Source organism: Terrapene carolina, unplaced genomic scaffold, assembly GCF_002925995.2.
Source record: "Terrapene carolina triunguis isolate 2854851 unplaced genomic scaffold, T_m_triunguis-2.0 Scaffold96, whole genome shotgun sequence".
Lineage (NCBI taxonomy): Eukaryota > Metazoa > Chordata > Testudines > Emydidae > Terrapene > Terrapene triunguis.
The window spans coordinates 59,736,701-59,800,179 of NW_020664447.1; the positions used below are offsets into that span (position 1 = coordinate 59,736,701).

Genomic DNA, 63,479 nt, shown 5'->3' on the forward strand with positions numbered 1-63,479 from the left:
TTCACAACTTCATCACCCGTAACATGAGTAACCTGAGTTTGGCCCACTGCTGGAGCAAGTCTCGGAGAAGCTCCAGCCTTCACAGCAATTTCAGACCACCCATCAGAAACTCCCCTCTGATAGGCTGTTATTTCCCAGGAGGTAGGGAAGTGGGGAAGGCAGCCAATCAGAGCTGAATGGGGGCTGGGGCACAGGCAGATATGGGGACAAAATTAATGTGGGGGCTGGTGGAACCAAATTGAATGGAGGTAGGGGGCAGATGCATAATTATTTGCTGGGCTGTAGGATGGGCTGATGTAGGGCTTTTGAGAGGACAACAGCTTTAATTAGCCAGTTCGGATTTGGGGAGAAGCTGAAAGCTCCACACCCTCAAACAGCCACTGAGAGCTCGTGCACTGGGACAGGGGTGTGTGTGTCAAAAATCACTTTATACATTTGGGAGATCTGGAAACACTGATGATCCCATGTGCGTCCGCACACACACACACACAAACACACACACACACACAGAGGGAGTGGGCAAGGAGAGTTCAAAAATTGAAAGAGACAAAAAAATATAATCTTTCTTTTTTAAAACTCATGATTTCTTGGGGTCAAACACATGATTTTTGAACTTTTGGGGTTGGCACTAGTGTAGGTGTCCTAAAGACCAAGACTGGCCATTTTGAAAGGGAAAATCATCAGCACAGGAAAACACAAGGGGGCAAGCCAGACATGTCCCCCTCAATACCTTTTGCCCCAGGGGCTTAGTTTGTGTTCCATGTGCTTTAACTCTGCCAATCCTGGAGCCAGTCCAGTGGGAAATACTCATGTGCTGTGACCTGAAAAAGCCACTGGAGGTCACTCTTTTTCCAGTCAAGAATTACTGAGGCTGCAGCTGCCCCTTGCCTTCCTTCCCGGAACCACTCCCAGTCTTTCTCCCTGCATTGCCCCAGCACAAGCCCGTGGAGATTATTATTATGTTCCCTCAAACCCGATCCCCTCAAGTGTGCTGGGTGCATCACAGAGCCCTGCCCCAGTGCAAGGAGGGAACAGAAGCTACATAAAGGAACTCTCATGCTCCTTGCTAAGGTTGCATCCAGCTTCTCTCCCTCCCTGTCCCTGCCCCTTTAGACACAGTCACTCAGCCAGGCCTCTCTACACCTGCCCCTTAGACACAGTCACTCAGCCCACTCATTCTGTGCCTATCTCTTTAAGATACAATCGCTCAGCCCAGCCTCTCTGCTTCCCTCCACCTGCCCATTTAATTACACATTCACTTCCCCCCTGACCACCTTCTTACTCCAGCTCACATATTTCTCCAGCCTATGGGCAGTTTTTAACTCTTGTGTTTGTAATTCCTGCTTGATGCCTCAGACTCCCCTAGTTCAGGCAGCCTACATAAAGCTGCCCTCTTCCTGCAGCTCTGTTCTTACAGACTCTGACCTCTAGCCTCTTCCCCAGCTCTTCCTCCCAAACCCATTTTCCTAGCACAAAAATTTGGCATTGCTGATATCAGAGGGGCTTCTGGAGCAGTGAAGCTGCAGCCCTGTTGTGTTCATGCTGCTGGTTCTCTGCCTCCTGGGAGCCTGGATGCACCTGGAAGGAGGTGGTTGACAGGGCTTCAGTCCCTCATGGTGCTAGCAGAGACTATTTGGGGACTTAGGGCATCAGGGAAGGCCCCTTCACTGTTGTGGGGACTGTGGGCTGTTGCCAATGCATTTGGTGCTGTACACACAGTCATTCCTTTGCAATCACTGGGATTCCACTGTCCTCCCAACACCCAGATTCACACCTGACTGCCATAGCTGCCTCCTCTCTTCCCTTTCATAGATTTAAGGTCAGAAGAAACAATTAACCCATCTAGTCTACCCTCCTGCATATTATGGGCTAGAGAATTTCACTCATATCCAGGGCCTTGGCTGTCAGCACATCCTGGCAGCTCTTCCTTTGCAACATCTCTGAGTTCCACCGTGAACACTCAAAGCTGCTCCATGTCTTGGCCTTCTCTCTCATCTGACTCCTACCACCGCCTCCTCGCTAGCCTCCCTATATCTCATCTCACTGCCCCTCTGCTGTCACTTGGACACACAGATTCCCTTTCAAATTTCCTTGTGGGGCATTTCTGCTCTAGCACGATCTTGGGCTCATTTCCGCCTATTCCCCACCCTCCAGGCAAGCTTCCATCCCCTTCTCCCAATCCCTGAAACCGCTTCCCTGGTCTTGCACCAAATGACCAGGCTCTACTCATTGAAACCTTTGTCTTTCTATAAATCCTAGAAGCTACGTCACCCCCTGCAGTGAGAATGCCAAAAACCCAAACAAAACCATCTCAGAGGCAACCAGCTTTTTTCTCTCATTCTGCATAGGAAGCTGGGACTTTGAGGGTAGGGATCCCTCTTTTCTTTATTGGGCTATTCTCCACACCCTTCATGTCTGTTATCCTTTCACTGTAGGCTAGATTTTTGTCCCACTATGGCCCATTGATGCTGTCCACTCGTGCAAAGGGTTTGGAAACCCCTGTCGGGGGGCATTCCCCTAGCATAAGAGCAGCACAGGGCCCTACACTGCTCTCAGCAGGGGTGTGTTGGGGTGCAGCTAGTGGCTAGAAGGGGGAGTGGCCAGGGTGGTTTGAGCTCTCACTATTCTGGGCTGTGGGACAATCCCTGGGCAGCTATACAATGCTGCTGTTAAGTTAGGGGCTGCTGTAACTTACTCCAGGAGCTGTGCTTGAAGTCACTTTTGCCTAGCCCTTGCCTTTGGCGTTACATCTCCAGGGAGGTGCAGATCAGAATCTGGCTGTGTCTCTTCAGTCCAACTTTAGATGGGAAGCCCCTTGGGACAAGGATCTCACTTTTACAGTCACCAGTAAAACTCTGTGCACTCTGTGGCAGGGCATAAATAGCAATGACAATAAAGAGGAAGGCACAGTCCCTGCCCCAGAGTGTATATAAACAGCCCAGATCCCCTTGGGTGACCAGCTGCAGGTGCGATCTCAGTCAGCAAAGAGTTTTCATAGACTCATAGTAGACCCATAGTTCTGTGGTGGACTGTGGCTGAAAGACTTTGGAAGAGTATTTTTAGGAGGATTCTGACTGAGGAGAGTGAGGCCATTTGGAACATAAAGGAAGGGAAACAATTTCAGGTACAGGGGGCAGCATGAGTGGGGGAGGCACAAAGTGAGATTGGGAGAAGAATTCAAGCAGAGCAGATAGGCAGGAGCCTTGGGTGGGGTCAGATCAACCTAGCAGGCAACCTGCTCCATTCAACCTCTAAGCAAGGGCAGGTTAGTGATAGGACAAAGGGAAAGTGTAAGGTGACACAGGCCAGCCTGGATTGCTCCAGCTGCTGAGAATACAATCACCAGCCAGTTCTGGCTTCAGTGCAAAAGCAGTTGTCAGAATTCAGATTAGCATGAAGGTTATTCCAGTCAAACATTCCTACAGCCCACCCCCTTTCCTTCCCTTAAAAGGGATTGAATTTCCTTTGCATGTATCCATCTGGAACAGGCGAGAGAGAGCGTCAGGAAGAGACGGGGCACCTCGTGAGCTCTCTGCTGAGTGCGGATTTATAATCTGATGAACAGAGAGAGACCCAGCTAACACCCCACTCCTTCCGGCTCAAGGTCACAGCTCCAGGGCAGAGTGAAAGCACTTAACCTGGAGTTTGTATCTAAAGAAGAAGAGCACAGTTCTGAAGACCATTTCCTGCTTGTTGCAGAGTTGGGGATCTCTCTTGCAACCCTGGATCATGGCCTGGCTGCTTCCCAGGGCTTGCTGCCTAAAAGTCTTCTGTCAGTCCTCTAGAGGACCCTTTTCTTCTGGAATAGCTAGAGCTTGGAGCGGTGGGCCCCTGACTGCATATATGCCGGAAGCTGTAGCGTTCGCTGGATCAAGGGACCACCCAGGGCTGTACAAGGTGTCAGTGGAGCACGTAGATGAATTCTGGGGAGCTCTAGGGAGAAGCCGACTCATGTGGATTAATCCTTTTCACTCTGTCAAAGACTGTAATCTACAGCAGGGCTGGGTGTCCTGGTTCCTGGGAGGACAACTGAATGTAGCAGGTAAGCAGGAAGCCAGACCCCCCCACTCCCGTTTGCTGGCCTCTTGGGGAACCCATCTGGTCCCAGCATCTTCAGGATGGATCCTTTTCAGTCTCATGAATCTGTTCCTGGGAATGCACACACCGTTAACTCCTTCCGTTAGCCAGTGGCTACTGGGGAAGTTCTAAGGCAGCAAGAATTAGCTTTCTGTTTTTAGACACTTTCTTGGAAGTGCACTGATCTGTCTTTCCCCTGCATGTGGAAATCCTAACCTGAGAGGAATAGTCTGAGGAACAGACACCAAAGAGGGAGGAGGGAAAGGGAAGAAAGTGTGTCAGAGAGTGAGGGTGTGAGTGTGAGACAGCACCTGCCTCTGACCCCCACTTTCCCTGGCGTGTTTGTTCCCAGTCTTATTCTCCTCACACCCAAGTCTGGTGGTGCTCAACGGTGCCACTCAATCCAACACTTTCATGAAAACTAGGGCGGTAGAGCTGAGCAGCACATTCTGGTAAAAGGATTCAAATGAGGGATGGTCTCTCAGATCCAGGCACAAACTCAGCCAGAGGATTCCTGCCAGGAACGGTCTAATCGGCTGTGTGTGGTAGGTGTGTAGGAATGTGATTGGTTGTAGGGGAGTGAGTGTGTCTCATTAGCATGTGTGAATACAGCTGGACCATCACGTGCTGTGAGCCTAGCTGCTCTCACAAGCTAAGTGTCATTGGGCCTGGTCAGTACCCTTTTGTGGGAGTCCTCAAAGGTGCACCCATGTGCTACTGGGGTCATCAAGTAGAAGTTAGTGCGCGTCCCTTATCAATGAGTGCCTCTTCACAGTGCTAGATAGCAGCACTGCCAACCCCAACCACTCAAAAATCATGAGTCAGGCCCCCCAAAATCATGAGATTTCAAAAATATTAAGTTTTGGTTCTTTTTTTATTTGCTTTCTGATTTTTGAGCCTTTAGGGGTCACATTTTCAAACTTTTATCTGGAACCACGAGGGAGAGAAATTTATTTTTTTTAAATGAAAGCTGAAAGTCTCACATAATCACAACTCCAGGAGCTGGAGCTCTACAACAAACAACATATGTAATGAGACTCCCAATAAAACTACAAGTGTTGGCAACACTGGTGTTGTCAGAGGAGCCCACTTTGGGATAAGTTTTAAAACCAAGGTCTTGACCGCTTGTGGTCATTAAACATTCCGGGAACTCTAAGTACCCCCAGAGTTCTGGCCCTATTCCATCTCAGGTGATTGCATTCTGCTTCCCTACATTCCCTCTGTAGTGCTCCTCACTTGCTGTCCTAAACTGCCTTCTGGAGTGCTGCTGTCACTGTTTAATAGCTGCCCCATTTCACTAAAGAGGCAGCTGCATTTCAGTGGGAGGTGAAGTGTTCTCTGTGGATTGCTTACCTGCCACACAGGGTTGCTGAGAAATGACTGAGTTAATATTCATGAGGCACTCAGAGAGCCGCCAAGGACAAGTGCAGAGGGCTGTTATGGTTACTCAGGGTGTTTGGGGGAAGTTTCTGGTTAGGAATGTGCAGATTGCAAGTAAGGATGAGGAGGATGGTCATGGGTGTGGTGGGTAAGAAGGTGTGGGAGTGGAATTGGGGTGGTGCTTCTGACCTGATGGCTGGTGCTAGCAATGATGTGGTTTAATGGGTTGAATAAAAGTCAAACTTACAATGCAGCCACCCTGATTGGTATTCAGAAAATGGAGTCACTAGCACTGGCTTTACTAGAATTGAAAATAGCTGAGCCTGTAATGACAGTCAATCTTCTCTTTCAGTGAATTGTCTGGATCGACATGTCCACACAGCCCCAAACAAAGTGGCCCTGATCTGGGAGAAAGATGAGCCTGGGAAAGAAGTCCGGGTTACATACAGGTCAGTACTTACCTCTGTACTTACCCCATCAATTCCCCCATCCTGAGCTGGAGGAATTGAGCACAGAGGGCTGGTATGGTTACTTATCTGATTAAGGAACCAGAGTCTTTCATCTCCAGCTCTGCGGGGCTACCAGAAGGGAAGGGAAGCTAGCCCCATCTGTTCCCAGTTCAAAGAAACTTCTGGGATGAGAGAACTTCTAATTACAAGCTGGTTTCTTTGGACAGAGAACTGCTTGAGTTGACCTGCCGTCTGGGAAACACCTTGAAACGACAGGGAGTGAAAAGAGGTGACCGAGTCACCATCTACATGCCCCCATGCCCTCTGGCTGTGGCAAGCATGCTAGCCTGTGCCCGGATAGGAGCCGTACACACTGTGGTATTTGCCGGATTCAGCTCCGAGGCTCTAGCTGACAGGATCCGGGATGGTAAGCGCCTTCTTCAAACTGATAGGTGCTCTGTGCACAAATTGTCCCTTCATCCTGTCCCCTTGGAGAACAATATCAACCCCTGTCAGCTTCAGTGACCAGTGGTGCTGAGGGTGTGGTGATTGTGCCCGAAGCTTCGTGGCAAACTCCTCCTGTCCTGGCATTCTTACTCCTCCAGCCATGGAGGAGAGAGTGGCCTAAGGGAGTGGAGGAAATGTGTGGGCCCGGGATCACATGCTCAGGCCACCCAAGAACATCGCCACAACTCCCCACAAGCTGTAGCTACAGACAAGCCCTGCCCTGAGAGACGGTTTGGAAAATAAAAGCTGCAGCCAGGAAGTCAACTGAGGGAGATGAAACAGTTTGCACAGGGATCACTCATTCCCACGGGCGGCCTGGAAGGAAGAGGCTTAAGATGCAGCAGGGGAAGTTCAGGTTCAATATTCAGAGATGCTCGCTAACCCTAAGCAGAGCTCAACACTGGCACATGCTACCAAGGGACAGTGCTGGAATGCTCCTCATCAGCGGAGCTCTTTAAGGAGAAACATCCTCTGCCCTGTCAGGGATGATTAAGGAATCCTGCCATGACGATGCACGGCAGGGAGGAGAGGACTAAATATCCCAGTAGAGGGCCTGCCCTGATCCAAGGCTATTCACTAGGTCTCTCTAGAAGCCTCTTCCAGTCCAATGGATGCTGTGCCTGGCTTCATCAAATTCAGCATTTTAAAAATAAGCTCCTAGAGCAGCAAGGTCTGTCAGGCCATCCCCTCTTGGCATGGAGGCTTGAGTTCTCTGCCTCATCAGAGGGAGCAAGGGCCTGGAATGCTGCCTCTCATCAGGTTGTATGTGACTTAATGGGACACATTAATGGGAAAGAAAGAGTTTAAAACTGCTGCTCTTATTTTAAAGAGAGGCCATGAAAACTGGAGATGGGAGGGGGAAAGAGAGAGAAAAGGCATGCGGGGCAGGGCAGGGTTAGATGTGTGTGTGGAGCTGGAGGTGTGGGGGCTAGACATCATGGTAATAATGATGGAGGGCGAGAGGGCAGGGGAGCAGCTGGGCTGAGGTAAAGGGCTGATCATGCTGCTGTTTGTTTTCTTCTCTTTTGCCCTCTTCAGCACAGTCAGAGACAGTGATCACTGTGAACCAGGGGCTGAGGGGGGGCAAGGTTATTGAGCTGAAGCAGACAGTGGACCAGGCCGTGCGTGCATGCCCGCTGGTGAAGCGAGTTCTGGTTTCCATGAGGACTGAGCAGAAGGTTCCCATGTCAGAACTGCATGTGCCGCTGGAGGAGGTGAGATGCCATATGGAGCTACCACCAACTTCCCCCCAGGGAATCAGGAGAAGTGGTGGGGGGGTGGGTTTCCAGCCCAGCCCAAAGGACCGTGTTTGCACTTAGATGCACCGGGGCCATTGTTCTGGGGTAACAGTGTCATGGTCCGAAGCTTATTGCCCAGGCCAGGAACCTTCCCAACAACAGTTTCCCTGCTCTCCAGAATGAATGAATGAGTTAAAGTGGGGAGCTCTTGGAGACGCAATGTTCTCTGTGTAACATCAGGGGCTGGCAGTACTAACCAGAGCCTGCAATAGTGTGGGCAAGACCTTGAAAACTATCTGCCCATGTGCCTCAGACCTGGCCTATAGCACTCCCTGCTATTCCAGCCCTGGGCTCCCCACACATCTTTGTCTATGCACCTCATTCCTGGCTTGCAGTACCCCTGCTGTTCCAGTCTGGGTGGGGCCCACAGCCACATTTACTGACTGCAGTCAGTGCTATACAAGGCATAAACAGTGACGTGGGCTGTCTCTCTTGGTGTTTACACTCTTAGGCCTGGTCTAAACTACGAGTTTAGGTCGACTTTAGCCGCGTTAAATCGAATTAAGCCTGGACACGTTCACACGACGAAGCCCTTTCTTTCGACTTAAAGGGCCCTTTAAACCGGTTTCTTTACTCCACCTCCGACGAGGGGATTAGCGATAAAATCGGCCTTAGGGGGTTGGAATTGGGGTAGTGTGGACGGAATTCGACGTTATTGGCCTCCGGGAGCTATCCCACAGTGCTTCATTGTGACCGCTCTGGACAGCACTCTCAACTCAGATGCACTGGCCAGGTAGACAGGAAAAGCCCCGCGAACGTTTGAATTTCATTTCCTGTTTGCTCAGCGTGGAGAGCACAGGTGACCACGCAGAGCTCATCAGCACAGGTAACCGTGATGGAGTCCCAGGATCGCAAAAGAGCTCCAGCATAGACAAAACGGGAGGTACGGGATCTGCTCGCCATATGGGGAGATGAATCAGTGCTAGCTGAACTCCGAAGCAGTAAACGAAATGGCAAAATATTAGAAAAGGTCTCCAAGGCCATGAAGGACAGAGGCCATAACAGGGATGCACAGCAGTGCCGCGTGAAAATTAAGGAGCTAAGGCAAGCCTACCACAAAGCCAGAGAAGCAAACGGAAGGTCCGGGGCTGAGCCGCAAACATGCCACTTCTACGCGGAGCTGCATGCCATTCTAGGGGGTGCAGCCACCACCACCCCAACCGTGTGCTATGACTCCCTCACTGGAGAAACACACAGGGAAGAGGGTTCGGAAGAGGAGGATGGAGAAAATGTAGATAGCTCACAACCGCAAGGAAGCGGAGAAACCGGTTTCCCCAACAGCCAGGATATGTTTGTCACCCTGGACCTGGAACCAGAAACCCCCGAACTCACCGAAGACCCTGAGGGCACCCAGGGAACCTCTGGTGAGTGTACCTTTGTAAATTTTACACATGGTTTAAAAGCAAGCGTGTTTAATGATTAATGATTCATTTGCCCTGGTAATCGCGGCCAGTACAGCTACTGGAAAAGTCTGTTAACGTATATGGGGATGGAGCGGAAATCCTCCAGGGACATCTCCAGAAAGCTCTCCTTCATGTACTCCCAAAGCCTTTGCAAAAGGTTTCTGGGGAGGGCTGCCTTATCCCGTCTGCCATGGTAGGACACTTTACCACGCCAGGCCAGTAGCACGTAGTCTGGAATCATTGCATAACAAAGCATGGCAGCGTATGGTCCCAGTGTTTGCTGGCATGCAGACAACATCCATTCCTTATCGCTCTTTGTTATCCTCAGGAAAGTGATATCATTCACGTTCACCTGGTTGAAATGGGGCAATTTTATTAAGGGGCCATTCAGAGGTTCCTGCTCTGCTGAACAGAAATATTCCCCGCTGTTAGCCACGCGGTGGGGGGAGGGGTGAAGTGATCATCCCAGAGAATTGGGTGTGTGAGGGGAATTAGTTGGGTTTGTGCTGCATGTTAACCCGGAAACCGCAGCCCCTCCTTTTACATTGCAAACCCATTTTAAATGGCCAACCCAACGGGTGCTTGGTATGGGAAATGAGAGCACTACTGGTTGAAACCATTCCCACATGTTAAGAAGGTTAAAAAAGCCAAAAGACTGTGTCTTACCATGGCTGCCTGCAAGCTAAAATCTGTGGCCTGGCACTGCGTGAGTGATCTCTCACACCAAACCGGCAGGCCCTCAATATAAGAGGAAAAATGCGACCTTGTAACGAAAGCACATGTGCTGTGTAATGTGAACAGCAAAATTTAACGTGAAAGAGTGTACCCATTGTTCTCTAAAATGTGTCTTTTTTAACCACCTCTCCCTTCTCCTCCACCAGCTGCAAATGTTTCTCCTTCACAGATGCTAGTGAAGATTAGAAAGAGAAAGCGTAGGACGCGTGATGACATGTTTACAGAACTACAGATGTCCTCCCACGCTGACAGAGCACAGCAGAATGCGTGGAGGCAGTCAATGACTGATTATAGAAAAGCACAATATGAACGAGAGGAGAGGTGGCGTGCTGAATCGCGGGATGAACAGAGCAAGTTGCGGGCTGAAGATGATAGGTGGCGTCAGCTTGCACACAGAAGGCAAGAGTCGATGCTCCGGCTGCTGGAGCATCAAACTGATATGCTCCAGCGTATGGTTGAGCTGCAGGAAAGGCAGCAGGAGCAGAGACCGCCGCTACAGCCCCTGTGTAACCAACAGCCCTCCTCCCCAAGTTCCATAGCCTCCTCACCCAGACGCCCAAGAACACGGTGGGGGGGCCTCCGGCCACCCAGTCACTCCACCCCAGATGATTGCCCTAGCATCAGAAGGCTGGTCTTCAATAAGAGTTAAAGTTTTAAACTGCAGTGTGTCCTTTTCCTTCCCTCCTCCCCCACCCATCCCGGGCTACCTTTGCAATTATCCCCCTAGTTGTGTGATGAATTAATAAAGAATGCATGAATGTGAAGTAACAATGACTTTATTGCCTCTGCAAGTGGTGCTCGAAGGGGGGAGGGTGCGGTGGTTGGTTTACAGGGAAGTAGAGTTAACCGGGTGGCGGGGGGGCGGAGGGTTCATCAAGGAGAAACAAACAGAAGTTTCACACCGTAGCCTGGCCAGTCACAAAACTCGTTTTCAAAGCTTCTCTGATGCGCACCGCGCCATGCTGTGCTCCTCTAACCGCCCTGGTGTCTGGCTGCACGTAATCAGCGGCCAGGCGATTTGCCTCAACCTCCCACCCCGCCATAAATGTCTCCCCCTTACTCTCACAGATATTGTGGAGCGCACAGCAAGCAGCAATAACAATGGGGATATTCTTTTCGCTAAGGTCTGAGCGAGTCAGTAAGCTGCGCCAGCGCGCTTTTAAACGTCCAAATGCACATTCCACCACCATTTGGCACTTGCTCAGCCTGTAGTTGAACAGGTCCTGACTCCTGTCCAGGCTGCCTGTGTACGGCTTCATGAGCCATGGCATTAAGGGGTAGGCTGGGTCCCCAAGGATCACGATAGGCATTTCAACATCCCCAACGGTTATTTTCTGGTCCGGGAAGAAAGTCCCTTCCTCCAGCTTTCTAAACAGAGCAGACTGCCTGAAGACGCGAGCATCATGTACCCTTCCCGGCCAGCCCACGTTGATGTTGGTGAAATGTCCCTTGTGATCCACCAGGGCTTGCAGCAGCATTGAAAAGTACCCCTTGCGGTTTATGTACTCGGTGACTTGGTGCTCCGGTGACAAGATAGGGATATGGGTTCCGTCTATGGCTCCACCACAGTTTGGGAATCCCATTGCAGCAAAGCCATCCACTATGGCCTGCACGTTTCCCAGAGTCACTACCCTTGATATCACCAGGTCTTTCATTGCCCTGGCAACTTGGATCACAGCAGCCCCCACAGTAGATTTGCCCACTCCAAATTGATTCCCGACTGACCGGTAGCTGTCTGGCGTTGCAAGCTTCCACAGGGCTATCGCCACTCGCTTCTCAACTGTGAGGGCTGCTCTCATCCTGGAATTCTGGTGCTTCAGGGCAGGGGAAAGCAAGTCACAAAGTTCCATGAAAGTGCCCTTACGCATGCGAAAGTTTCGCAGCCACTGGGAATCGTCCCACACCTGCAGCATGATGCGGTCCCACCAGTCTGTGCTTGTTTCCCGGGCCCAGAATCGGCCTTCCACGGCATGAACCTGCCCCAGGAACACCATGATTTCCACATTGCTGGGGCCTGTGCCTTGTGAGAGGTCTATGTCCATGTCATTTTCCGTATCACTCTCGTGGCCGTGCTGCAATCGCCTCCTCGGCTGGTCGTGGTTTTGCTTTGGCATGTCCTGGCTCTGCATATACTCCAGGACAATGCGCGTGGTGTTCATAGTGCTCATAATTGCCGCGGTGATCTGAGCGGGCTCCATGATCCCAGTGCTAGCTATGGCGTCTGGTCTGAAAAAAGGCGCGAAACTAGTATCTGACGGACCAGGGGAAGGAGGGAGGGAGGGAGGGGCAAGTGACGACATGGCGTACAGGTACAGGGAATTAAAATCAACAAAGGTGGCTGTGCATCAGGGAGAAACACAAACAACTGTCACACAGAATGGCCCCCCCCAAAGATTGAACTCAAAAGACTGGGTTTAGCAGGCCGTTGATTTGACGGAGGGAGGGGGAAGCAAATGAATACAGAACAAATCTGTTTTTTACATCTTAAGACGACGGTGCAGCATGACTGATAGCCCTCGGCATCTTCTGGGTGCTTGGCAGTTATAGCCACATTTTTCCTGTATGATGACAATGGCCTTCAGGCCTATTGCACGATCTGCTGCTCAGGGAAGACTCTGCTAATGTGCGATGGGCGCTTGGCAGAAAATGGCATACTACTACTGATAGCCATCATCGTCATTGTGAAGGCAGCAGAATATGACTGGGGGGATGGGGGGCTGGGGGACATACGGAGTTCCAGCCACTGCTGTACGACGATGACGGTTACCAGTCGTAATAAACCATCTACTGGCAAAAGGCAAAAGGCAAGGGCTGGTGCAATGCAGCCCTACGGCTGCCAGTCCCACGTCTGCCAGCACATATGGTGACGGTGAGCTGAGCTGAGCGGGCTCCATGCTTGCCGTGGTATGTTGTCTGCACAGGTAACCCAGGTAAAAAGGCGTGAATCTGTTGTCTGCCATTGCTCTGACGGAGGGGGAGGGGCCTGACGACATGTACCCAGAACCCCCCGCGACACTGTTTTGCATCATTCGGGCATTGGGATCTCAACCCAGAATTCCAATGGGTGGCGGAGACTGCGGGAACTGTGGGATAGCTACCCATAGTGCAATGCTCCGGAAGTCGACGCTAGCCTCGGTACTGTGGATGCGGTCCGCCGACTAGAGCACTTAGAGCATTTTATGTGGGGACACACACAATCGGCTGTATACAACCGATTTCTATAAAACCGGCTTCTATTAATTCGACCTAATTTCGTAGTGTAGACATACCCTTAGTTAAGCACAATGCATCCAATGCTGGCCAGACCTCAGGGTAGTGGCACTTACTCTTTCTGAAGAAGTATTTTGTCGTTAGCTCCTGCGTTCAAAACAACTGCCTCCTCCATGTTTTGTACAGAGTGGAGCTCACTGTCTGTGCTCAACAAATAACCTAATTAACCTGAGAAGGCTTCTCAGAAGAATTCTGTTATGGTCAGAAAAGTGACAGTGAACAAATAGCCTCTTTCTACTCATAGACTCATAGACTTTAAGGTCAGAAGGGACCAATATGGTCATCTAGTCTGACCCCCCGCATGATGCAGGCCACAAAAGCTGACCCCCCCACTTTCCCTTAACTCTGCTGTTGAAGTCTCCAGATCGTGATCTAAAGACTTCAAGTCGCAGAGAATTTTCCAGCTTGCGACCCCTGCCCTATGCTGCGGAGGAAGGCGAAAAACCTCCAGGGCCACTGCCAATCTACCCTGGAGGAAAATTCCTTCCCGACCCCAAATATGGCGATCAGCAGAACCCCGAGCATACAGGCAAGGTTCTCTAGCCAGACCCTCATTTTACCAGCGATGGCCGTTATTGCCTAATTGATTAGAATCCCGTAATCCCATCAAACCATTCCCTCCATAAACTTATCTAGCCTAATCTTGAAGCCAGAGAGGTCTTTCGCCCCCACCGTTTCCCTCGGAAGGCTGTTCCAAAATTTCACCCCTCTGACGGTTAGAAACTTTCGTCTAATTTCAAGCCTAAATTTCCCCACGGCCATTTTATATCCATTCGTTCTCGTGTCCACATTAGCACTGAGCTGAAATAATTCCTCTCCCTCCCTGGTATTTATCCCTTTGATATATTTAAAGAGAGCAATCATATCCCCCCTCAGCCTTCTTTTGGTTAGGCTAAACAAATCAAGCTCCTCTAGTCTCCTTTCATAGGAAAGGTTTTCCATTCCTCGGATCATCCTAGTTGCCCTTCTCTGTACCCGTTCCAGTTTCAGTTCATCCCTTTTAAACATAGGAGACCAGAACTGCACACAGTACTCCAAGTGAGGTCTCACCAGCGCCTTGTATAACGGAAGCAGCACCTCCCTGTCCCTACTAGAAATACCTCGCCTTATGCATCCCAAGATCGCATTAGCTTTTTTCACAGCCACGTCGCATTGCCGACTCATAGTCATCCTGCGATCAACCAGGACTCCGAGGTCCTTCTCCTCCTCAGTCACTTCTAACCTATGCGTCCCTAGCTTATAACTGAAATTCTTATTAGTCATCCCTAAATGCATCACCTTACACTTCTCACTATTAAATCTCATCCTATTACTAATACTCCAATTTACAAGGTCATCCAAGTCTCCCTGCAGAATATCCCGATCCTACTCAGCAGATCTGCTCCCTGGCTGGGTTCAGCGTTAGAGCTGCTGGCTCAGTGATTACAGCCTTTTACTCCTGCTGGCTCCACAGAGCCTATACAGCCCTGGGAGAGGGAGCTGGAGTCTATTCTGGACAGCGCATCAGCAGAATTTTTAAGTGCGCCCCAACTGCAGAATTGTTATTACTGGTGGTGATGCCTGAGCCAGCAAGAGCCAGCTTGACCCTCAGAACCCAGGGGGAGTTTGTGGTGCCAGCATGTGGAAGAGAACCCCTCCGTTTACTTGAACACAGCACACTTGATCTAGCAACAGTGAAAAACAATGAACAATGAACACTGGCCCCACTGGTGCCATTTTGATAGTCACTTTTCAGCGTAGTTCTGCATTTTAAGGAGCCAGCTGAATGAAGAGGGGGTGAGCGTTTGGGAGTGGGAGGGAATTCAAAGCTTAAGGGCAGCATAGAAGAAGATGCAAAGACTAGGAGGCTAAGGAAATAGAGGAGCATAGGAGGAAATGAGAACAAAGATACTGTTGGGGCAGCGTTCTGTAGGGCCTTGGTGGGGGGAGGAGAAGAAACTTAAACCAGATGTGGAAGGTGAAAGGAAGACACTGAAGGGCTCTGAAGAGAGGTGGGCGGCATGGCCAGTGGCAGCACCCATTCTGGTATGTACTGGAGAGGATCAGGCAGGGAAGCAGGGAAGTCAGAGAGGCAGAGGCTGCGGCAATGAAGATGAGAATTGACCAAAGCAAGATGAGAATTGACCAATTGGACAAGATGTTAGCCATAGGGAAGGAGAGGAAGGGATGGACTTGATAAATGTAGGCAGGAAGAAGCAACAGGATTAAAGAGCCTGAATGTGGGGAGATGGGTTAGGATCTGAATTGCTAGAGTGCTGGCCCAGCCTCCACAATGCTATCCCCCTGCCAGGCAGCGTTGGCCCATCACCGGGCAGCAGAGGAATAAGCCACAGTGGGGTTCATTTCTCTGACGTATATAATGCTTTCCATTCAGCTCTTCTGGGCTTAGTAAATGACTAATGAAATGTGAAGTCAGAGCAAGTGTGGAGAGAGTGGAGGGAAATCTGGGGGCTGTGAGGAGATCCTGGAGCTGAGTGAGAACCTCTCTGCTTTCTGTCATAGGAAATGATGAAAGAAGATGTATGCTGTGAGCCTGCTGTCATGGAGAGTGAAGACTTGCTGTTCCTTCTCTACACATCAGGCAGTACTGGCAAACCCAAGGGGCTGGTCCACTCCCAGGCAGGATACTTGCTCTATACTGCCATCACACACAAGGTAACGAGGCCTAGACACAAACACCAGGGATGTCAGGTCAAGGCATACAGGCAGCAGAAATACCAAGCTATGATGACAAGACCACGTCTCTACTACTTGAGCTAAAGCATAATCTGGGAGCTGCTAATGTTATTAGGGATCTAGCTGCTGGAGGGAAAGATGGTTACTAGGAGTGCAGCAGGACTGAGTCCAGGCAACAGGGGGCACCAGTGCATGTTCTAGAGCAGGTCAATTATTCGTTACTTATAGTAGCGCCCAGAGGCCCCAGGTAGACCTTGGTGCCCTGTTGTGCTGGGCACTGCTCCAGCACTCAGGAAGAGATAGTCTATGCCCCAAAGAGCTGCCAAGATGACAAGTGAGGTAGAAAGGGGGGGAGGAGCAGCAAACACCAGCAAGACACAGGTTTTATATTTACAGTCATTTATGTCTAAACATTTGTTTTTTCCTTCTTCTGTCCTCACCACGCCCTGAGCCAATCAGTTCAGGGAGGGCATTCCACCCGCAGAGAAAAGCATTGCTCAGACACCCAGCCAGTTTATTCCAGGGGATGGAGAGAGAGAAATGGCTGGTATCTTACAGAAATAACCCAGCCTTTTCCTTCTCTGCATAAGTTCTGTTGCAGTTATGCCAGCAATTTGCTTACAGGCCTGCAGTGGGGAATACAGGACATACTTAGAGAGAGATCTCCAAGACCCCTCTCCCCTGTGTTCTGAGATTCAACTACACCCAAGCATACATGAGAGTGAAAGCTCTGCTCCTGAAGAGAGCCCCTAGAGCACTAAAGAGAGGGGTCCATACTTCAATGGAGCAGAGGTAGCTTTAGGAAGAGGAAGCCCCTAAAACAGATAGCAATCTCCCAGATTTTATTCCAGTTACTAGGGTGCCATAGGCAAGTCCTCTAAAGGTACACCTACACTTGAGGGGAAAAAACCCTCACGGCAGCGAGCCTCAGAGCCCAGGTGTACAGACTCAGGCTCGGGCCACGCCACGCCACTAAAACTAGCTGTGTAGACATTCCCACTTAGGCTGGAGCTCAGGCTGTGACACCCACCCTCTTCCCCGGGCTTCAGAGCCCGAGCATGAATGTCTACATGGCTATTTCTAGTGCTGCAGCGTGAGCACTGTGCACCCGTTGACCTAGGCGCGGAGACTCACTGCCGCGGGGTGGTTGTTTTTTGCCGTGTAGCCATGAGAGAAAGCTGGAGACAGAGCTGCTGGGAACTCACGTGCTGAGCCACACTCGTGTTCCTGAGGCAGCACAGTACTGAGCTGCAGAACAGTCCCCCAAGGGAAGTGGGGAAAAGCCCATTGCTTGAGACAGTTCCCCAAGCAAACTGCTTCCAAGTGTAACCCACACACCTCCTCTGTGTGGTGTTCTGTCCCATCTAGGGGCACCAAGACCACTTAGAGAGAGAGTGATTTATGAGTCTGCTCTACAGCCTTGGCTAACAGCCATATGGCTTTTAGCTCATGCAGTAGACGCTCATGCACTAAGCTCCAGAGGTCCCAGGTTCTATCCTGCCTGCCGACCACCAGGGCCTGTTGGTGTTACACAAGAGCCACCCTTCTGGCTTCTCATGAGACAATTCCCTTTCTAAACAGCTCAGTGTGGGCTCCTTAGCCGTGGGCAAGCTCCCCCTAAACCTGATCCAGGGATCTTCATACCTCCACCCAGGCCCTCTTACCAGAGGGCTCCAGTCCTGGCCTTGGTGCATCTAGTGTTCATGTGAGGCCAGATCTGGTGACTTAGGTCTGAAATGCCCTGTGTGCCAGGGGTGGGGACGTGTGGAAATCTGGGAGCCAGTGATTTGACACAGAACAAAGCAACGTGCTTAACCCTCCCTAGACCCCTGGCTTGGCACAGTTGTCCTGCTGGCCATTGCACGCTGTGTAGCTATTGCTTGGCAATACTGGGGCAGCTCATGAGAACAGAAAGCTGAAAGCAGGGGATGTTGTCCCAGGACAGGAATGTGGGAAGCAGGCAGCACTGTCCAATTCCAACACATGGCCACGTTAGCTCCAGCTGCTCTGGAAAACATGACCAGAGCTGGAATGAATTCCTGCTTGTTTTCCCCAGCTGGGTTCAGCAAGCTGCTGCTGCTGCTTGAATACTCTGTTACTTTAAACAGAGACTATCACAGAGGATAGCGAGTTTCCATTACAAACACACCAGCGCCTTCCTCACCCCTGGAAACCTCATCTGTCACCCTCCTGTCAGGGGGCCCACTTTGCGGGGAGCTGCTCGAGCATTGCCACAGCAAACCTAATGGCAGCTACAGTATGTTAGTAAGGGACGAGAGGTTTTTAAAGTATTGTAGGAAATGGTGGATCTCAGAACAACGGCCAAGAAACAAAGGGCTCCAAGGGACATTATACTGGGAAACTTGCTTGGTGTTAAACAGACGGGAAATGGAGTGAGAGGAGCCAGGCCCAAGTAAAATAGATGTTTCACTCTCAGGGCCAGCCCTGCTATCCAGACTAACATGGATACAGACTAACACAGCTGCTACTCTGAACCCTGCTATCCAGTTACTCTAGGACATTCTGTCCCACCCCCTACTCCAGCATGACATCCATGGAAATGGGAGGGTGTGGAAAATAGCACAGTCTGAACTCCGGGTCCCTGTGACGGTGCAGAGCCAGGCTTACCTTGCGGAGTGGGACCAGGGGCGGCTCCAGGCACCAGCGCAGCAAGCACGTGCCTGGGACAGCAAGCTGCGGGGTGGCGGCCTGCCGGTCGCTGTGAGGGTGGCAGTCAGGCGGCCTTTGGCGGCATGCCTGCGGGAGGTCCACCGGTCCCGCGGTTTTGGTGGCAATGCGACGGCGGGTACGCCGAAGCCGTGGGACCGGCAGATCACCTGCAGAAACACCACCGAATCTGCATGACCGCGGACCGCCCGCAGGCATGCCACCAAAGGCCGCCTGACTACCGTGCTTGGGGCGGCAAAAAACATAGAGCCGCCCCTGAGTGGGACAGAGGGGTGTCCGCCTGCTAGCCCTGCAGAGCCAACGCCACAAGAAGAGAAGGGCTGGAATCTATTCTGGCTTGCAGAGCAGCAGCACAACTATTTGTCTTTATTAGACAGTGTTGTGAGGGGGAAGGAACCCAGTCCTGCTCACGGGGGAGTTTGAGGGCTGGCAATCGCAAAGAGACTTTTTTTTTTTTTACTGGCAAATTGAGCAAACTGGATCTGGAGTCAGCGAGAAAGAGGAGCATGAAACCCCATAGTGGTCTTTTTAGAGCGTGACCATTCAAAGAGTAGAACTGCTCTTGCGGGGGAGTTGGGGGGGAGACTTCACAAACTGATTACACTTGGTAGCCAATAATTTCCTTATCTCCGTTTTAGATTAGCGGCTTTTCACTTTCATCGAGTATCTTCTTGATCTTCTGAGAAGGGGGAACACAGGCACCGGCTCTACCGTCCCTAGACCAATTAGTATTTTAATACACCATTGTCACATCCCCTCTGACTCATCTCCTCTTTGAACTAAATAGTCTTGCCTCTTAGGGAAGTCTCCTAGGCCTCTGCTCATTTCTATTTCTACTGTACCTGTCTGTGGAGTGATGAGCAACGCTGAACACTACTCCAGCTATGAACTTACTGTTGATTTGGCTAATGGCAGTATCACATGGTCAGTTCAGTTCATTATACAGCCTAACAATTAATTTGCACAGGAGCAGCTCTTTTCCATGAGTGGGCCCAGTCAATTTAGAATCCAGCAGTGTGAAGGAGTGGTCCAAATGGTTCATTCCAACAAGCATGCCCTTGCACTCGCCAACAGTGAATTTCATCTGACATCACGTTGCCAAGTCTACCTGTGGAAGGTCCTTCTGAAGTTCCTGACAGTCCTCAAGTGTTGACTCCAATAATAATGGGAACTGGCTTGTCTGAATTTGCATCAAGAGCCTGGCTCCTTTCCTCAGCACAGGACTGAAGCTGCTTTAGTTATTTATTTCTTTTTCAGCAGGGCCCTAACCAGGACTACGGCGCCATTGTGCTGGGTACTGCACAAATGCAGAATAGGCCAGTCCCTGCTTAAGGGCTAAACAGGGACAAGCTGTGACAGATGGGTGTAGCAGAGAGGGTGGGAAGCAGTGACTCACAACAATTTGGGCGTCATGGTGGATAATCAGCTGAACAGGAGTTCCCAGTGTGACACTATGGCCAAAAGAGCTAATGGCATCCTGGGATAAACAAGGGGATCTCAAGTAGGAGTAGAGAGGTTATTTTACCTCGGTATTTGGCACTGGTGCAACCACTGCTGGAATAGTGTGTCCAGTTCTGGGGTCCACAATTCAAGAAGGATGTTGATACATTGGAGAAGGTTCGAGAAGAGCCACGAGAATGATTAAAGAATTAGAAAACATGCCTTATAGTGATAGACTCAAGGAGTTCAATCTACTTAGATTGAAGAGAAGGTTAAGGTGTGAGTTGATGACAGTCAGTAAGTACTCACATGGGGAACAAATATTTGATAATGGGCTCTTCAGTCTAGCAGAGAAAAGTATAACGTGATCCAACGACTAGAAGTTGAAGCTAGACAAATTCAGACTGGAAATAAGGTGTACATTTTTAACAGTAATTAAGCATTGGAACAATTTGCCAAGCCTGTGGTGGATTCCCCATCAAAGGCAATGTTTAAGTCAAGATGGGATCTTTTTTCTAAAAGACCTGCTCTAGGAATTATTTGGGGGAAGTTCTATAGCCCTGTGTTACACAGCAGGTGAGGTGATCACAATGGCTCCTTCTGGCCTTGGCATCTATGAAGGGGAAGACGAGGCTGGCAGAGACAGGAGACTTTAGTTACAGATCTCTCCCACACAAGAGCTGCTCTGGCAACCTCTGTGGTAGGAGGGGCCCTGTCTCCAGGCTACAGCTCTTGCTCTCTTCTTTTTTTGCACAGTATGTGTTTGATTACCACGATGGGGACATCTTTGGCTGCGTGGCAGACATCGGTTGGATCACAGGGCACAGTTATGTGGTGTATGGCCCTCTGTGCAACGGAGGTACCACTGTCCTTTTTGAGAGCACTCCAGTGTACCCCAATCCTGGTGAGTAATGAGGAGGTTCAGAAGAGCCCCAGGTGCAGGGAAGGGCAGCAGGAAGAGGTTGTGGGGCTGAGGGAAGGATCCTTCTTCAAAAACACTCAGCAGCCATTCTGCCAGAACTGTAAGAAGCTATTATAAATGCATGAATGTAACCCTGCTCTGAAATCTCTGGCAAGCAGGGAAGTGACCCTGGCCGCTCCATGCAGAAGAGAGAGAGGCCTGAAATTAATTCCCACCTCAGCCCACGTACCAAAAACTCCTGACATCATGGCATGAGTTGAGTCCGTGTGTGGAGCTGAAGAACACATTGAATTCCTCTCGTATCCCAGGGAAGGTGGTAGCGAACCGTCTTATTCATGGGTGGAGCAGTAAGGAGAAGAGCAAATCCCTCCTTCTCTGGAGTGGTCTCTTGTTTATTACATGTGTGGCAGGGTCTTGAGGGGGATGCTAGCTGTGCCCTTCCCTGCTGCAGAGAGAGCTGTGGAGATGGTTATCAGGAAGGGCTCTCAAGAAAGGAAAGAGTCACTGCTCCTCCTGGGTTTACCCTGAGCTAAGTTGGCCTGGCTGAGAGGGCCATGGCACTGCTACAGCAGGGGTATGAAAGCAAGGAAAATATTGGGATGAGCCAATCCTAGAGGTAACTGGCCCAGTTTCCCATTCCAGGGCGTTACTGGGAAACAGTGGAGAGGTTACGAATTAATCAGTTCTATGGAGCACCCACAGCAATTCGCTTGCTGCTGAGATATGGGGACGAGTGGGTAAAGAGATACGACAGATCTTCCCTCAAGACCCTTGGATCAGGTTGGTACCAGGTGATGGTTCGGGGCTGACCAGACTACCACTCTCAGACTCAGTTCAGTAGTGGGCTGGATTAGAGGTATGTGTTGGGTCAGTACTTTGCAGTAAGAGAGAATACACCACCAAGGAGAAGGCCTATTCGTTGGCCCAGGTCCATGATCTTGATAAAGCCAGTACGTCGGAGGAAAAGGGAAGGAGAGAATTTTTTCTGAATTGTCCCTTAAACATAATTCATCTCTCTTTCCCCTTGCAGTGGGAGAACCCATCAACACAGAAGCATGGGAGTGGTACTTCAACGTGGTTGGCGATGCACGGTGCCCAGTAGTTGACACATGGTGGCAAACTGGTAAGAAGCAAAGAAGACCCCTCGCCTCCCATTACAGGCACCTACGCAATTCCCCAGGTGTAATACCCATCTGGGATTGTTCAGCTGGGGGTAATTATTATTTAGACATCACCATAGATGTGCATGGCACATTACAGCCAAGTGCCCAGCACAGAGACCCTCTTGGCCCCACCACAGGACAGACAAATAAATGATAGGATTTAAAATTAGCCTGGAGAATAGATGGTAGGGACCAATCCAGCGCTGGACTAGATGGGCAAGACTTTCCATCTCTAATTAACAATCTTTTCCAGCCACCTCCAGACAGCAGAGAGCCTTGCCTACAGCAACCCCTGCATGCGCACAGAAGCAGATGGATCCCCTCACCACCACACGGCCATTAACCATGCAAGGCTTAGGGGGAAGGTGGATTTCTTAGCAGTGTTCCATGGCTTTCGCTTTGACCTAATTTCATGGGTGTCACCATTACATTTACCTCAGAAACAGGAGGCATCTGTATCTCTCCCCGTCCATCCAGCCCCGGAGATGAGATTCTTCCAGGCATGGCCATGAGACCATTCTTTGGGATCAGCCCTGCCCTCCTGGATGACAAGGTAACTTACAACCATCAGTCCAGAGGTTCTCTTAGCCAATGTTCCCATACTGTTCCCTCCAGCAGGCAGAGGCTGGAAGTAGAGGACTTGTAAACTGGACCCTGTCTCCCCTCCCTGCCCACCCCAGGTCATGTCCCACTCCCTACAGATCCTCCTATTTTGAGCAACTGCAGCAAGGGAGCTGGTAGCAACCCCTTGCCATCTCAGCCTGTGTTCCTGCACCGTTCTCTATAGTGCCCTGTCCTGGGAGGAGCTCGGACACATGCCTCAGAAATGCTACAAAGGTATTTTCTGGAACAGTGGGTTCCAGCTTCTCAGTAACTGAATGGATGCCATGCTAGACTTACAGCCATAGCTGTAGCTATATGCCACTGCCCAGGGAGCCTGGAACACACCAGAGGAAGCAGATCTGGACAAGGGCACAGAACAGGCTGGGCCTGGGCGAGAACTGGCTTCTGTCAGAACCAGGTGTTAAGCAGCAGAGTGGGCTGCACATCACCTCCCTGCGGGTGGTGTGAACTAGATCCTCCCGCACTGCTCTCCATGTCTCTCCCAGTCAGAAGGTTGTGGTGGGGTGTGGCAGGTAAAACTAGACCCAGGACCAAGCATGGAGGTTACCCTCAGCCCCAGTCATGACAAAGTGTATTATTTTCCAGGGAAACATCCTAACACAGAACAATGTCTCTGGAGCCCTCTGCATCTCTCAGGCCTGGCCAGGAATGGCACGGACCATTTACAATGACCACAAGAGATTTCTGGAAACCTACTTGATGCCTTACCCAGGTAGGATTTGCAGGGAAGGACAGAGGAAGATGCACAGTTGATCACGGATTGGAGACTAGAGCCACATGAATAAGGGGTTTTATGGCGAATGCACGAGACTGGCACATGAGAGATCTGGGTTAAATTCCTGGCTCCAACAGACTCACTGCAACGCTTTGGATAAGTCACATAGTTTCTCTGTGCTTCAGTTCCCCATCTGTAAAATGGAGGTGGCTCTTCCTTTCTTCCACCCTTCGTCTGTCTCATCTATTTTGAAAATAAGCTCTTTGGCACAGGGACAGCTCCTTACTATGTATATATAGCACCTACCACAAAGGGGTCCTGATCTCAGTGGGGACCACCAATTGCATCTGTAATACAAATGTCAGCTCCTGTAGCAATGAGAGAAGGGAAGAGAAGTGTCCAGACCATGGAGGGCTGAACTGTGGCATGGGTCCCAGGCTTGTGGGAATGGGGCTGGTCCAGTAATGGAGCATGCACCCCAGAATTAAGGGTGGTAACAGGGAATGCTCCTGAGCTGTAGAGCTGGGAGAATCCAGGTTGACTGGGGGTAGGGAAGTCCCTTTGCCCTGAGTTTAGGGAGGGCACAGTATACAGGGGGGATAGTGTTGATGTGGGGAGGGGTGTACCTAAGCCATGGAGGTAATGAGACAGGGGAAGAGGGTGCAGCTAGCATTGGCTAGCTGTGAGAGACTCTCATGGTTCTGATCATCACAGGATTTTTCTTCACGGGAGATGGAGCCTATCGTACCAGCCAAGGATATTACCAGCTGACAGGACGTCTGGATGATGTCATCAATGTTAGCGGGCACAGGCTAGGCACTGCAGAGCTGGAAGATATTGTGGTAAGAGGTTTGGGCAGAAGGAAGTGGTAAACACCTGACCCCTAGCTTATAAGCAAGTACGAAGAGCTGAGGTGGGCAGAGCCTCTTCAGGGAGCAGAGTAGGAGCACGGGGGCTTCCGAGTAAAGAAACCATGAAACACTGAGTGAACATAGCACCTTGCTGTCATGCCTGAGTTTTCTGCTCCAGCAGGAGGCCTTGTAGGGAATGGGGCAGGAGTTCTATCTGGAGCAGGTAGGGTGGAAGGGGCAGTTCTCTCATCTCTACTACTCCCACTCTGATTTCCAACCAACTCTAGAGCTGCCCAGCTGGGATAGTGATCATAACATGCAGCCATGATTTCTGAAGTCTCACTAGGACTCTTCCCATCACAAGTTCTATCAAGCTAGCTACAGCTATGAGTATGTTGCAGCTGCCCTGCTGCTTTACTGGGTAGGGGGCAACCCCTTCCCCCTGCAAACACTTCAGGCCTTCTTACCTTTCTGTCAAAGGGCCCAGCACATGGCTGCACTATGCTAAGTTCCACTTTCCTCAGCAGTATCAGACTAGATGGCAAAGTATTTAGCTCCAGTATCACAACTAAGCTGTTCTAACAGCACAGGCCACAGCTCTATCCTTGCACTCAAGGGAGGGATAAAGGTTTATTTGGAGCTCAGGCTATAACTAGGTGAATCAGAAAAGATTCAGAGCATCATGCAAATTTAGGGGATCATCTAAACCAGGAGTAGGTAACCTATGGCACGTGTGCCAAAGGCAGCACGCGAGCTGATTTTCAGTGGCACTCACTGAGTCCTGGCCACCGGTCCGGGGGGCTCTGCATTTTAATTTAATTTTAAATGAAACTTCTTAAACATTTTAAAAACCTTATTTACTTTACATACAATAGTTTAGTTATCTATTATAGACTTTTAGAAAGAGACCTTCTAAAAACGTCAACATGTATTACTGGCACCTTAAATTAGAGTGAATAAATGAAGACTTGGCACACCACTTCTGAAAGGTTGCCAACCCCGATCTAAACCTTGGAGGCCCCCATTGTTATGAGATTGGAGTCTCTCCGTGCTCTTTGGAGCAAACACATCCCTGGGTTTGTAAGCAGGGACTACCCAGTGAGATCTTGTGAACAGGTTACTGGGTCCTGTTGCAGCAGGGGTGGGAGGAGCAGAATGGGTAGTTGCCACTCACAGAGGTAAGCCCAGAGCTGGAAGAGGAAGCAGGGGTGTCAGGCCTCTTCCCTACACACTACTGTGTGGCAGGTAAGTAGGAAGAGGGCATGGAGGCCACCTTGGGAGCTCCCCATCTCTCTCTGCCTTACAGCTGGCTGCACCATGCTAGTGTGTGGCAGGACAGGCTCCAGGGCTGCAGCCAGCCTGCCAGGACTGCTGAAGTGAAATACAGACCTGTTTTGTTCCAGAATCAGCACAGAGCGGTGGCAGAGTCAGCCGTGATCGGCTTCCCTCATGAGATCAAAGGAGAAGGTGAGGTGCTCTGATTCCTGCTACTGCAATCTCTGTAATGGTCTTCACAGCTGCTAGGGCTAGTGGTGGGAGGAGGAGCCATTCTAGGGTGACTGCATCCCTGACTTGTATGGGGGAGTGGGGACACAGGGACCACACTCAGCATCTGTCTAGTATTTCTAATACACTCACCACTGTGGTACACACGGTAAGCTTTGTGGGGCACAACCGAAAGTGGGGTGGGAGTCACCGCAAGAGCCACATGGCTTTGGGCTGGAAGGGGGTAAGTCTTGGGTAGCCTTACACTGCAGGGGTTTGCAGCTTCAGGCAACACAGGACTCCCTCCAGCACATCTTCAGGAGGGAGGTCCCAGAACCTCACTGGAGGCGAGGAACCGTAGCCCTGTAGAGGAAGAGTCTCAGCTTTGGTGAGATCACTTCAGTCCAAAGGTTTGGACGAGGGAGGTGTTGGTGATCCAAGATTCACTTAGGTCACAGACACACCATCTCAGCATCATACTTCAGGCTGCATCTCAGCTAGTTGCAGAGTGCTTAGCCCTGCACTGGACATCTCCCTGAACCATGGCTTGGTGCACGGATGAGTAACTCCATCTTTTCCCAGGAGCGTATGTGTTCATTGTGCTGAAGAAGGGGACTGATGTCTCTCAGGAGAGGCTGAGCAATGAACTTAAGGAGCTAGTCTCAAAGAAGATTGCAAAATATGCAAGTCCTGAATATGTTCAGGTAACAGCCCGCAGGCCTGTTCCTGCCTGCACTGCACCCTGTATGCCCTCAACCCTGTCCCAACAGCATGGCGGAAGCCCCTTCCCCACTGCTCCCAGCCCCAGATGACACAGTTTAGGGCTGCAGCCCTTATTCTGCTCCTTTCTGCCGCAGGTCACAAAGCGGCTACCCAAGACCCGTTCAGGTAAGATTATGCGCCGTGTCCTGAAGAAGATTGTAGAGGACAAGGCAGATGAGCTTGGGGACCTGACCACCTTAGATGACCACGAGGCCGTGGAGGAGATCATCGAGGGGCACAAGCGCCTCCTGCAGGAGGAGCAGGGCCAGTAACCCAAGTGCAGTCAGAGACTCTCTGCTCCCCTTTTCTTCACCCCTCCCACCCCCATCTAATTTGGGACCTAGCCTAGAAAAAGCCAATCAACAGGCACCAGTAATTCAGTTGAGATCAGACCTTTATTTTTCACACCAGCACTGAAGACCTTGGACCTCCAAAGCAGACCGTTCCTCTGAGAAGTGACCGTGTCTGGGGGCAGTAAGAGTGAGGGTGAGGCAGGCAGAGGGGGTGAGGAAGGGTGCCCTGCTTCCTCCCTGGGAAGCGGAAGGTAGAAGGCCCTAGTGAAAAGCCACCATACCCCTCCCCGCATCTGGATAATGAGGAAGGAGGCAGAGGGCAGAGGTTGGCTAATCCCAGATTGGAGGCCTCTCTTCAGGATGGCTCCCAGCTCCAGCATGTCCATGTAGAACACTAAGCGCCCATGTTTTTCCTGCTGCTGCTCCAAACCCACTGCCACAGCACTGTGTCTGTGTGGGGAAGCGGTGTCCATGCAGGACAGGGTCAGCTTTAGGGAAAATGGCACCCTGGCTGAATCTGTATTTTGGCACCCTTTGAGTTTGAGAACAGTAGCATGGGGCGCAGGGATCAGGTGCCTGCCAGGCTGCATAGGGAGAAGTTTGAGCCCAGGGTCTCCCTTCACCATACACCCCGATCACCTAGCAGGAGGAGAGTGGTGCACAGCTACTGCCTGTGCCCACAGGAAAGGGGGACCCAGGGGCTGCCCACTGGCTCTGCAGGGGTGAGCCCTGCTGCCTGCACCTCCCAGAAAGGCTGGCAGCTCGGGGCAGCACTGCCCACACCTGCCCGGCTGGCCAGAGGCTCCAGCCCAGCTTCCACTCACCTGTGCTCTGGTAGCCCAGGCCCACTAGCTTGTGGCACTCGCACATCGCGTCCTCCCCCACCCCAATGCCCTAGGCAGTTGCCCACTTAGCCCACCCGTAAGGCCAGCCCTAGTGCAGGATGACAGGAGGAAGCAGCTGCTGTCTGCCACCAGCTCAGGCTGCTTGATGAATGCTGCCACACATACCCCATGCTAACAGGCCCTGGATTTTAATGCAAAATGCTTCTAGTGAGGTTCAGCCTGGGGTAAAATGACACGAACTCCATGGACTAATCTACCATGTGCTGAGCACGGCCCTGAACAGAATGAGGAGACATGGGCCCTGTCCATCCCAGCAGATCCCAGCCTCACGTTCAGATGATAGTGGTCCCTGTGGAGACCATGGTCCTTTCTGAGCTAGCATCACACTGCAGTCAAGTACAGGCACCACTGGCCCTGCCTTTGCACAGCACCAGATGATGCCTTCTCCTGGCACCCAGGAGTTTCCCCCCCCCTCCATCCAAAGTTATCCCCCCTCTCAAAAGAAGCAAGAAAATGGGGCTCCTTCTGCTCCCCCCTATCACGATAGGCAGGAAGAGGGGATCAGATGCCAGGGGAATGGTTTGGGGAGAAGCCCCCTCTGGGGGGGATGAAAACCTCCACTCTCAGCAGCACCCAATAACAAACAGTTTGGACAACAGGCAGAAAGGAAAGACACAGCCCTGGTTCCTTCAGTAAAATCCAGAAACCATCACCCTCCTCCCTGAATACTGATTGGCTCCTGGTGGCTCTGCAGTTCCACATCTACTAATCAGGTGTTTCTGCAGCTCCTGGGTAATTAACCAGTCTCAAGCCTCCGTACTTTTTTCAGCATCCCTCACTGGCTGGGAGCCGCCTCGCTCTCTCGGTTCTTGTTAGTTCCCATCTTCCTCTTCCGGAGAGTTTCAAAATCCAAGTGTGAAACTGCAATTCAGCAACACACAACTGAGTGCCTTGGCTTCAAAGGGGGATCCACTTCCTCCCCAGGAGCTGGCCCATGTACACCCCACCATCCCTCTCCCTCCCTGCCCAACTCCACGCCATCCACCCACTGACAACATATGCCTCTGCCATTCATCCACCTGCCCTTCCCTGCCCTGTTCAGTCCCAAATGCAGTCCAGGAGCTAGCAGGCCCCCTGTGCTGATGGAAATAGGTCTGCCGCTCTCCGTCTCACCTTTTCCAGGCTGGTGCGATGTCCCACACTGACTAGCGTCATCCCCAGCTGAGCGCAAGTGCGGTATAGCTCATTCTCCACCTCCTCTGTCAGAGCACTGGTGGCTTCATCCAACACTGAGAGCAAAGCAGAAAGCCCCATCAACATGGCATCATCCAAGGACTGCAACCAGTCAGGCTAGCTAGCCAGCCCGGCCAATCCCTGCTCTCTAGCCTGCTTTTCCCTATAGGTGTGGATTCTGGACTGAGCAGCTGTTGAGACCCTTGCTCACATGCTGCATGGAGCTGTCAAAACTGAAACCTCCATGGAGGGACTCTTAGGCAAACTACAAAAGGTACCAGAGAAGCAGGGCAGGGACCTTTGTTCACCGCTGGTCCCAGCTCCCAAAGCTACTGTCTGCTGAAGGGGAAACCTGGTCTTCCCAACAGGACTCCTACTCCAGCCAAAAGAATGCAGCTTGCGTCATGTACCCCCTCCAGCACAGTCAGGTGCCAGTGAGTATTACCGGGGTGTGTCTTTCCCTAAGAAACCTTCAAACACCTTATAATCTGGGGAAGTCTCCCCTATGAGAAAGCCTCCAGGGCTGGAGACATTGGGGAAGTTAGAACCCCAGCCCCATTCACTCCACAAGCTGGACCTCAGTTCTGTGGCAATGTTTCTGAATTCAGCTACACGCTGGTGAGGCAGACTGGAAATTCTGCAGCCATTTCACTGAAATTAAAAATGAAGGGTTTTAATGACTACTACATTCTTGGAGTCCCTGGGGTATTTTACAGACTCCACAATTGTCAGTTTTCAACATACCAAAGATTTTTGTACTGGTGGCCGGGGTTGTGAGGAAACAAGCTGCAGGTGTTGGTGGCAGGGGATTGTGCTGGAAGCATTTTCACTCGCGATTCACTTTAGCAGAAACATCCAGCTCAACAATCAACAAGGCTGCCAGGTACATTTGGATCTTTAGGTTTGAGAATCAACATCCCAAGGTGATGAATGGGACAGATCATAGAAATGCAGGGCTCAATTAGTCCAGCTCCCTGCACTGAAGCAGGACCAAGTCAACCTAGATCACCTGGACAGGTGTTTGTCTAATTTCTTTTTAAAAACCTCCAGTGACGGGGATTCCACAACGTCCCTTGGTAACTTGTTCCAGTGCTCAACGAGCCTTATAGTTAGTTTTTCCTGATATCAACATGAATCTCCCTTGCTACAGGTTAAGCCCATTACTTCTTGTCCTACCTTCAATGGACATGGAGAAAATGATCACTATCCTCTCAATAACAGCCCTTAACATATTGGAAGATTTATCAGGTTCCCTCCTTCACTCTTTTTTCCTCAAGACTAAGTTTTTTTTAACCTTTCCGCGTAAGTCAGGTTGTCTAAACTGTTTATCATTTTTGTTGCTCTCCTCTGGACGCTCTCCAATTTGTTCACATTTTTCTTAAAGTGTTGTGCCGAGAACTGGTCGCAATACTCCAGCTGAGGCTGCACCAGTACAGAGTAGGGTAGAAAAATTACCTCCCACGGCTTAGATATGATACTCCTGTTAATACACCCAGAATGGAATTTGCCGTTTCTCAAATGCACCGCACTGTTGGTTCATATTCAATTTATGATCTACTACAGGCCCCAGATCCTTTGCTGCTGCTGCTGAGCCAGTTCTTCTCCATTTTGTAGCTGTGCACTTGATTTTCCCCTCCTAAGCACAATACTCCCACTCAGAGCGACCGTTTCAGGCTGCCTGCTGATACGCAGACAACACCGCACTGGTTCTGAGCATGTCATGTTTATCTTCACAACCATTAGAGCGCGAAACAAACAAAAGTTTAGATTCCAGAGCACAATTCCACACCAAAGGGTGGGTTGTGTGGCACTGCTGAACACCAGGGCCCCCGTTATAACAGCCGCCAGCCGAGGAAGAGGAGCCTCCCTGAGCTCAACCTTTGAAAAGTAACTTCTGATGTTTTTCTATGAAATGTTGCACTAAGTGGGGTTACAAGCTTCCCCGGTGGAGCTTTCAGGAAGCCTTGCTGAATACTCACCCCCACGTAGGAAATTCCCTGGTAAACAAGCTGGATAAAAAAAACTGAGCTAAGGATGAGATCATTTTTCCCACTTGGCATCTCTTCCCCCTCCCCCACTTAATACCACTCAATCCCTACGCCCGACCTCCCCTTGGAATATAGATACACTCCCCCTGCCAAAACGCTACATGCTCATCACCAACAGTTATTGTAAATAATTAATGCACAAGCTTCTCCCTGGAGGGGAAGTGATCTAGTGGCGAGCGCAGTCACAACCTTCTCCCCAACAACTCTCTCACTGTGGGCCAAAGGACCTGATGGAGGCAAAAAAGCTCAACACTGTAACTCAGCTCTACCACTTTGTCCACGTACACAATGAACAAAACATTCACTCAAGTTACCTCCTGTACTACACACAGACACATACAAATCTGCACTGAAAGTACATTATTAAGGTTGCAAAGTCAAGCTCTCAAAAGTCAGGAAATGGCAGGATTAAGGTTGCCCGTGTAATCAGCACTAGAGGGGGATGTGAAACGCTTTACCAGTGGATTTCACAGATCTTTGCTGACACCAGAGCAATGGGTTCCACTGCAGGTTCTGGAAGGAACACGCTCCAGAGGGCACAGCCTCTTCTGCCATTCCCCTACTAAGATTTGACCCCTTCTGCCTTGTCCCCTCCAACCTGTCCCATTCCTGTCTCTTACCCACCCCGGGCTCCTCATCCCACTGAGAGCACAGGAGAGACAGGCTCCTTGCTCTCAGTTCTACTGCCGAGTTCTCTCTCAGCCTACAGCAGCAATTGTAGGGAAAGTCCGACTCAGCCCTAGGCTACAGCATATCCAATACAGATCAACTCTTCTGCCAAGCTAGCTCTGAAGCTCTAGCAAGTCTTTAATGAGCAGGTGCAAGTTGCAATTTTTTGAAAGGCTTATAACTTGACTAAATTTGGGCAGATTTTCCTGGAGGATGGCAAAAGGCACATCCCTGACACAAAGGCCATCTCCCTGCCAAACTTCAAGGCCTTGCTCCAAAGTATGGCCCTGGAGGCCCAGGGCAGCTGGACCGTGAAATCCCATTCCCTAGAAGTGCCTGGAAAGCATGCCAGAGACTGTGGCTGGAGCCTACTGAGACTCAGGAGAGCTTATAAGTACACAGATCCAGCACATGGGTCCAGACACAGCAGCCTTGTGAGCATCCAGAAGGGGAAGCCCAGCCAGGCCTGTGACACCGAGCAGACACCCAGCATAGAAGATTTCAGCATGAATAGTTAATGTTTGGCAAAAATTATAAACAACTGAAAACAGGGTCTTGTAATGGCGAGTATCAGGCAATCTTAATAACAGATGATGCAATCCGCCCCCTACAACCTGTGTAGGAGCTCCAGGGAAAGAGTGTTTTCAATCCATCCTTCATGAGACACCGTCCCATGGCAATTCACTCTCTCCCTTTGTCACTTTGCCCACAAACAGCCTGGTGCCTTTTCCTGTTCTGCCCTTGAGCCACAAACATACTCAATGGCCCTGTGCACCATATAGTCTCACTCGCCTTCAAACGCCTCTTCCTCACACACGTCTTCCCATTAGCCTTCCTGTCCTTTGCAGTCCCCCTCCACCCATGGCACTGATCACAGATTTTAATATATTAAGGTTGTGGGAAAGAATTTGAGACGACAACACAGGAGAGCATCTCTTGTGCTCTGTCTCAGTGGGAGCCCTGGTTCTCCCTCACCTTTGTTCATCCTCTTTTGCACAGTTTAGTCTAACAGTCAAAAGCTCCCTAGGGCAGATATTTGCCACTTCTTTGGTCCAGCAGGCACCCTGAACTATGGGACTGTATAAAGATGTTCACTGGGACAGATGCACACTTCATGTGGCAGCTGGAGGGTACACACAGGAAGTCATGACTGATGGCAAAGAGACCCAGACGGTTCCTGGCAAAGGAAAGGGGGTTTTCTAAACAGTCTCTCTGCTGGTTTACCCCTCCAGCTGCACAGAGACCCGCTCTTCTCCAACCTGCCGTCCCTCACCTGCATATCTGGGTTGGAGGTAGAAGAGCCTTGCAAATGAGAGTCTCTGCATCTCCCCTGGGGACAGGATGTCATACCTGCAGCAGAGACAAGAATCAGAATGAGGAGCAATTAGCACCAACTTGCCGATGAACCGAACCCTCTGGCAATCAGTAACACGAGAGAACCATGTGAGCCACCTTCACTGTCTGCATCACAGAGCAGTGGTCTCAGAGCAGTCTCCTGCAGAGGCACTCAGCCCCCCCCCCCCCCCCCCCACGTTCACAGGAAGCCAACTCCTTTCCAAGCCTGGCAGCCAGAGCTGTCAGATTCAGAGCTTAGGGGTGGCTCTGCAGCCCCAGGGATCTCAGATTGCCTTGGGAGCAGATGTGCCTATGTGGGACTATCAGACTCAGACGCTAGGGGCAGGAACCGACTCTCAATGCTAAAATGACATCTGTTCCCAAATACCATTCCCTTACCCCGTGCGGCTGGATGCAGAGGATATTCCCCTCAGAAGTCAGGTCAGCTCTGTGTGACTGCTTCGCACTCACTTCCACTAACCAGGAGATCTACACAAACCCAGCCTCAGACACTGCACCAGCCTTACCAGTTCCAATCCACCTGCTGGTCCAGACCCCCTGTGCGCGCCAACAAATCAGACTGCAAATGACACAGGAAAGAGACTAATGAAAATCTGATCACATCCCCAGCTCTGACCAACAGCCTCCCATGGCAGATACAGCCCTGAATAGAACCACTCCCTTTGTCCCCAGTGCTGTCCTCGATAATCCCTTTCCATCCTTCTCCCAAAGTCACCTCCCGCACAAACGTGCCTCCTGATTTCACCTTCCCATGACAATCCTTCTCCCAACCCGGTGTCACTCCTGCCCTTGGTACGTTCCCACCTCTTCACCGGTGTCGCACCTTCCACGGCAATACTCCTCCTCTGCTGAGCCTAGTGGGAGGGTTCTGTGCAGGGTATAGAGAACACCCTGCACATGACACTCAGCACTGTGCTGCCCTGCCAGGAGAGGTAGGACAGCACAGTGCCTCCAGTGATAGCACAGGCCAGTTATGCTGTTGTCAGCTCCCTTAGCAACTCACCAGCCCAGCTAGCTCCAGGAATTGCAGGATCCTCTCATCATCTGCAGACCCTAGAACACAAAGAGCATCATCAACATGTCCAGGACAACAGCATCGCTAGGGCAACACCTTCGTGGGATCACCAAAGATTGGCCAACAGGGGCCCAAATCTCCCACTGCTTCCCATGAGTGTTTCTGGTTGCTTGTTTATTTTTTAATAAAGTCATTTAAAGTCTAACTTTTGACTGTCTGAACCACTGCAGAGCTGCAGGTTTCACACTCCAACCTTCGGCCCAAGGCTAATCCTCAAGCAGCTCCTACAGGCGCACCACATGCAGGGGAGGTTAAACACCAACATCCAGGAGCAGCACCATGAACAGAACAGACTTGCCACTCTAGGCAGAGGTTTCAGAGCTGTATCTAGAGCCTAGGTCAGTGGAGAACAAGGGAGGAGAAACAGCCCGAACACAGAGACCAAGGGTTCAGTAGTTCTGACTGTGCCCAACTGCCACAGAAACGTGCCTTAAGCAAGACTGCCTCAGAGCTCTAACCCTCATATTGCAAGCCGGGAAATCCCAGGGGTCAGAACACAGGCACCAGCAAATGGGGAGTTCTGGGAGGGGAACAAGAAGTTCCAACAAATGAAGGGACTATATCAGAGCTAAAACGAGCCAGCCAGTTGGAATCTAAAATGGACACGTGAGCTGATGTGGAAGCTGAGCAGAAGAGCCATGTACCTACCAAGTGCCTCTCTGAAGTGAAGTTAGCCTTTGCCACCTTGACATTAGGCGACTACAATGCACTCTACATGTGGCTATGCCTCCAGCCTATCTGGAAGCAGAATGTAGTTGCCAGCTTATTGGGCATTACTTCACTCAGACAACATTACACTGGAGCTCTGCAGTCTGCACTGGCTTCCAATCAGACTCCAGTCTGGTTATAATTGATAGAGTCCTACAAGGCTTGACTCCTGGCTACATCGGTCACAGGGGTGTGCTTTGGGGAGGGGAAGGGGGGGAAGAGATACCACCCACAGCAGGGCTGACTCTGGAACACAATTCCTATGGGTCTGACAGAACCAGGATTCATTTGCCTTCAGGACATAATGCAAAGTCCGGCTATTTTCTCAGGTTCTTTGTGAGGGGGTAAGTTTATTTAGAATAGGCTCCCTAGGCAGGCTCTATACTCTGTGGAGCAGTCATAAAACACAATAAAAGTTACAAGAAATGACTGTCCAGCCCACCATGGTATAGCAATAAATACCCGCCATCCAACAGGAGGATAACGCAACAAATCCAGGAGTGGGAACGTCCAGTCATGGGCTGTCAAGTAGCCCTGTGGTCTGGGTAAACTTTGGATGGGCACTTTGCGGAGCACTTTTTTTTAAGCTTTGTTTTTGTATATTTAAGTGTTTGTTTAAAAACACACACACACACACACACACACACACACACACACACACCCTAGATCTGCTGGGAAAGGTGCTTTCAGAAATCTAACGAAATATCTATTATTTACCATGACAATAAGACAATTTGGTTCTGAAGGGGGCTGGTGATGAAATATGTTGGGTAACATTACAAAGAACAAAGGAGTGTTGTGGGCAACTACTACAGCACTGAGAAAGAGAAAATCCACAGCACCCCGAGTACTTGAATCAACTGATCCTATTCTCATGGGGGCATCCCACTCCTAAGATACCCTTCATGGACCTACTTCTTACTGATCAGAAGGTGCAGACTCAGTGTTTGACTAATCCAGAATCTGGTGGAATTGAGAAGTGTAGTAAGGGTGATTTGAGTACTTCCCCCACTCCACACACATGTATGGAAATCAGCAGGGAACCCTAGAAGATTCCATACATAAGTAGCAATGAACAAGGATTCCAGGGTTATGAGTTCAATCCTTGAGGGGGCCACTTAGAGCTCTGGGGCAAAATCAGTACTTGGTCCTGCTAGTGAAGGCTGGGGGCCGGACTTGATGACCTTCCAAGGTTCCTTCCAGTTCTAGGAGATAAAATAAATTAATGGAGATATCCTATTTAAATTTAAATAAAATTTAAATTTAATGATGCCGAGCACAAGGGACAAGCAACGGCCAATGTGGCTTCACAAAGGGCTGTTCACAAGAGCGAATCCTCCTCCCGGAAGTGTATGGAGAGCATGGAGCTGAACTACAGACACAGATAAGGCTTTCAAGGAAACGCTAAGGGCAGCAAAAGCAGAATGAGTCAGTGCTGCTAATGTACGGACCAGCAGGGAGGTGGTTGGGCTGGAAAAAAAATGTGCCAGTGGGGTGTACAGGACAGGTGCAGCCAGTGATCATTTAGTAGCTGCTTCAATTAATTTCCACTCACCTGAAACTGGATAAATCTTCTTCAGAGGATAAATCACCTGGTTGAACAAACCAAACACAGACCCATGTCAGAGGAAGCTGGACATGGAGTTCATCACAGCCACACGCTGTGCCCAGAACTCAGACACGAGGAGATGAGCTATCACCAGTCCTCTCTCCTATGAGCCTTTATGCAGCCCACAGTTTCCTAGCACTGGGGTTGCTTGTCCTGTCTCATCTGCTCTGAGTGCAACTAGGGACTGGGACTGTCACGCTTTGTGCAGCCAGCCTGTGGGAGCCCTGCACCAAACTGACTCACCTGCTCTCGCAGGGTTCCATCTGTGAAGAAAGGTCTCTGTGGCAGGAACACCACCCCATGGGGGCCAAAGCAGGTCAGCATGTGGATGTTCCCTGCATAGATCCAAGAGACAGAGTCACACCAATTCACAAGCTCACCTTCTAGCCCTTTCCCGGTGCACAGGCCTGCATTAGTGAGATGCAAGCACTAGGTAATGATCACGCTTCCATGGATCAGAGGTCAGGTGCTCAGCAGAGTGCACTGATGAGAAGTTCACACCACAGCATACGGGAGAGGGGACAGCTCGAATGCACCAGTGACAGCACTCACACTCACAAGTGCCACAGGCCCCAACTTCCCACAAGTGGCGCAAGTTCCACCCACTAGTCTCCCTGGGGCAGCACCAGCTCCTGCCCTCCGTTTAGTGGGATGAGGTTTTGGAGGAGTCACTATCCTTACCCCGTGTGCTCTCCCAGAGACCACCAAGGACCCTCAGGAGTGATGTCTTCCCTGTGCCAGTGTTCCCCACGATCAGCAGATTGTTCCCTTGGGAAATCCGTAGGTCCAGGTCCTTGATGAGCAGCTTGTCCGAGGATGGAACCGAGAGAGAGACTCGCTCCAGGAGGAAGGCTGTATCCCCCAGCACAGTCTGCTCTCCAGGACCACTGGAGCCCAGAAACCAAGGCAGAGAGAGAAGAAAAGAGCCAAGGGTAAGTGACTGAGCCTTGAGGTGGTGAGGAGCAGATGCCTTCCAAATGACTTATGCCTCCCCTAATGTCATATTTAGGGCCTAGATATCATGGCGACTGGTGCCTACTGACAAACTAAACAGATTCCAGCCTTCGTAGTTAGAAAGCACCAGTTACTAGGGTACCAAGGTGTCATTTATACCAGCTACGCTGTGAAATAATGGGCTAATCAGTGACCCAGCACAAAACCACAGCACGGACCACACAAGCCACTGGCCTGCAGCAGGGGCTCTGGCAAAGGGTAACCACGAACTGTGATCTCCAGTTCCCCCTTGTGGAAACATTGCCATAGCAGTTGCTAACTCTGGAAGGCTGTACTGGGAATACACAGCCCCCATAGATGGTCTACACTGGAAAAAAAACAAAAAAAAGACCATGCCAGCAGGTCTCAGAGCCTGGGTCGGCTGATTCAGGGCTCGCGCTATAGGGCTAACAATAGCAGTGTAGACATTACTGCTTGGGCTGGAGCTCGGGCTCTGAAACCTGGCAAAGGGGGTGGGTTTCCAAGCCCAAGTGGGAAAGTCTACACTGCTACTGTTAGCCCCGTAGTGCAAGCCCAAGGACCCAGGCTCTGGGACTCGCTGCCACAGGGTTTTCTTTGCAGTGTAGACATACCTTATGAGGCCCTTTCATAGCGGGGCCGCACTTCAATCCAGAATTAAACAGATTCAAGCTGGAAAACAACGTGTAAGGAATCAGCGACTTAATGATGGACAGGACAAGAGATGGAGAGTGTGGACGATTCACTCATAACTTTTTAAAACACACACACCCTCCTATGAATACGAGACCTAGATCCCACTGTCTCCCTCTCCCCTCACTCATCTATCTAGAGTGTACGCTCTCTGAGGTGGAAGCTGTTTTTGTAGATGTTTGTCCAGCCCCCAGCACAAAAGGGCCCAGATCCTGTGGGGGTGCTGTGGCTGCTATTACATAAGTTATACTCAGTGGGGCTCCCAGACCCAATCTTCTCAGACTGCAAGTCAAAAACTATCAGACTGCAGGAACCAAACCGCTCATTCTACTTCACGCCTCACTGCCCACAACAATGGGAACTGCACTCTGAGCTCAGCTAGCAACAATCCTGATGCATGAGGCAAATCCATCCATCTCCTCAGCAACCTGCTCAGGCCCAGGAACCCAGCAGGAAGGAATCAGGGAGCACAGGGGCAGCAGAAATGGCAGGAATAGAAGTCACTTTGCTGGCCAGAGGCATCTGACAGTTAGAGGCCAAGGCCAGGATTTTCAGACTTTGGGGCTTGCAGTCCTCATCCGCGAAAGGCAGGCCACTTTGATTCAGGCCTGCCTTTAGACTTCTAGGTTTGGAAAGGTTGACCCACGCCCCTGAACATGCCGTCAGGTCCCCACCCCTCCAAGTACTGGTACTAATCCCACAAATGGAAGGAACACATTCAAAAGCGTAGAAACACCCTCCAAATGCAGGGGCTGCCATGTCCGACAGGATGTGATGATCTGGGACAGTAGCAAGAAGGAAAATGCTGAAGGAGAGCCCCATAGTGAGGAACCGGAGGGAGCCTGAAATTGGCCAAAGCCCTGGAGAACACATTATCAAGAACAATCCCACTGGCTGCTAGGGTCGGAGCAGACTAGATAGAGCTTCTCTCTCTCTCTAGAGACTTATTTACCATTTTCACTATGGTCGTGCCCTGAAATCCTAGTTGGGATCAGGACCCCACTGTACTGGGTGCTACATGTACATGCACGCACATGAAGACATGCTCCCTGCCCCAAACAGCTTATAAACTAATTTGAAACACGATGCGACAGGTGAACGTGACAGTTGGAGGGGAGAGGAGGCAGCCAGTAACAGATCACATGACTACGAATACATTGGCGGTAGGGGGGCTCAACTTGCTAGCCTCAAAGGGCTTTTTCCACAAACACCTGGCTACCAGCACCTGCCTCTTATTGAGCTGGTTGATTTCCAAGGCTACAGATTCCTTGATTTTCCAGTGATATGAACATACTTCCCTGCCTCAGGGAGATTTTAGGGACATGCCCAATGGTTGTTTAATCTGTGCCTATTTCTCAGGCACACCGGATGCAGACCTCTGCCCCTCCTTATAGCACCCCTGGGGGAATTCAAGGGAGAAGGACCTGAGGCTGCAGTGTTTGGAGGAAACCCTATTTTACCATCCCAGAGGCACATCCAAAATGCCTGATGAACGTGAGAGTTTTTCCCACAGCCTGGAAACCCAGCTGCAGACAGTAAGTTACCATCCCAAGCTCAGGCTGGCCGCAGATACTCACTTGTCAAAGTCCCAGTTGGTTTTGGCTTCTGATTCACAATCACGGTGTTTCCTGGAGAGAGACAGCAGTGCCTCCTGCAGCTCCCCAATTCTGTAAGACAGAGGGGGTAGCAAGAGAGACAGACGTGACTCCGCAGCCCTCTCCCCACCTTCCAGCTCCTGTCCTCACTGGGCTTCTTAACAGACTGTATTTAATGCAATGTGCTCAGGGCTGTACAGGACACAGAGCAAGTCCTACCCTACAGAGCTGCCAGGCTGAACCACTGACAGGACGTCCACTCGTGGGGGGAATGGAAGGAGGTTAAAAAGAGTTCTCTTTTGTTTTTTAATTACCCAGAGTTCCTAAGCAGAGGGCATCATGGGGAGCTTTAGGAGGGATGCTGGGAAGGAGATGCAGCCAGTTCAGTGCCTTCCATTGCAAGCTACTCACTGGACTAGAAAGTACATGGACACTAGTGGGCTGCGACTAAGGCATATTTTAAAGGAAGAGCTATCCTTCCATTCAGCATCTCGCCTCCGCAGTGGCCTCTTCTGGCAAGGGGATTCCAGTCATAGGCAATCAGCACCCAGCCTCTGGAGACAAGTGCTCCCTGCCAACCTCGGTTCCAAATGGGCCCACGGCAGTGACCTTTGAGTGCGAGTTCTCTGGGGCAAGGGCAGTCTTGCACTAGGTGTAAGGACGGACCATGCCTAGCACCATCTGGGTTTGGGTCTGTAGATGCTATCTTCATACTAAGAATGACACCTCGTACAAGCTAACCACACATTAGCAATCACCCCTTCCCAAGGAGCCCTGCCTAGGGTACAAGCTACCCCACTTCTGCCAGAGCCGCAGACTGGGACATTCCCAGAAGCCTTGCACTGGGGCACCAAGAAGGTTCCCTCTCCTGGAGACAGGATTAAGGGAGGGCAACTCTCACCTGTGTGTGTAGCCAGCCACGTCAGACAAGGTGGCGGAGAGATCGATGAGCTGGCTGAAGCAACTGATGAGGTAAATGGAGACAAAGGCATTCTGCCGGAAAAATCACACGCCGGGAGAAGAGTTAGCACGGAGACGGGGCAGCAGCGCCCGGAGCTGAGGTGGCTGTGCCTGCCCTCGCAGCCAGCAAGCAAGCGGCAATGGGATACCATATTCTCAGCTAGGGGCAGCCATCACAGTTGGGCATGTGCAGTCGCTCAGACTCTAGGAGAGTGGTGACCCAAAGAGGGACAAACGACAGAGAAAGCGGCACCGGACAAGAGACTTAACAGGGCTCACCTGCACCAGCCTGGAGACTGACCCAGGGGAGATCCCTCCCGGTGTCTGCTAGGAGCTGCCCTTTCTCACTCCCCACGGCCATTGAGCGAACTGCCTCCCATAAGGCCATCCCTGTAGGGAACACGATCAGCCCACTGCAAACCCAATAACTGGCCGGGGGGCCTGGTGGTAGGACTCGGGGAGGAGAGGGCACCAGGACTCATTCCCCACAGGAATCCCCACTGGCCTGAACACTCCCTAGAGCCCTGGATGCGTGCCTCACACTGATGCCTTAGGAATCCCAGCCAGTAGGGAGCTCCTCTCAGTACTCCAAGGGTTAAAGCCTCTAACAGCTTTAAGAGAAAGAGGAACAATCAGAAGAACCACCAGGAACTCTGAATAAACAGGCTGCATCTGTTCGGTTAGCACGTCCATGAGTCCTGCAAGTTGCACTGCGACTCCTGCCAGCACTGAGGTCAGTGTCCTCTCCCCGGTGTCACGCTGACCACTTCCCCCCGACCCTGTACTGGAAGTCGTCTGCTACTCTCGGATGCATGTCTCTGCTACACAGCCTGGAATGCTAAGCTGGCTGCTTTTAGATCTGCATTACCAGTCTCAGACTGTTTTTGTTCAGCTGGGAACCAGTCAGATTTGGAGGCCCCTCCCTAGGGGCCTAGTGAGGCAACAAAAGCGGGAGAGAGATCAGCCTTCTAGACAGAGCAGTTCCATGCAGACAGGGGCTTTTGGAGCCAAGAATCTGGTTTGTGGACAGGTTGGTTCCATGAGCAGCCAGCTGCTGCAGCCTCTCTTCAGTCTGCAGAAGCAGTGGGCTTGGCAGTGCTACATGGGCCCAGCCCTGCGCCGATGCCTCGTGCTGTCTCATCAGTATGTAACCTTTCATTTAAAACAGGAGGGCCTGATCCTGCAAATGCCTGTGTGTGAGATTAGCTTTCCATACGTGAGGGCATCGAGTCAATCACACACCTAAGAGTTTGCAGGCACAGGGCCTATGTTTCTAGCCCTTATGTTGGCAAAGAATGTCCTGAATGTGACCCAGTGAAGTCAGCATCCCTACCGAGGGGCAGTCACCCCCCCAACCTCCAGCACCGCCTCTCGCAGCGCAGTGCTCGCTCTGCTCTCAATATCAGCCACCCCTTCCGCTGGAACCCAGCCCTGCACAGCACATCGCTCTCTTTGGATTTAGCGCCAGACCCTCAGGATTGGGTCAGCCTGTGCTTCGTCACATCCCCTGGCCTAGTGTCCTGCAGGGTGCAAGGGGAAGAACCGCAGCACATGGAAAACGTTCCTCTGGTAGATGGTGCTGAACTCACCTTGCTGACCAGAGCGCTCAGCTGTGCTGGATCCAGGTCACCATAGACACCACTAAAGATGGGAATGGCAATCACCACGTAACTCAGAATGCTGCCCAGATAGTCAAAGGTGTTGATCCCAACTGGATATAAACACATTGGCAGGAGTTAATGAGCAGGGAACAGCCTCTATCCTATATGTCCCTGGGGACTCACTCCCCAGCCCTGATGATTACCCTGATGAAGCTGCCACATGCCCCTGCAAATCAAGGAAATTCTTCACTTACTGTAGAGCCACAGTTCTTTGCCCATCAGCTCCCTCTGTGTCTGCAGGAGGCTCTGCAACCGGCAGTCAGTTCTCATGTGCTCTACCTGCCCAGCTCTGCAAAACAAGACAGTAGCATGCCATGGATCTACCAAAGCCATCACATACTGGGTGCACTGCAGAGTGATGAAAGCATTGCAGGACTATTGTAGTTATCTGGAGCATGCCCATCACCATAGTATCTGAGCAATGTTATTGTGGTGGCCAAGCACTAAATACCCAGATGCCTGGTGAATGTGCCTTTGAGGAGCTCCTCAGCTGAGGGAGGTGGCCCTGAGAAAGAATCTGCCAGAGCACCCTGGTATTTCTATTAGACATGGAGGGCAAAAGAGAGGCAAGTGAAGACAGCAAAGCCCAACACCGGACTAGGGCGCCCGTGGGGCTACTTCATGCACCTGAACAAAGAGCCTTCTGGAATGGATGGACAAAACACCGCAGTGTTCCTGGAGTCAGAAAGGGGAGCAGTGAGGCGAGCTGAGGAGGTGACATCTAGCCACCTAGATGCCCAGTCCTTACCTTGGCCACTGCTCTATAACCGTTGCTGGAGCAGCAATGGACTGATTACTGGTCTCTTGTGGGTCACTATGGCTCAGGTCTTCAACATCCTGAGAAGCCAAACCGTGAAGTACTTGACACAGCTAATCCAGGTGAATCTGTGTCTATTGCATTCATGTCCCTGGAGCTGTCTGACTAAGACTGGATTTCAAGCCTGGAAGGGGGCTCCTCTCCCACCCCAGCTTTAGTAGGTGCTCATATAGTCGCAGTCATTGCTGACTCTTAGATCCACACCCCTCTGACTGCACACTGGGAGCCTAGATCCTTGCACCAGAGAGCTCCATTTACACACCAATCCACCTGGGCTGAGGCCTGCAACAGCTACTTCCACTCATTCACAATGTTTACAGCGCCCTCAGGTGGTGAAAAGCAGAAAAAGATAAAATGTTTAGTATTCAAACGCAGGCTGTGTCCACGCTGAATTTCTACCAACTCTAGCCCCAGCGGAGCGGCGCATGGGGCTAATCCCGGTGGAGCTGCCGTGTAGGTCCAGTGCAGGTGCTTTTACCACCATATTGTCCAACTTGGCTCACAGCACATCTAGATGATACAGCAGTGAAGATACTTGTCCCCAGCTCCCATTATTGTCATCACCACATGGGCACAGCACTGGGCTAGATCGATGGAGGGAGAACTGCTACAGGTGCTCAACCGGATCAGGCCAGTGAGCCACATACACAATGAGACAGGGAGGGCTGGAGAATGGGGCAGCCCCTGTTGTCCCCCAGTGACAAGATCCCATAGTGCTAAGGCTAGAAGGTGAGGGGAACATTGACCTTCATAGCCCACAGCCAGGCACTCCACTCCAGACCTTATCAAGCTGGGGGCCCACAGGCATCAGGGTTCTAGCCAGTTGGATGCAACATCTTTAGTAATGATCTGGTTCAGGCGGGTAAAGAGCATGTTGGTACAACGCTGGGAGGCACTGCAGAGACCATACAGTACTGGGCAGGTCCCACCTGGGAGGGCACGCTCAGTTCTGGGCACCTCAGTAGCAGCAGACATTGACAGAGTGGATGCAGTTCAGAGAAGAGCAACAAGGTGGCCAGAGGGACTGAGCTAGGAGGAGAGAGAGAGAAAGAACTGAAGTCTGTCTAGCTGGGCTGACAACAAAGGGGAAACAGGAGAGAGTAGCAGGATCAAATTAGGAAAAGGGAACCTTAGAACAGATCTCAGGAGAGGATCTTAACAGGATAGGATGAGGCCCTTGAACAGTCTCCCAGAGCAGTAGAAGAGGCCCCAGTCTGATGCACCAGAAAATGGTCTGTAGGCCATAGAATAATCCTAAACTGGACCCTGAAGAAGGGGGAGAGGGGAAAGGGTTGTTCTTCTCCAACTCCTAGGATTTTAATGCACCTGGGTTATTTATTGACCACTGGCAGCAGGTGCTGTGCAGAACACAAAGGAAGGCACTGTGGCACAATTACAGGTCTAGGAAGCTCTCCTACAGGCACTTTTTCTTAAAGGAACTGTAGGACCCAGCACAGGTCCTGTACTTGGATCATAGCAGAGCAGCAAGTTAGAGACTTGGTACCAGACACAGGGGGCAGGGACAAGGGCCCTTAAACAGGACAGGACAAGGCAATGCAAGCAATAGGATAGGTCCCTTCCCTTACTGTTCTGGAATGTGTGAACTGAGCAGTTACTCTAGGAGCTGGAAGGATCCATGAGAAGAGATGAGAAGAAACAGGTTAGTCCACCATTTACCTGTAGAAAGCAGCTGGCTCTGCATTTACACGAATCTGCATGTGCTTGAACCTGCACAACGCAAACCAAAACGTGAGACGCGACCACCCCACGGATTACACAACGAACATCCCCGCAACAGAAACATCCATCCCTGCTCCTGCCATCATGCTGAGTGACCTGACAGATTCTTAGCCCAGGAATGGGCCTGAACATAGGGCCAGAGGCCTTGAGCAAGGTTCAGAAGGGCACTACACTGCCCTATACATAGGTACCATCCGAGCAGGTCAGTTTAGGGTCTAGTTTGGTCTCCTCCCTTCTGCACCAATCACACTGGACCACTGGCATCCCACTCGCTGGGACAGCCCAGTATCCCATAGCTTGTTTACTAGCCCAGTAGCTCTGATACACTGGATCAGATCAATGAGCCCATCTAATCCGGCATCCCCATGCTGCACCGTATCACACCAATGGGCACATCTGCTCTGCTGTCCACACCTCTGACAGTGACGGATGCTGGCTGCTTCAGAGGAAGCTGTCAAACCCTTATAATGCACCTGGTCATTGACCAATACCTTTCCAGTTTATGCCCTGAAGCATAAGGAGAGATTTAGAAGACCTAAGGGCTATGTGGGGATTTCAGGCACATCATGAAGGTAAGTGCATGTGTGTGGTGGGAGGAAGAGGAATGCCTCAAGTCTCAGCCACCCTCCTTGGTGAATGTGGATCAAGATCCAACTTAACAGAAGCTCCATGCTCCCTCTACTCCACAGCACCTCACTGCAATTAGCAGCAGCACCAGCAAGGGATCAGTGGAAAACACTGATGGCTGGACCAACGGAGACCAAGGGGCGCTGTCTCACCAGGTCACACTCTAGTGGCAGGGATGGGTGGGGCTTAGCACGTTGATCCCAGATGGGGGTCTCTGAGGCTGGGTTCAGTGGGCTGGTTGTGGGCTCAGAGGAGCTGAGCAGGCTGACTTGCTTAGTCAGAGGAGGGGGGAGGAGATTAGCCACATATGGGTCAAACACTGAGTGGACTGGACTGGGGGCTGAGCAGGCTGGCATTAAGCAGAGCAATTCCAGAAAGGAAGGGTCAGTGACAGCAAGACTCCAACCACTCACCTGAAATCCCCCTCCAGCTTCTCCTGATGCACCAGTTTCGACACAATGGGACTCATCAGCACCTTGTTAACAACTGTCCCAATGACAAAATACCCAAAGATACTTACTGGGCCCAGCCAGCCGGTGCTAAAGGGGAAGATGGAGAGAGGTTAGCTAGCAAACCCAGGAAAGGCCACACACTAGACTGGGAGGGTAGTCTCAGAAATACCCAGCCCACTATTACACATGAACCCCAGCATACTAGGTCTAGGAACTCTACCCGCCCCCTGCATAGTCAGAGTCATCCCCACCAAATCAGTGCCAGGAATCCCACACCATGTGCTAATGCCAGGATTCAAATTCCCAGCCCCTAAGTTCTGAGAACCGTAGCACTCCCAGGAATGGTATGAAAGCAGCTCTAAGAGGTGCAGTACTCCAATGGGAAGGTGCAGAGATCCTACCTTTGAAAGCACTGATAGGTGTAGTAGCCCAGTGTAAAAGGAGAAATGATGAGTTTACTGGCCATGGAACTTAGCTGTCTGCAGAACCTCTCCACATCCTGACTGATTCGCTGGTCTCTGCTCGACATAAAACAACACTGTTAAAGCCAAGTATGAAAGCAAGAACAAATCAGAACAAGAGATAATAAAGCCCTGTCAGGACGCACCTAGTTCCTTCCCCCACCGCTTCCACCCCACACCCTGGGGAGGGCTGTTCCATTGTCTATTCTCAGGGTTTTGTCCAATCCAGTTTTTGAGGAAGCAAGTAATGGGGCTTCCACCACTTCCCTTGCAAAACCGTTCCACAACCTGATAGGACTTATTAAGATGCCATTAACAACACCCAGGCACAATGTTCCTTCTCCCTTCTTGGTGCTCACAACCCTGCCCCTACTTAGCCATCTCTTGGAGCCCCACGTGCACTACAAAACCACCAAGTCACTTCCAGACCTCTCAGCCTGATTACACATATCAGTTAACAACACAGTTAGGTGCCCTATCCACGCTGCCAAAGGCTGACGCTGCTGTAATAAGCGGCTTGACCGGATTATGTTTAGCGTGTAGGCTGGCCCCTTATGCAAGCTACACATATTTTTCAAAACTTTCTCCATAAATCAATCCCTTACTTTCACTGCTCTCCTTTGAACTCCTTCCAATTTGTCAATATCTGCCTGGGAAGGAGGTGCCCTGAACCCACACAGTACAGAAGGCATGGCTTCCCCAGAGCCGGGGGAGGGAGACTCTCCCCTCCTTAACTCTTGACATGTTCCCTCTGCAACCCCAAAACAGCACCAGCTTTGTGGTTTTATGCTGCCCCATCATACATTGATCTTACTGCTACTGCTGCTGTCCTCCCTACTCACAAGTGTTTGTGACCATCTATCATCCAGTTACATTTTAACTAGACTGGAAACCAGGGGCAAGAATGTTGTTTTTCCTTTGTCTGTTAAGCAACATTTATGGCTCCATATAAGTAATATTAATTCAGATACCCTGCTAGAACCCTGACCTGTTTGGATGTGTTACCCTGACGATGCCCATCTACTTATTCGCCCCAGCGCAGAGGGGAGCGAGAGAGAAAGAAAGAAAGGTAGTCCCCAGTTGGATTACATAGTGTGAGCTAACAAGACACCACCTCACCATTATTGCTTAGCCTCTAACCTCCTGGTGCAAGGGAAGATCCCTGAGGAAAACCCATCAGACACATTTATGTCCTGGAGTATTTTCAATTATGAGCCATAGCAGAACACATTTGTTTGGGGGCGGGGAATGAAATGTATTCCATAGCGATACAATAAATTCATTCCGTCGCAGAATTTAGGACTTGCTGCCATACAATTTGGTCCCATGTTGCTGAGGAACCAAGGGGGCCCTGATTATATAGTGCACATCCCAAGGTTAAAAGCAAACATTTGACTAAGATAAGTCTGGTGAGGGGCCTCTCTGTTCCTTCCCTGAAGGAACAGCTGGGTGTGCGTGAGTTTTTGGTTTTGATCCATGCTCTGCACTGGCTGCCTATCACACTAACGAGGCATCCAGGTGTCTTGACCTTAGGCACTACTTTCTAAACCTGTTTCTGCACTTTTGGTCTCTAGTGCAAAGTTTTGTCAGCAACAAACATTTCTTGAGGTTGGCGGCAGCTCCAGTCATGGCTGGAGAATCATAGTTCAGTGCCACTCCTGTATCTCCATCCCACACAGATGTGGTGCTAAATCACTTTTATTACAGAATGATCATGATCCTCTTAGTTGAGAGGACTAAATTGCCTGAAGTCATCTCCATTAACAAGAGTTATGGTCCCCATTAAGCAATCATTTCCTGTAACTATCTCTGGGCTCAGCTCAATTCCCTGGGAGGTGTCACCAGTAAGAGAAGTGAATTGTACCACTAGTTATCCAAGTCTGAAGTACCCATTCCTCAGCCTGTAGGCAGGGCTGTGCATAACGTCATTATGCAGCCATGTAACTTGCTACAGAATTGGTTTGTTTTTTTATTTTGTCACAAATATTTAGTTCAGAATCTGAACAAAAAAATGCATACAGCCCCTCTTCTCTCCGTGATATGAGTGCAACTAACACAGTGACTACACAAATCTATAGGCAGCCTGAAACAATAGCTCTGGGAGGGGTGACAGCTAAATGGAGTGACCTCTCAAAAGCCTAAGGATGTCGATTCAAATGGCAACATTAACTATTTAGCTGCTCATCATTTTATCAGGATCATCCAGCTCCTCTCCCTGCTTGTTGATGCAGTGGCAAATATTGCAGTGGGGTGTAATGGAGAAGCCAGTTGTCAAAGTTTGCTGGGATGAACTATGAGGAATTCAACTCTCCACCCACTACTCCCAAGTTCAAAGTCACCTCTGACCCTGACCAAAAGGGGTTGGGAAAGAGAAGATATACCCCCCCTTCTCGAGTTCGAAAGGCCTCTACTACAAGAAACAAAGCCAACTCCCAAGTCTTTCCTGGGTGTCAAAAGCCCCGGATGACCCCTGCCTGGCTGTCAAAACTTTTTAGAAAAACACATGCATCCAATTAAAAATTCTGGGTAGTTTAAAATCAAAACAAACAAAGATGCCTGTCCCAACTGGACTAGGGAGAGAGGGGAAGAGGGCGGAGGGGAACCAGCTGTATGGTTCCAAGGTCCCTGCCACAGGATAACATGTTGCGCAGCACATGGGGTCTCGTTTATAACCAACACCACTGTGCAAATAACTAGTCTCATTATTTTAAGCCTCAAGTGGACAGATTTTCCTTGCTCCATATTTGAGCCCTGTCAAAGAGGAAGGATTTACTCTGGGCAAAGCACCAGCCCAAAGGATGATCTCACATCCCTACCATGGAGAAGAGGGTCTTTGAGAGGGAAGCAAGGCCCTGAGGGAGGGAGTTGGCTGTGGGGGCAGCGGGGGGCTGCATGAGGCAGGTAAGACCTGGCAGCACAGAAGAAGATCCACCAACAGAAACAACAGCACTTTCTGCCAACCTGCAGGCAGTGAGATCTTTTGGCAATGAAGAGAGTTCTCTATCAGGAACTGCCTTCCACCAGGCACAGAGATAGGGGGCCAGGCCACCCAGCCCTAGAGAAAAACCCCCAGAACAGAATCACACACACAGAGAGCTCAAAACGGCCCCCTACCAAGGGCAGCCAGATACACAGACATGGCAGCCAAAGAGCGAGGAGCAGTTCAGGAGACACCAAGCAAGAGGCTGAAAGAAGTTGCGAACAGCCTACGGATTATCGATGTCCTCGCGCAGCACGTTCAGGGTGTAATACACCTGGCCCTGGAAATAGTAGCCATGAAGGTATTCGGTGAGAGTCTTCCTCCAGCTCACATACATCAGGTTACAGATAAACTGGTCCAAGCTTTTCAGCTGGGATGAGGCAAAGAGAGACAGAAAGAGGGGCAGGGAGAGCAATCATTTAACGATACAAATCCAAAATGAATCAGCAATAAAAAACGAAATGACCCATTCCACATTCAGCTGTCTGCACAGGGCAGAAGGGAGTCCCAGTCCCTCCCTTTGGGCACTAAGCTCCAAGAGCAAAGCTGCAAGCTGTACTCTGGGGGAATTCTGTGCCAAAATATTAAAAATTCTGCACACAATTTTCAAATTCTGCAAAATTCTGCATATTTTATTTGTCAAAACAACACAATAGAATCACACCAGTTTCAATTATTTTGGGTTATTTATTTCAAAATACGTCTCAGCAAGTATGTCTGTAACAATACAGACAACAAAAAAGATTCAGAAAATGTTTTCTGACAAATGGATTCCTTACTAGGCATATTAATACAGAACTCTAAGTAATAATTCATTTAAACTACAATACAGAACTGTATTTCCCGCACTCCTCAGAAGCAGTGCAAAGACTTGGGGGAGTCAGGGGTAACGGAGGAGCTGAGGGAGAGGAAAGTAAATTGTTGAGAAGGAGCCTGGGTGTGAACTTGGAGGGTATGGGTGGGAAAAGTGTGGAACAGGTGTTTTTGGGGGGGGTGGGAAGGGATTGTTAGCAAGCTTCCCCCATGCAGACCCTGGCTGACCCTTAGCCTCTCCCATTCAGTCAGGCACATCTGCCCATCCCCATGTATTCCTGCACCCCCATGTGTCCCTCCACCCCCACTCAGACATCCACACCCATGTGGCCCGCACTCCTCCCCCTGTCCCTATATGGCTCTATACTCCCTTCCCCATGTGTCCCTGCACCCTCCCATCTCCATGTGTCTCTGTGCCCCCCCTCAGCCCCTATGTAGCTCTGCACCCCCCCTCATCACCATGTGGCCCTACACCTCCCTCCCCGCTCTGGCCTTGTGCCTCCACTCCCATTCAGCCCCTGTCCCAGTCTGTCCTCCCACACTAGCCCTTATGAGACCCTGTCTGACTCCCCCAGCACCCCACGCTGCCTGTCTCCCCATAGCCCGTCTCCTGACCCAGCCAGACAGGCCCTGTGAAGAAGGCAGGCTCTTTTTGTTCCCTAGCTGGACGGGAGCTGCTGCTGTGTTCTATTGCCACAATGCCATCTGGTAAGCAAAAGGCAGAACTGCAGCAACATTTCAGCAGAAGCTTTTTCTGCAAAAAAAGTTTAAAATATGCATGGCTCATTAATTATGCACACGTGCAGTAGTGCAGAATTCCCCCAGGAGTAAAGCTGACAAGGGATCCCTGGTCTGACCAACAGATCCCAGGCTTGAGAGCACATGCTGCAACCTAGGGAGGACTCTCCTTTTTTATAGGGTCCCTCTCTGTTCCTCCCCACTCTAAGAGGGCAGACAGGGTGGGGGCAGGAGAGGAGGTGGTTACTGTCTTACCATAGGATCCCTCTTTGCTCTCCCTAGCCCTCTGCGAGCACATGCCACTCTTACCGTGGAATTGAGTACGATGAGTATCACAGCAATCGTAGTCAGGGTTTTGAACCCAGAGAAGTCCTTGCTCCCCAGGACCCCGTAGTACTGGCTGGGGATCAATCCCACCTGGTAAATGACCAACTGTTCTGGGAGGCAACAAGAAACACAGAGGGAAAATTAAGGGCTGAGGAGGCACAGTGGAGGAGGAGGAGGAGGGGCAAGAAGCATACCTCAATGAAAGGCCTGGAATTGCACCCCTCCCCTCTGTCCCCCAGCCCAACCCAGGCCAGCCATTCACTAGCTCACCCAACAGGGCAATGCTCAGCAGGGTCAGGAACATGAGCACATTCTGGGAGGACCATCTGGGAAACAAGATGGCCTGGATCTTCCCGAAGCGTCGCAGAAACTGTAGGTCCAGCTGGGGCTGGGGCCTGCTGAGAGATAGAAAGAGCAGGAGAGTGAGGTTAGCCAGCAGGCACTGGCCTCCTGAAGGTGCGCTATGTAATCTGCCTTTTACAGAGAAGTAGCCATCTCTGCTCCACCCCATCCCAGAGCCTGCTTCCCTGGAATCAGACTCTATCAACTCTTCCTCTACCTCAATGGAGGAGCCTCATATACCCAGTGACAGTTGCAGGAGAGGCCAGGGACTAGCCTCGGGGCACCAGGAGTGTAGTGATCCTCAAAATAAAGGACTCTACATGCCAAGAGAACAAACTGCAGAGCTGCCGCATAGAACATACACCTGCTTGGTCTGAGGCCAGCCAGGGGTCAAGTGTGTTCATAAGAATTCATTAGTCAGGGATTCCACAGCAGAGCTTTTGTGCTGGAGGGTCCCAAAGGAAAGAAGCCAAGATGGCTCCTCATGTTGGAGAATATGAATCCTTTCCCGTCCCTTCTACAGGCTGGGATAAGCTTGGCCCCACATCATGCTTCATGTGGCAGATAGGATCCAGGCCCCATGGTTGGATGGTGGGATTGATCCCACCCACTGAATGTGAATCAGAGAAGCTGCTGCTCCAGCGTTCTAGATCTACCTCCAGCGCATGCCCAAGAAGTGTGGCTATTTTACATTCTGGCAAGATGCATCTAACTTGTCCTGCCAATGAAATACCTGAACTGGGAAAAAGAGATGATTCCATCTACGGGAGGGGTAAAGCCCACAATCCCTTGGAAAACTGGCCCACCTGACTCTTGAGTTGGATCCTACAGTCTAACCCAAGTGCTGAGGCTAAAGCCATCTTCCTGTTCTTAGATTTCAGAGTAGCAGCCGTGTTAGTCTGTATCCGCAAAAAGAACAGGAGTACTTGTGGCACCTTAGAGACTAACAAATTTATTAGAGCATAAGCTTTCGTGGGCTACAACCCACTTCTTCGGATGCATCCCCGACCATTCCCCCCTGCTCTGGGTCACACTCCCTTCACTAGTTTCACATCTCCTACATCGCATTCCCACCCTGGGTATCAGCCTCCAGGCTCTCTCAGCTCTTCCCCCAGCAACCACCTTTTGCTACCCAATGGACCCCTCTCACCACCCATGCTCTGCCAGCTCCCCTTCCCTAGCTATCTAGGTACTTGTATGGCCCTTATCGCTGTAATATCAGAACACGCTCAGGCTCCTTTCCAGTCCCCCACAGCCAGCTGAGTCAGCCCCACACCGCCCTGGACTGGCCCCTGGGATCCTGGGCAAAACACAACTTCCCTCTCCTCTTCCTCCCTCCCTGCTTCCAGCTATGCCCCCCATGTGCCTCAGCTAATGTGCCCCCTACCCCATGCCCCCGCCAACCACTGGGGGGGGCGCGCAATGGCTGGCAGAGGGTATGGGGGGGCATCCAGCCAATGTGCCCCCACCGCATACCCACCAAAGCACCCCATACCCCCTCCAGCCAATGTGCCCCCCACCCCATACCCCCTGCATGCCCCGCCAGAAAACGCGCCCCCCTCTACCCCCTCCAGCCAACGTGCCCCCATATCCCCCGCACACTCCACCAACCAACGCGCCCCCCATATCCCTCCCCAATACACCCCGATCCCCCGGCTGCCCTCGCTCCCACTCACCGGCCGCCAGCGCTCCCGACAGCCATGAGTCTGGGGCAACCCGAGCCGGGCCCCGCCGCCCGGGCCAGAGTCCGAGCGAGATTGTCACCTCGCCAGCGTCCTGCCCCGGGCACTACATGAATATTCATTAATTCTTCTGAATATTCATGATATGCTCTTCTCAGCCCGCCCACCAATGGAACTATAGAGTCTCTACACCGCGAGGCAGACAGGCGCCGCTGGGACCATAGAATTCGACAGCTGAGATAGAGCAGTTCCGGGAAAGGGAGGGAGCGGACGCGGTCAACATGGCGGCAGGCAAGGCAAATCCCATACCATAGACATCTCGCCGGAGCGGCTAGAAGGGCCACAAGTCCTCTGCTGCTGCTGCTCCTGTTACACTCCCACCCAACGGATAAGAAGATACTGCAGCCCCACACAGTCCGGAATCACCACCACCGCGCCCTACAGCACAGCGCCCCCTAGCGCCACTGTTTGCAACACTGGGGAGAGCAGTGCTAGCGGGCACAGCGCCCCCTATCGAGTCACCACATAGCTCCTTGTAGCACCTGGACTTTCTTTGGGTCTCCCCTCCTTTTTCCAGTCCTCCTTCTTTTCAGAAATACATTTCCCCTGACATATATCAGGCTCATGCTCAGATGAATTATTCAGGGAAGTCTGGACATGATAAAGGAGATCTTTTGGAGTTATGGTAGAAATGTGCAGCTCTTCTAATAATATTCACAAAGATTTGCAACATACAGTTTTCTTCACTCAAATCCCTTAAAACACATCCTGCTGCCAAGCCTAGTGTTGTGAATAGTACAGCCAGAGAATATAACTCTCCTATGGTCAATTCCACATGAACCGCATCGCGTGTTTGCACTGTGAGCCCCTTGTACAAAGATGAACATGCAGTGATTCCACTTAAAGAACAATAAAGCAGTAGGAATATAAGGCAAGCTTACACTGATTGTCATCTTTTTATCTGTTACATTTTTCACAGCTGAGTCACTCTCTGACAACCTACAGCAGTTACATATCTTTCCCAGAGAAACCAAAGAAATCTCCATCTAGCACACAAAGCTAAGGCTGAGAATTTCTCCCCTCTACAAACAATTCAAGTTACCATGACATTATATCTGGGAATTTAAATGTTCCCAGTCAGGAACTTCCCAGTAATAATTCCAACACCAACCCACAAACTCCTCTACCCTGATGTTCCAGCACCAGCTCCTTACAAATAGGAAGTGGTTTGGCCAAACCCTATCTCCTCAAACAAAGCCTGACCGAACTCTCTGTCTGAGCCAGGGCAGGTACCATCAATGTTATGGCTTGCCGACGCAATCTGAGTCTGCTGCCAGTACAACTCTTCTTGGGAGCTTCCCTGGCTGCACCAGTCTGGAGTCCACAATGTCACGTTAAGCCCAACGCAGGGATGCTAGTGGTTCTCAAACTTGTATTGGTGACCCCTTTCACACAGCAAGCCTCTGACTGTGAGCCCCCTTATAAATGAAAAACACTTTTTTAATATTTAACGCCATTATAAATGTTGGAAACAAATTGGGGTTCGAGGTAGAGGCTGACAGCTCGCAACCCCCCACGTTATAACCTCACAACCCCGAGGGGTCATGACCCCCAGTTTGAGAACCTCTGACATATACATTCTAGGCTGTTGCTGTCAGCAAAGCTTTCTGGTGTCTCCAGTTCAAAAATGGGCACTACCACTTGTTTTTGGGGAGCAAGGAGCCACAGAAAGACCTGACCCTCCCCATGAAGATCCCCACTGATTGAGAGAAGGCCTCTGCAAGTGGCAAGCATTCCTCTCAAGTATGTTACTGCCAGAGGGGCTGAGGAAGGGAAGGAGAACAGCAGGGTTGCTGACTCGTGGAGTGGGAATAAAGGGGGGCCTCAGAAGTTTCAGAGAAGCATCCCCCCATGTAACCAGAACCTTTTGTGATGTTGCTCTTTTCAAACAGGTTTCTCTTTCCAGGATCACACAACATTGGGCAAACAGCATGTTGGCCAGCAAAGAAGACATTAGACTAATACACAGTAGCTAGGTGGTGGTGAACAGCATAATCCCACGTGTGTCCCAAGATCCTGCGATGAAACCCACTATTGTAAAGGATAAACACAAGAGGTCAGAGTGGAGGTTGGTGAAAGAGCAGAAGGGGGAGGGCAGAGTGAGACTGATGCGAAATGGGGAGGGTCTGTGGTAGGAAGGTGAAGTAGGGGGCAGAATAGGGTCTGTGTTGGAACCTAAGTTACCATTGAGTTTCCTGGCCTTTCAGCGATCTCATCTTTAATGCTGGAGTCAGTTAAAATTATTGTTTTTGCAACTGTCATCTTAACTCTGGGTTAGGAAACCTTTTTGCTTGAGGAAAATCTGATTGTAAAGGGATTTGAACCCCTTTGGGCTTGAGGCCCTCATTTCCTCACAATCACTCCTCACACTTGGCCCTCTCTTTGTATCCCTTCTCCCACTGCGCCTTTGGGCTTTTCCTCGCACACACACAACCCCTGTGCCCACAGCAGGCTCCCTTTGGCCACACACCAACCAACCTCACTCTCATGTCCTGTCCAATCCCTCCTCGCAGCTCTCTCCTCTTGGCTGCTTCCCCACACTCGTCTCTGCTCAGACACTAGCTGCTCCTGAGCCTGATCAGTTTAAAAAGAAACAAAAAAAAAAATCAGACTCGACATAATCAATTAAAATGCACACAATCCGCCTCCTTGCAAATATCACTCTCCCCATCCCCTGATTCTCATCTCAGCCCCCTCCCATCACAAACTGCTGTGATTCACAGCTTTATCAGTCATATTTAAAGGTCAAGCTCCAAAGGGCACAGACCATCTCTGTCAAACACTGAGCCCACTAGCATGGAATGTTATGGCTCCTGGTGACCATATTTCCCCAAAGGGAAAATGGGACACTGCCTGGGGCTAGCCCAAGGGTCCCCCCTGCCCGCATGGGGCCAGCCCACCCCACTCACCCTTCCCACCCATGCAGGGCCAGCCCAGCCCGAGCTGCTTGCCCAAACCCTCCCTCCTCCTGCATGTTCCTTCCTGCCCCGCTAGGGGTTGCACCCCACTTTTCTGGCAAAACTGGGCATTTGTCCCATTTGTTCTTGCCAACTGCTCTTGCCAACTGATCATCAGTTGGCAAGAGCAAATGGGACAAATGCTCAGTTTTGCCACAAAAGTCCGGGGCAGGGCTTATAAAAGGGTCTGTCCCGACCAAGACGGAATGTATAATCACCCTAGTTATGGCTATAACATCACAGAAATAAATGTCCGTCATTGCCACAAAAACTGAGGATGGCAGCCCAGGGCTAGTTCCACCCCCTCGGAACAGCAGTCTGTAAGAGGTGGCATTTGTGAACCATGTCATGTCAGTAATCACCGGAATTTATCTGCCTTGCTCTCCCTCCCCCTAGGAAGATTAAGTGACTTCCCAGCCGGGACAGAATATTCATGTCCGAGTTGTTATAAACTGGACTCCACTTTGAATTCTTGGAAGCCAGGGGATCTGACACACATATACATGCTGGGCTGCAATTGTCTATTCCAACCCCTTTCCCACCACCCCTTTGTCCTCCCCCGCCTCATACAGCACCTGCTGTGAGCTCCATTTAGTGTATCAGTTCCAAGAATTTCCCCAGCCCTTCCTGACACTGCCAAGATCAAGAACAAAAGAGGAGCGCATACTCTGGGCCTCTCTATCAACTCTCTTCCCCCTCCCCCCCCAGAGCCTGTGTCCTAGACAGTCGGAGCCGCTCTCAGCACTGAACATTTACATCTTTTATGACACCCTTCCCACTTCTCACACTTCTTCACCAGCAAAGGCTGTGTCCATTCCAGGACGTGCCTCGGGGCAGGGCTGGGGAGGGGAGTGAGTCCTGGAATCAGATTTTCTGGGGATACGCTGCACTGTTTACACCACAGGCCATTTCATATCTGCTGTTCTGGCGACAGGCTCCAAAGGATCCTCTCTGCACGGCAGGGCCCTGGCTGAGGGATTTGCTATTGATTCGGAAGTTAGAGAAGGAAGAGCTCTAGTTGGCCCCAAGCAGCTACCCCCTCCCTCTGTGTATAAGCAGGGCTTTGGCCAGTCCAGTTCTCAATGAGCCATGAGATAAGGCTGCCACTCCCTTCTCTGTGCAGAGCTTGACTGATCTCACCATTCAGAAATTGCCTGAGATTCAGCCTGTATTTTCCTAGGTTTCAGTCCATCCTGTTGCTCTCAGTTATAACCCCTTGCATGTCTCCCACAATCCTCCTACCTGTTCTCCCCCCTCAGCCCGATGTTCCATACCCAAGCTAGACAGATTTAGCTCTATTCAACTTTCCTCATCAGTCAGTCTCTCAAGCCCCTGAACTATTCTTGCTGCTGTTCTCCAGCTCCCTCCAGTTTGCGGGTACAGTTCTGAATGCAGCACAACAGAGGCAGAGCTGTATGGACAGCGACTATACATTCTCTTTGACAGAGTGACAATGGCTTCTTTCAGACTGGTAGCCGTGTTAGTCTGTATCAGCAACAAGAACGAGTACTTGTGGCTTCTTTGCAGCCACACTGCATTGCAAGTTGCCTGTCTCCACATTCAGTCTCTTCCAGACATTCCTGCTTCCCAGGTTCCCCCTGCCACTGAGTAGCTGAGTTTGGGATTATCTTCCTCCAGACATATCAGCAGAAACTTTCCAAAGTTGAGTCTTACTCTGCTGTTTCCTGCCCAGGGGTCTAATCTCTAGGCCCTCTTATAGTTCTCTGTATTCCCTGGAGTTGGCAGCTGCCAACAATTTAGTGTTATCAGCAAGTGTCATAGCAGGTTGTTCAATCCCCCTTCTGGATCATTAATGAGGAAGTTAAATATAATTGGGCCTATTATTGACCCCTGCACTCCCACCCCCTTTGTCTCCCTCTTGCTCTCAAGTCTATGTGTATAGGTTGGTGCCTGTCATCCTAGTATCTGAATGACTTTGCTTCTTCTCACCCCATTCACTATGCTTGGATTAACGTTCCTCTTCCAGGGGGCCAAGCAGCCTTGCTCTCCTCTTCCAAATCTCTCCTTGTGGTTCACCGTCTACCACTAACCTCCCACCCCTGCTCCTCCCAGGGCCTACTGGCAGCCCCTGGTCCTGGGAAAGGGGTAGCAAGGAGATCTTCTGGGACCCACCCAAAGAAGGCCTGGACTGTGAGGCTCCATGAGAGTTCTTGGCACAAGCATGGGAGGAAATCAGTCACCCAACTCACATCAGGTCTCCGCTGACACTGGGGGTGGGGGACATTCACCAAGTCTCCACTGTGGGTAGAGTTATTAGTGACACAGGAAAAGCAAGGGGAAAAGCAGCCCCCATCTCCTTCCACAGAGAGCCTGCTGGGGGCTGAATGCTTTTATGTGCATGCAAGAGGGAAGGAAAGTGTGAGGGGATCAGAAGAGAAACACTTTGATCTTGACTTTGAATCTTTGGCAGTTCCCAGAACTCCCCCTCCCCCACCACCTGCTGCCAGGAGCTTGCCCAGCATTACAGGACATGGGCTGGGATAAGCTGGCATCTCCCCCTCCTGTCCAACAGCAGGGAACTGAGCTGTGTGCATCACAGTCACCCCTAGGGACAGCCCCCTCAGAGCAGGAAACAGAGCCCAGGACCAGGGTTAAATCAGTCCGATGGCAGGCACCCTGTGCAAAAAAGGGGTGGGGGAGAAGGGAACCCAACTGGGCAGGTACCTTGAGCGAGGAGGGCAGGGAGCTTAAGAGTGCAGAAGCCCTAAGCATGTCATTGGAAATCAGAGGCAGTGATGAGAAAGCCATTTGGGTCCCATCTCTATTATCCCAGGGCAGGACTGTCCCTCTTGTACACGGACCAGTGCATTTTCTGCTCTGAAATTACTCAAGTAATGGGGCCTCCCCCTCCTGCTCACCTTTCCCTGGAAGGACAAGTCTCCCCCCTGAGCCAGCTCTCTGAGCAAGGGTTTCCCCTTCCTTCTTTCTTTCATTGCATCCCATTACCCTCAGTCCCAGCCCCTGGTATCACCCTAATTAGTTCCTCTCCCTCCAGAAGGGTTAACCCCTCTGATGTTAGTTATCCCTCCCCTCTAGTCCTTACTTAACCCAGCTACACAGATTTAGCTCATTAAATCTTTCCCCATAATTCAATTGCTCTAGGCCCTGAGCCCTTTTGTTGCTGTTCTCTGAACTCCCTGTATGTAACTCAGAGGTGCCCAGAATTGAACACAATATCCCACCAGAGCTGTACAGAGAGGGGCTCTCACCCCTCTGTCTCCTGACCTGGGGCCACTGCACTGACCTGACCCAGCTTTTGGTGCAATCTGCAAACTCCACCCTACTTGCTGCAAACTCTGCCCACTTCCCAGGTTTCAGCTTCCCTGCAGAACAGCACATGAGTATCAGGGGAGAAGCCAAACCACGAGAACAGATGTGCAGCACCCTCAACACCCATAGACTTCCATGGGAGTGGAAGGAGCTCAGCACCTTGCTGGGCTGAGCCCTGAGAAAGGCAAAGAACAAAATCTATTCTTTAGAGAAGGGCTGAGTGACACGTGCGCTGAATCCATTCAGATCAACTCAGGCCAAATCCAGAGCTAGAAGAATCACCCGAGCAGCAGCCTGACCCACCCAGAACAGAGCCTGGCTCTAGCTGTGACACACAGAAGATTGGGCAATTATATGACATCCCACAGCCCAGTCCAAAATCAATCGGTCTCTGTCTTCCCCTGAACAATGCTGGAGTCAATGAGTGACTCGGACTTGCTCTCAGCCCAAGCTCCGTTCTGGAGGGTCCCCTGTATCTGATCCTGTGAGGGAAGTTGACTCTGCATTGGAGTTGGTGGGTGTGGGGAGGAAAGTGCTTTCTTCTTATTTGGGGGAGAGTGTGGAATGTGTTAAAACATGCCCCCCCTCCCCTTTTCAGGCTCTGTCAGAGTCATCACATTCCAGTGACACAACTACAAACGCCCCTCCTCTAACAAGAACCCAGCTCTATGCCCTGCGGACACTCCTCCCCCATTTTAAAAACACCAGGGAGAGTTACAAATATCTATTGAAAACTGGACCAGTTTTCTGCACAGAAATGCTTGTGCCGATGGCATAGAGCAGACAGGCCTGACTTGCAGCATGGCAGAGAACCCAGCATGAGAAACTGAGCCCAGCTGGAGTCTGCACCACCTGCCCCAGGGCTTGTGTGAGGAAGGATGGGCTGCAGCAGGCAGGTTAAAGCACAACAGCTAAACCACAAATGTCTTCATGACCTACAGCAAAAAAACCCAGCCTCCTCAGAACCAAGTAACAGAGAGCAACAGTGTCTCCCCCTGACCTGGCCCGGGGAACAGGCGGCACCAAGCACAGAAAAACACTAACTACTTGTTTATACGCTGCAAGCCTGTGTGTGCAGTGATCTGCATAACAGAACTGCTCAGGGGTGTCTCTTTGTGTGCTTTCCAGCTCCCATGTTAATCACTGATCCAGCTGACTCTGGATTTACCAATGTCCCAGGCCTGTGAGCCCAGCCTTGCAAATAAAACCAACATGTTACAAAGAGAAGGGTGCATGAGAACATTGTTAGAGTGTCTGTGGGTGTAAGTGTGTGTAAGTGCTAGGGAGAAGGGAGCCAGCCAGGCTGCCAGGGAGAGGTGATTCTGACAGTCAGGGTGCTAGGGAGAAGGAAACTGGTTATGCAGCTGCCCAAGGTGTCAGGGAGAAGGGGGTAATCTGGCAGCTCATTGGGTTCATCTCCCTCATTCACTCTCTTTGAAATGACTCTTCCGTGTTTAAGAATAGTGAGCTCATTGGGCATGGATCCAAGTTCTGAGTGAGCAGCCAACCCCTGGAAATAGGGGCTGCCAGGGTTCGAAAGTAGATTGGGTCATAGTCTTAATTGGAGGGATTGAGGAGAGTGACTAGCAGCTGGGAGATGGGGCTGGTCACAGCACTAATCTACAGGGAGTCCTACCCTGATTCTCCTGCTGAAACCTCCTCAAGATGCTTCTAGAGTGAGAAGTGGCAGCTGAGTGAGATGGGAGGAGAGTGGGGGAGAAAACAGGAGTGAGACATAGGGGGGCTGGAAACACTTTCAAATGTCCCTCATTTTAAGGATCCTAACTCATGTTTAGCCCCGAAGTTACCTATAGGCCACACAACTTCACAAATTTGATTCCCCCCTCCCCGAATTATTGCTGACCATTATTACATGAGAAATAAAGAATCACAAAATGGAGGTTCCAGAAAGTGAATTATGCTGAGAAAGAATTGCTACAGCACATTCGGTATCTGCATCAATAACTATTTTGTGCCGCTCACTTAGGGTCTTCGTCACACACCACATCCCATGCTTGCGCTTTGGCAGGTCAAAAGGTACGGGACTGGGTTGGGTTCTGGGGCTAATCCTGGGAGAAGGGGATGGGTGGAGACTAGGCCAGAGTAAAGGGTTTGTTTGGGGGCCAGCAGAAATTACACGTTGGCTAAACAAAGATGGATGCAGCTGAAAACGGGAATAATGAACCAGTTGGGGATAACCTGACACCAGGACTCCTCTCTTCTTATTGCTAATACCTGCAAGAGAAAACATGATGTATGCTGGGCTTCCAAGAGCACTGGGGTCCATTGTATCTGCCTGCCCTCAATAACAAGCACCAAAGCTCAGGGCCCCATTTTGAGGCAGTGGATAGTCAGTCTCTCGCTCTCTCGATTAAGCATTTCAAATCCGAGAACTTGTTTAAACTTCCCTCATCTGAATTGTCCCAGTCCAGAGCCTGGACGCTGACTGTGCAAATGACCAACCCACTACAAATGCTGCAGGAAGCAGCCCCTGGCAGAACCAGAGTCCTAGGAAATTGACATACCATTCATTCCATTGCTGCTTTTTCCACACAAATCCGAACAGGGCATAGGAGACAGATGCTTTGGAGAAGCCAGTGTGGAAGAGACATAGAGGGCAAGACTGCAGGGGCTTCAGGAGGGCTGGCAGGAGGCAGTGGTTAGATTAGGTTAGACCACAAGGTATCAGAGGGCTCGAGAGGCTGTGGGACTGGCAGAGCTGTAGGTGGAAGAAGAGGGTAAGCTCTGGAATTTCAGGGTCTCATGGGAGGTCTTAGAGGCTGCAAGGTTTTGCGGGGAGGACTTAGACTTTGAGGCAGTTGGTTTTAGGGGCTGGGGGATAATGGAGCAAAAGTCTGATGGGTTTTATTGTTTACACAGATTCATGTAAGGCCCAAGGAATGTGATGAATCTAATGTGCTGGGAGGGGCTGATAAGGAGATTTTTGGGGCCAAGAAAATAGGTAGAGGGAGAGAGCTGCAGCAGGCCAGAACTAGTGGGAGGGGGGTGGTTTTTGAGGGCAAGAAAGGAGTGAAGGGAGGGACCAGTCCAGGTGTCAGGGAGAGTGGGGGGGAAAAGGCTGATGGTAGAAGGGTGGGGGACAAGCTATGCGTATAAGCAAGCTTCCAGGAGTAAGGGGCCAGTGGGTAGAGCACCAGAGCCAGGGGGAGACCTGTAAGGTCAGGCTGTAGGAGGCAGTAGGGCCTGGTGGTTACAACAAGCACATAAATCTGGATGATTCTTTCTGAAAGGCAATGCAGCTGAGACTTGGGTCTGCCATATTAGAACCAGGTTCTATTCCTTATCTGTAAAATGGGGAGAATGAGACTTGCTTGTCTCACTGAGAAGAATGTGAAGCCTTGCTCACGAATAAGGATTGTGAAATGCACAGAAATATAAACAGCCGTGAGTGAAAGAGGTATGACTTGAATTCCAGGAGTCCTGGCTCCCAGCTCTGTGCACCTTCACCAGGGTATTTTGTGGAGGAGGGTCTGTTTCCCACAATGTTTAGGGCAGGCAACAGACTGGGTGGGCAGTGGCAGGAGACCTGCCTGGGAAGGATAGGCAGGCCAGAGAGTGGGTGCAGAAGGGTGATAGCTAGCAGGCCAGGTAAGAAAACATTCAATTTTTCTTGCTCTGAGTTGATGGAACAAGAGGAGAAATCAAATCCAGGGCTGATCCCTGGGCAAGAAGTTTCTGGCCCTTTGATTCTCTTTCTGTTGTAATTGTGGAAGCAGCAGGAGGGTGTTGCAGGGGCTGAGGCGGAAGCTGTTGGGGGTCCAAACCAATCAGTCTGTATCCAAGCTCCCTTCCCAGTGTCTGAGTTGCCCACATGGCTCCCAGCTACAGGCAGAGCCCTTCCTAAAGGCTTCTCTGCTTTTACATTTTGCTTTTGGAACTGAGATCTTCCCAGCTTCTTCTTGTTTTTCTGCTCACGTTCTGGAAGGTGTGAGAGCACATAGTAGTGAAGGTGCTGGCCCTTTAAGAAGTCCTGCTGGCCTGAGTGTCTTGAGACAATAGCCATTATCAC

General features: G+C 50.8%; 2 protein-coding genes across 9 annotated transcripts; one reads left to right on the forward strand and one right to left on the reverse strand.

Moving 5' to 3' along the window:
* Positions 1-3,536: 3,536 nt before the first annotated feature.
* LOC112101855 (acetyl-coenzyme A synthetase 2-like, mitochondrial) lies at positions 3,537-28,014 on the forward strand. Of its 4 annotated transcripts, XM_024192739.2 has the most exons (14): positions 3,537-4,042; positions 5,810-5,906; positions 6,134-6,333; positions 7,452-7,627; positions 15,622-15,774; positions 20,680-20,827; positions 21,488-21,625; positions 21,876-21,968; positions 22,449-22,561; positions 23,218-23,344; positions 24,062-24,189; positions 25,602-25,665; positions 26,266-26,387; positions 26,541-28,014. In XM_024192739.2, exons 1-14 carry the CDS (start codon positions 3,730-3,732, stop codon positions 26,715-26,717), a joined length of 2,049 nt encoding a protein of 682 aa, XP_024048507.1. In that variant the 5' UTR covers positions 3,537-3,729; the 3' UTR covers positions 26,718-28,014. The 4 variants fall into 4 exon arrangements, 3 of the variants coding, with proteins under 3 accessions (XP_024048507.1, XP_024048508.1, XP_024048509.1); XR_002907699.2 differs by lacking the exon at positions 26,541-28,014 and having other exon boundaries at positions 25,505-25,665; positions 26,266-26,300; XM_024192740.2 differs by lacking the exon at positions 21,488-21,625.
* A 28-nt stretch (positions 28,015-28,042) lies between these two features.
* ABCD4 (ATP binding cassette subfamily D member 4) lies at positions 28,043-53,264 on the reverse strand. 5 transcript variants are annotated; one of them, XM_024192743.2, is made up of 19 exons: positions 53,136-53,264; positions 51,388-51,512; positions 51,100-51,227; positions 49,470-49,609; positions 46,200-46,316; positions 45,760-45,885; positions 44,657-44,707; positions 42,357-42,451; positions 42,091-42,212; positions 40,443-40,534; positions 39,524-39,613; positions 36,963-37,168; positions 36,525-36,616; positions 36,228-36,264; positions 33,893-33,942; positions 33,396-33,448; positions 32,807-32,883; positions 28,757-28,872; positions 28,043-28,504 (listed from the first exon to the last, which is right to left on the reverse strand). In XM_024192743.2, exons 1-19 carry the CDS (start codon positions 53,261-53,263, stop codon positions 28,409-28,411), a joined length of 1,941 nt encoding a protein of 646 aa, XP_024048511.1. In that variant the 5' UTR covers position 53,264; the 3' UTR covers positions 28,043-28,408. The 5 variants fall into 5 exon arrangements, with proteins under 5 accessions (XP_024048511.1, XP_024048510.1, XP_024048512.1 ...); XM_024192742.2 differs by having other exon boundaries at positions 51,388-51,515; positions 53,136-53,263; XM_024192744.2 differs by having other exon boundaries at positions 51,100-51,222; positions 51,388-51,515; positions 53,136-53,261.
* Positions 53,265-63,479: the final 10,215 nt, after the last annotated feature.

What these genes read in the sequence shown, in the direction of transcription:
- LOC112101855 (XM_024192739.2), top strand. Translation starts at nt 3,730, where the DNA reads ATGGCCTGGCTGCTTCCCAGGGCTTGCTGCCTAAAAGTCTTCTGTCAG. An exon ending in GAAGTCCGGGTTACATACAG is followed by an intron (nt 5,907 to 6,133) that starts GTCAGTACTTAC and finishes TTCTTTGGACAG; the next exon opens with AGAACTGCTTGAGTTGACCT. An exon ending in CTACTTGATGCCTTACCCAG is followed by an intron (nt 23,345 to 24,061) that starts GTAGGATTTGCA and finishes TGATCATCACAG; the next exon opens with GATTTTTCTTCACGGGAGAT.
- ABCD4 (XM_024192742.2), bottom strand. Translation starts at nt 53,263, where the DNA reads ATGAATATTCATGTAGTGCCCGGGGCAGGACGCTGGCGAGGTGACAAT. An exon ending in GTCGGGAGCGCTGGCGGCCG is followed by an intron (nt 51,516 to 53,135) that starts GTGAGTGGGAGC and finishes TCTATCTCTCAG; the next exon opens with CAGGCCCCAGCCCCAGCTGG. An exon ending in GTGGCTGGCTACACACACAG is followed by an intron (nt 39,614 to 40,442) that starts GTGAGAGTTGCC and finishes TCTGTCTTACAG; the next exon opens with AATTGGGGAGCTGCAGGAGG.